The following is a 72,089-nucleotide window of genomic DNA, read 5'->3' as shown; positions in this document are numbered from 1 at the left end:
AACTTTGGTGCAGTCTTGTTTATCTACTATCCCTTACTATACTATGTAGTCCACCAAGTTCCCTCCTTCCACGTGCAATGAGTTGGAAAGAAAAGCTAGGAGTTTTTGTGGGGTGATACGGATATTACAAAGAAGGTGCATCTTGTGGCTTGGGAGAATATTACCAAACCTAAGAAGGAGGGTGGCTTGGGTATAAGATAATGCAGCATTCTTGTTGTGGAGAGTGTTGACTAAACCGGATTCGCTATGGCTAGAGTGCTGAGAAGTAAGTATTGTGCTTGGAGGTGCGATATTGGTATATTCAAGGCCAAAGCTGATTCCTCTAATGTTGGAAAGGAATTACAACTAATATTGATTATCTTAGGAAAGGCAGTAGTATGATGCTGGAAAATGGTTCGAGAACCTTTTCTGGCATCATAGGTGAGCGTCTACTGACCCTCTAATATCATGCGCTATTGAGGAGATGCCTTTGAAACTCCAAGATGTTATTGTGAAATAAATGTGGGATAATAGCCACTGGCACTTAGATATATTTTCAGAGTACTTAGATGCAAATAAAGTCATTGAAGGAAATAGCTGCACACGAGTTTATTGCAATTAAAGAAGTTATAGATTCGGTGTTTTTCAATGGCTCGTCGTATGGTGGTTTTACTGTGAATTTATATTAGAAGTCATAGTACTTTAACTATGGAGAGTGGAAAAGATTGGATGAAAATATGGAAGGCTCCGGTTCCTTAAAGAGTTAGGATAGTCCTTTGTTTAGCAACTTCAGCTAGATTGATGAGTAATGTTAACCGCTTCCTTCGAGAAGTCACGAAGGACCTAAGGTGTTTTGTGTGAGGTAGTGGAAGAGAATATTGACCATACCTTAGGGGATGCCCAGCATCGCATGATGTGTAGCATAAAATGGCATGGGGTGCGAAGATGCCTTCCTAATTCATGAATCGAGTCTCTTAAAATGGATTGAGATGAACATCCAAGATAAACTAAGCTTTAAGTACAAAGATTAGCCGACAATTTTTGCCACCGTTGTATGGTGGGTATGGAAGTGTCGAAATGAAAGATGTTTTTCTAGAGAAGCTAATATTCAGCTAAACTAGATAACGTTTATATTTGCAAAGGTAGGAGATTACAAGCAAGTTGGTGTCGCTGGATATCCAGGGGAGCAAAGACCAAGTACCTAAAGTTGAGAGGTTCATTAGGTTGTGCTATCCTAATATTCAATACGGATGGCTGATGCATGAGGTATTATTAGGGGAAGTAGAGGTGAGTTGTTTGAGATGTATGCGATTAATTGTGATTGTATGTTCGTGCACTAGAGCGGAGCTGCTAGGTTTTCCTCATGGGTTTACAATTGCATAGAATGGAGGACATCGTAAGGTACTACTCTATGTGGATTCTGAAGATGTCGTCACTCTTCTCAGTAAGCCTACTCCTTTAAACTCCCCATTTATCTAGCTAATTCGTAAATGCAAAGCCCTACTGTGTCGTAGTGGGTGGTGAAAAGTGTGATTTCTCATTGCTATAAGGAAGCTAACCGCACTGCGAATTAGTTGGCAAATTATGGGGTAACTAGCGTTCAGATTTTGGTTATCTGTGAGGCGGTCCCGAAGGACCTTCATGTTATTTTATTGGAGGATTTGGGTGTCTTAGCGCTAGCTCGTCGGGTTCTTGTTGATGCTTGAGTTCATTAGCTGGGGGTTGGGTGCTTAGTGGTCGTATAATTTATTCGTTTGTTGTGTTTTTCTTTTTTTGTTTGGAGTATGTTCGTAGGGTGTAAGTTTGTTTTCCTTTTGGCTTCCTAAAATTTTGACAAGTTATAACTTTATATTTTTCAAATTGGAAAAATTATAGATGTTGATATATGCTAAAAATATACATTGAGATTAATCTAGAAATATCTTATATACCTATATTCTCTTTTTTTTTGCGAAATTATATACTTACACTTGTTTTTATATTGTCATGAAGAATTAAGGCAAACAAAATAGTGCAAAAATCAGAATGTTAGATTTATATTGGGACATAGGGTCAAAAAAATAAGAACTCTATGATGGTGCTGATGTAAGGTTGAAAATTGAGACTTCAAAGGCCTCCATAATTAACCATACCATTAAAAACGAGAAATTTCCTCATGTACCCCTGAGATTTGACATAATTCTCAAATTGTCCCTCACATTTGGTGATTTCATTATATATCCCTCAAGTTTTACTTTGAGTTCAAAATACCCTTACTATTGACGGAATCTTAAAGTTTTTAGTTCTTTTTCCTCCCTCCTCTCCACCTTCATCTTATTGATCACTCCTCCCACCATCCTCCATTGATGACATCATAAACCTCTAATTTTCTCTCTCCTTTCACCTACATGTCTTTCTCTCTCCTCCCCCATCTTAATCTTGTGAATATTCTCCATTTTTTATGATGGTGAAGTTAATTCTCTCTCCTTGTAAACTTCCTCCAAAATTAGTGATTGTTGGGGAGTTGGGTTTTTTTTGTTGGTGCTTGAATAGTGTTCTAAGAACAACGAGGAATGAAATTGAAGGGGTTGTGAAGTTTAGGAGAGAGAGGAAGAAGATGGAGAGGACGTGTTTAAGAGGGGTTGAAAAAGAATTGGTGAGACATTCAAATTTCCATAACTGATTGTTACATGAGCATGAAGAAAGGTGAAGTAGATGAAGATAGACAAGAGAGAGAAAGACATGTAGGTGGAAGGAGAGAGAGAGAATTCAAGGTTTAGGATGTCATCAGTGGAGGATGGTGGGAGGAGAAGTGAAGAAGATGGAGATGGAGATGGAGATGAGAGAAAGATAAAATCCTACTCCCTCCGTCTTTTTTTATTTGCTACATTTTGCCATTTAGGGGTGTTTCAATTTATTTGTTACATTTGCAAATATTTCCATATATAGTACATAGGTCCCACACTTTATTTACAAATTTGCCATCACTCCCTTCTTGATTTTGTAAATGTTTTCATATATAATACATAGGTCCCACAATTTACCTATTTGCTTTTTTGTTAATTCCATTTATGTCAATGGTCCCCACTCCCTCCTTGGTCTTTGTGAAAAAGTGCTTGTAGCAAATAAAAAAAGACGGAGGGAGTAATAGTTTTAGAGCTCCGTCGTTAGTAACGGTATTTTGAGCACAAATTCAAAATTCATGAGTATATCAGGAATTTCCCAAATGTGGGGGGCAATTTGAGAATTACGTCAAATATCAAGGGTACATGAAGAAATTTCCCTTAAAAAAAAAGTTAAATGAGTGTATTTCTAGGTAATGATTCGTGTCTTGGTATAATTATCCATGAGATTCAAGCTATTTCTAGTTGGTAAGATGTAGTTAGTTTTAATCATGTCTTTAGGGAGGCTAATGTAGTAGCTCATGTTATGGCTCATCTCACCCTTCTTGAGTTTAGTACAAGAATGTGGCCCGTGTGGGTAAGTGGTTGTCCAAACATGATAAATGATATAATAGCTTCTGATTTTTGCCTTATGAATAATAATACCTAATTTATGGGTCTTTTTCCTTTAAAAAAATTCCATGAGTATGACAATTAGTTTTGTTATGTTTCACTACATGTCTGACGTCAATGCCCAAGGCGGCCGATTCAACTATTTCCCTTAAAAGACAAGTTGATTCACCATAGTTAGCAACCGGCCTGTGACTTATGATGCTTCAACGGAAAACAAAAGTTTTGTTGAAGCTCATTGAAAGCCCACTTGTGAGTGTCCCACATTGGAGAAAGATGAGAGAATAAATCACTCTATAAGATTAAGAGTTACTCCTTCTATTACCAATTGGTTTTAGGATGGAACCTCCTAACTTATAAGTGGGTTAAACTCTCTTCCTCCTTGATGGGTTACTCACTCTCAGTGAGGTAGACAGGATTAGATCTTAGGTCTTGAATGTCACCCTTACAAGACTTTACTAAATAAACTAGAAGACATCCATACAAAACACAATTATCTACTTTTTTCAGTGTGAAGGATAAACAAAAGAAAGTTAAAGAGTGGCATTGTAATCCTTCACATCTGATCTTTGTTCATAATAGTACATTCAACCCTTTTAACATCTATAATATATACAAATACATTCCGCATACGTAATGTCTCCTACGAAAACATCTGGTTAGTATACAACAATATGGGAACCAAATGCCTAGTGAATGCCAGTACTACAACGTAGACAGACATCCAGTCAGTATACAACAGTATGGGAACCGAATGCCTAGTAAATGCTAGTAGTCCAAGGTAGACGTCTTTTCTAAACCTAGAATACAGGGTTTCAAAACTAATTTTTTTTTTAAACAGATTCGATCTAGCTAATCACGAGTACTTATTTGAGGTGAAAGCTAATCATGAGTACTAACATGAACATCATCTCGTATCAGGATGGCTAGACAGTCAAATGAAGTTAGCTAAAGCTTCCATAAGAGACCGAATCATGAATGTTACCAATTAATACATACCACCAGTCGTAAGGCCTCTGTCTGTACAAAGCACGGCTATGAATCATTATTTCTCTTCCAATTACCGTCAAGGTTATTTAGGTTCAAAAGATCAGGGAACACAAACCTCCCCTGCAATTAAGACAGACGAATGACTTCAGTTAGAAAAAAAAATGAATCACACAGTACATATAGATTTTGAATACATTCAGTTGTCAACATTTCAGCTTCACGTTTATGCAAATCAAACAGTGATGGACTGGAGCTGGTAGCAATGAAGTTGAATCGATTATCAAGCAACCGAAAAACCCTGAACTAGTCCAACAAACTGAGCATTGATGTAATGAAACCTTCCCAAGAATACTAAGCTGACTAAAGCTACTATGTGTAGGAAATGCTATCTAATGTGGCCAAAGTCATAATTTTAGCTTATAAAAGAAGCCAACTTAGAGTAGTAGTGAACAATTTTGAGAGTGTTTGGTTCAGTGGAAATACATTTTCTTAGAAAAGTGGTTTTCTCATTTTCCTTTGTTTGATTTGTAAAGGCTAGAAAATAGTTTCTAGATGGTGGAAAATAGTCTTATAAGTATTGGAAAACATTTTCCCTCTTAAAAGATGAAATACCGCATTTTCCCTCCTTATTCCATACCTTCATCTTCCCATCTTCCTATCTATCCTCCCTTCCGTTTCCAGTTTTCCTTTTCTCTCAACTTTTCATACAAGAACCCAAACAAAGGAAGACTAGTCTACTATTGTGTTCTGCCCTCATGGAAAATCCTTTTCCATTGAAAATGTCCAATGTCCAACTCCAATCAGACGGAGCCTCTAGTGTAAGCAAAGAAAAACTTCTGTCAAACAATGATGGACAACATGCCTGTCACAACACTAAGCAATATTAGGCTCAAACATTTGGATGGCTTTTAGTTGGATAATATTCCTCAAGTTATGCCAAGAAGGATGAAGATCCATCTTTTAACTGAACCGAATTCAGTAAATGTTTATTGGAAGACAAAAATAGGGAAGAACATAAGTTCAGTATCTAAATTTGCAGGACCACACCCAAAAATTTTGCTCAACACCTTCAATTGTACATATAATACATTATGTGTTGGGTATTCTGTCCAAGCATTTTATATGTCATCTTAACCTTTCCTCTTCTGTGGGTTCAAACCAGTGGATTATTATGTCTCCTATTAATGTCTCTGGCAATTTCCAGAATTCCCCTAGCATACAAGGTCAAGTCTGGACAATATGATACTAAGGATTGTGATTTCTCAACAACAACAAGATGCTTAATGCCAAAGTTCAAGTATACGTTTTCAGCAAGCTAAATCACAATAAAACAAGAAGCTGTATCGAACTCAACTTTTCAATGCCAACTAGTTCCTAGATATTGCAATCTGATAAGATATATTCGGCTTCAGGCGAACACTTTATACAACAGTAAAGCAGCGAATTTTACATTCATTGCAATAGCAACTCCAATAGATTCAAATAAATAAATGATGGCCTCGGCCTATAAGCCTAAAAAAGTTCGGATTTGCGTATAGATGCATGAAAGGAATGTAAAGATCACAGATCCTAAACTTGCCTTGCTAATCTATTCTAGCGCAAAAGGTTACCTCTAACAATATTTGTAGTATCAGCAGGGACAACCAAAGGAAGAAAAGTATCCAATTGGCATACTTCCTGATCTTTCTCTAAAAGGAACCTCTTAGTTCTCTCCTGTATACTGATTAACACATTATGCCAACTATTCACTCTCGAACGCACCGGGAGGCCTACGTTCATATCTGCCAAGTCCTCCGCTTTAACCTTCAAAATACAAACATCAACATGAAGATTTTGTCATAACTTGCGCAAATATGAAGATATTTGTAAGCATTCACTTACATACATAAAATCAGGAAGGCCAAGCCAAAGTTGTCCCGCCCCATTTTTTTTTTGGTATGCAATTGCAAACAAATAAAGTTGAATTGAGTTATGTTATTCTTCATATAGAAAATTTAAGCATATCTCATATTTTGGCTCTACATACTCCCTCTGTCCTCTCACCTCCATTCCCTTTTGATGTTCCTAAGACGACTTCTTTTTTGTATCTAAAAAAGATTTCATAGGAACGGAGGGAGTATGATATCTAGACCAAATCATTTGGCATAGTTACCTTAGAAATCAGCCGCCAAGCAAGGCCAGGCCAGGCCAAGGCAAGCCAAGCCAAGCCAAGCCAAGCCACACCCACTCCCACCAACCCACCCCAATAATTTTTTCTTTTGCATAAAAACTAAAAAGCACTATCTTTTTGGGATTGTGTGATTGCTGATTCAGGCGCCATAATTAAAAGTTAAAAGTACAAATCCCAAATGATTCATGAGTAATTAGTACCCCACTAAATAAATATGATATACCTATGCATTTAATTTAAATAAACAACAAATACAAAACTTCAAATTAATGTTTGTAATGTTACCAAAATGATTCATAAAATATCATCAAATAAAAATTGAGACAATGAAAGAAAGAAATGCAAAGGGAAATTGATTATACCTTCAATACATCTTGAGGATAAGCACCATCAAGCAAAAAGATCAAACAAGAACAAAAGCCTTTAGTAATCTCGGAATCACTATCCGCTCCATATCTCATTCTACCAACCTCATCCATCTCCACTTCCAACCACACCTGTGCAGCACAACCAGGGACTCGATTCTCCGGCTTTCGAGTCGAATCCCTGAGCCTAGGAAGAGTCCCAGCGTAATCAAGAAGCCTCTTAACCCTATCAATCGGTTCCGAAAGCGACCGGAACTCGGAAACCAACCTTGCCAATCTCAAAGAAACAACCTCAGGGTCAGATGAATAAATTGAGGAAGTCTCAAGTTTATCATCTGGGTATGAATTCAATACACAAAATGAGGTGAATTTAGAGGTGGGTATTTTACGGGAGTTTGAGTTTGAGTTTTTGAGGGGGAAATGGGTAAAATTAAGGGGTTCAAGGGTGAAATTGGAGGATTTAGGGGGTAAGTTGATGAGATTAGCAGGGTTTATCCGAGAACAAGGGCAAAGAGATGAGGGTGAAATTGGAATTTTAGTGAAGGTCATTGTTATTGTTATTGTTATGGTGAAGATGAAGATGAATTTGGAGAGAGAAAGAGAGAATAGTTAGCTTTAAATTGATGATTTGCAAATTGCAGGAGAGAAGGAGAATTTGGGATGGGGAAGACTGGTAGAGTTGGATTTATTCTGGCATCATATTAATAATAAGGCGCCAAAAGAACGGCCAAAATTGCTTCCCAATTTCTTGTAACCAACGTTTTTTGAGTTTTTAAATGTTCACGCCAAGCGCAAAACTTAGAAAACTATAATATACATCTTTAGTTCTTCCTTCGTAATCCACTAGGCTTATATACATGTTTGTTTTTTTTGTTTGCATCCGGTTCAGCAGGGGCGGCTTTTAGCATGTTCAACATGTTTCATGGAACAGGGCCCCTTAATTGTGAGGGCTCCAAAATAGAGAAAGTTCAAGTAGTAAAAAGAAAAAGTTTATCTACTTATTTGGACTACTTTTTTTTTCCATATATGATTATATGAAGTATGGATGAGCTATTACATTATTGAATTCTTCAAATATGAGATCGCACAGGGCCTCTATATAGTTCGAGACGGGCCTACGGTTCACCCTTTGGGGCTACATCTGAAACGAGGCCAAATTTTTGGGGTAGTTAGGTTTCATTCCTCTCTCAAGGGTGTTGCGGGGATTCGAACACGAGTCCGTTCTACCAAAACCAGTCCCAATCACCACTGGACCAACACTTACTTGGTTAGGCTTATATACATGTGATGCTAATACATGCTAAAACATATAAAATTCTACATTAAAAGATAACAAGTAATCATTATTGGAAAGGAAAAGAGGAAAACTTAATAGTTTGGTTATGGTGTTTTATATTTTTTTAATTAGAAACGGTAAAAAGTTGTGTGTAACAGGTAATCATGAATATGGAATTGACGAATTGTGCCATTAAATTAAGGATTGTAAAAGAAAAATAATATTGATTTTGAAAGTAAATGTTTTCACATAAACGAGTCAATTTGGTCGTGTATATGTATTTATCTTTGTTTCTTAAGTAATATTGAGATATTATTTTTATAGGTGTTTGGACTTCCATCCTCTTTTCTTATCGAGAAGAGATTATTACAAGGGTACAACATACAAATTTACACTATGAACACATTATGTAATATTTGTATCAGTTTAAGGCATGTGCTTATCAGTTTAACTATCAATTTCGAGATTACTAGCGGCTTGGTACTAATGTTTCTTATCTTAACCTTCTTGGCTGACTTCTTATGGTTCCAGTTCTAGCGACGATAACAACAACTATAAAGACAAAGTCTCAAATTTTGGTTGACCCCTCCGAGTGACTAAGACGATCTTGGTCAAGTTGAGCATCTCGATATATACTTTCAAATATTTTTTTATATATTTTTTCACTATAAAATAAGTTAAGATATTAGCAATTAAAATTGTGCGTAGGCAAGATAAAAAAACTCTTATGTTGCAGTTGGAAGAAAACAAAGGAAGTATTTTTTTTTTCTTCAACCAAAAGACTCTCGCGTAAATAAATTAACCGGTTAATCAAGCTATAGCTTATAGCTAGCTTGGAGAAAAAAAATATTATACATCCGGGTATACCGTTAGCATAGTACAACTAATGCTATTTTTTCGCTCATTGCTTATTTGAAATCATTCAAATGTGCAAAGTGTACTAGAAAAAAAAAGAGTTCTAAATTAGTAAATGAGTAAAAATTAGTTTTAAGTGTATCTTGCAAATGATAATCCGAGTGTATGATGAATGGACTTATACCTAAATAACATGAGATCGTTGTGAGATGATATCACGTTTTGAAGTAATGCATAATTAGAACTATTAGAAGTTTTGAATGGTCATTATTGTATTTATTACGGTTAGTTATTCCTTTATTTATCATTATTTAAAGTTTCGATCATTATATATTTAGTTAATCAAGACCTAGATAAATGTTATCACAATAAGTAAGATAATTTGGAGAAGCGGTTAGAATGGTTGTAAAATTATTGTTGAAGAACTTATCACCCTAATTTTTATAATTATGTGCTAATAAATCAAATTAATATAAATATATTTTAGGGTATTGTAACATGTTACATAAATATATTTTAGGGTATTGTAACATATTTCTGCGGCAACTTACCATACAAAAGTATATGTGAACCAAAATTTAGTAGCTCGAGGATAATATTGGGCAAAATCCGAGCTCTTGTCTTGACTTGCACATTCACTAATAGAGAATCAATGATTTGCGTCTGTTTCCAAACCTCTATTTGTGTTGGTTTCGGGTTCGATGCTAGAGCTTCATACTCAAATTACCCAACAGTTATTTGCATAAGTTTATAGTCCAACACAAATTTGCGTCGGTTCGTGGTATCTGACGTACATTACTAACAAATTTGTGTCGAGTCATTCGCCTAACCGACACAAATGATCTGCACCTTAGCAACTGCGTCAATTTTTTAAATGCTTGACGCAAATCATTGGATGTAAATTAGCATTTTTCTATTAGTAACCCTTGTCCATTAATAAACAAGTATGGACTATGGAGTTATGAAGGGGAAACATATAGTTGCATTAGTCCCTAAACATAATTTCGAGAATTTTCCCCTTTTTGGAACCCAACTTGATTATTAATAAGGTTTCCCTTAAATACTTGTTGGCAACTCTCTAAAATACACTTTCTTGAGAATATCAAATACATACACAAAAAAATACACCTAAAAAAATGAAAAGAGCAAGTAAAATTAACACATATTAAGTAATATAAAAGTAAAAATGATACTATTTTTTTAGATTGACAAGGAGAAGTGTCATGATCTCTCGCAAGTTAACTTCACCTAGCTAATTAGTTTTTGTATTTCATATGTATGGAAGATTATAGTTATTTGTGATCTTATTGGATCATATATATGTATACTTTATTAACATTTAATTTATATAACTTTTAGCAAAATATAACTAAAGGTATTAGTAATGCATCTATACAAATATATTAAAATGCGTGCATAATATAAGGGTTTGATCCCAATACCTCAAGTACACATACTAAACTCTTAACCACTAGGCTAAGTTGTATTTAGTATTATTATTATTAAGTATTATATTAATAAATGAAATATTTAATTGTACATTATTAAGTGTAAAACTAAAAATGTTACAATTAAAGGAATGTGGAGGAAATATTAAAAAAATACACAGAACGCACTAATAAGGGAGGAACCCGAAGGAATATTCAAATCTCAGACGTAGGATGCCTGGCTACCGCGCTGGTGTCATTTCTATCTTGACTACAACTTTGACAAAGGTACATAAAATCTTATGCAAGCCAATACGTCATCAAAAAAATTCATAAAAATAATAGTCAAGATGGTGGGCATTACAAATAGGGTTAATAGCTTCATCTGAGATTTGCGTTTATAAATATTTTATATTTTCGTGTATCATATGAAGTTGAGTTCAAAATAATTTTTAGATAAAAGGATTACTATATTTGATATACTTTATGGCTTAAATATTTTCAAGGTATTTTTGTTTTGATATTGCGAAAATTTAATTAAAAATGAAATTACAATCTAATATTATTACAAAACCAGACAGTAATGGGAGGTTCACCTGGCTCTTACATAGCCTATAAAGAAAACCAACTTATTGCTAATCCAATCCAAATGAACTTTATTTTGGGTAATTTTTGGTGGGTTAAGGACTTTGGGTAATATGTCTTGCGAAAAATACCTAATATAATGAGAGAGAGTCTGTTGAGATTCTAAACCCATGCAATATTCAGAGATAGATTGCTGCATTTCATCTAGTGGAACCCTTTGTTCAAAAGATGATAAATATCAATGTCCTTGAGCAAAAACTGAACTACCAAAGAAGACACGTCCTTTGGTGACTTCTGACCCTGCTTCGAGAATCCCCAGAATTTTTCCTCATAAGACTGAAACTTAAAATGCGTGGAGGTCAAAACTCGCCCCAAATCAAATTGGAGGGTATTCCGCAAGATGCATTTTTGATGTGTGATGATTTTGAAAATCATCACATGAACTTGGGGTGAATCAGCGTGATTGAATTCATCCATTCTTGGGATCTGAAAACCCGACCCTGCAATCCTGGAACCTGAAGATCGAGCCATAACAGGCATAATTCCTATCCTAGAAAGAGAACTACCTCCCATCTTACCCAACATTCAGACTACTAAAGCTGCTTGAACTAAATAATGTCAACCTCCTGGGACATCTTCATTATAGATCAAATTTCCTAGATCAACCTCGTCATAGGAAACCAACATCCTTCTATATTGCCCACCTAGTACTACTAAACACCACCCCAGCATACCCATAAACAATATGACAAGGATAACTAGATCTGGATATAATTAAACTAAAGCTATGTTGGGCAACGCTGGCTGAAATGGAGCCGAAACTGATAAGATGGCTTAAACTGATAAGATGGCTGAAACTTATTAGGTGAAAACTGAAATTGTTAAGATGCTGAAACTGACAAGCTAGGTGATTGCATAACCTGTTTGGTAAATTATTTATGACTGTAGCTGAAATATCTTTTTAGGCTTAAAAAGATAAAAAGAAAATATCTTTTTAGGCTTAAAAAGATTTTAAAAAAAATTCAGGACATGATCTCAAAGGCTATATTTTACTCCAACTCAATTTCATTAAATTTTGGAATTAAATTTTATTTAAGTTCCTCCATCAAACACCACTAATCATATAAGGTGACTAAAAATTGTAGCACCTTATCATTTATGTCACCTGAAATGCTTCCCCAAACAGAGCCTAAGACTGGTACAAAAAAAATAGAAACAAACTGCGAAATTAGTCACCATAACCAAAATGTTGGGATTAGGAGCGCAAGCGGAAGCAAATTTAGATATTGAGAAAATTGGATAAAAGATGGACAAGAAAAGTAGAAATGAATAACACACAATTTAACGTGGGAGAAATCCTCAAACGAGGTAAACAACCCACCAACGACGAACACTTATTATCCAATATATGAAAAAGGGTACGATAGTACAACCTTGAAGGCTAAAATGATAATGGTATGACTCTCTAAATTATATTGGATCTAATTCTCAAAGAGAGCATATAAACTCACTAATGAGCTAGAAATTGTATTCTCTCTATGAGCTTATAGCAAGTGTTTTATGTGTATTTTGTGTGTGTGTGTGTGTGTGTGTGTGTGTGTGTGTGTGTGTGTGTGTGTGTGTGTGTGTGTGTGTGTGTGTGTGTGTGTGTGTGTGCGTGCGTGCGTGCGTGCGCGCGCGTGTGTGTGTGTGTGTGTGTGTGTGTGTGTGTGTGTGTGTGTGTGTGTGTGTGTGTGTGTGTGTGTGTGTGTGTGTGTGTGTGTGTAGATACAAGGGGAGCATAAGGGGTATTTATACTACAAGAGGTACTTGGCCTTAGAGAGCAAGTATTACATCCTTGGAGGCCAAGGAAATAATATAGTAAGGAAAAAATATCTTGTAGTAATTTAGGATTTGTGACATGTACCCAACATTCTCCACTTTGGCACAAATTCCGTAAATGTGTACTCGTTGTATGAACCCCGAAGGGTATTAGGCAGATATGTCACTTGGTAAACCCGGATGATCTTCGGGCCTAGGAATAGAAAGTGACATGCTTAAACTTGTTTGACGTGGACACCAACGCCAAACACAAGCTCGGTATGATGAAGCCGAGACTGAAGAACCTTGAAATACATAGAGATCTCTATGTTTAATGCTCTTCATTATTTCATGAGCACCTTTGAAGACTTTGAGAACTCCATCTTGAGCTGAAAATGTGCACCCTTTGAATCAAGAGTGCCCATTGAGATTAGATTCCGACTCATTGCAGGATCATGTCGAACATTAGATAATGTTCTAATTTTTCCATCATGTGTCTTGATTCGAACATAGCCAACTCCATGAATTTTACAACGGGAACCATTTCCCATGAAAACAAAACCATTCTTCATTGATTGATAATCAACAAAGATGTCATGTTGAGAACAAACATGGTAAGCACAACCAGAATCAAGTACCCAATTTGAATTTCTACTTCTAGAGTGAGAAGTAGCCAAAAGAATAATTTCATAATCAGAATCAACAACATTAACTTCGGATGTCTCCTTTTTCTTTTCATTTTCTTCTCTTTCGAGTTTTCTCTTAAGCTTGTAACAATCGGAGACATCATGCTCATGCTTCTTACAATATTTGCAGGCGATGTTGGAATTATGTCCCTTCGATCTGGACTGGTTTTTGGTACTTGAAGTACTACCACAACATACAAACCTTTAGAAGATTTGTCCTCACTTTCAATGTCGTATCTCTCCTTTGATAGGAGATTAGATTTAACATCCTCAAATGACAACGTTTCATTATTGCCATAAAGCATGATTTCCTTGAAATGTTTAAAAGATTTAAGTAGTGAAATAACCAACAAAAGTTCTTTATCTTCATCATCAATTTTAACATCTAAATTTTCCAGATCAATTAAAATGGAAGTAAACTCATTGAGATGAGTTTGAACAGGAGTACCTTCTGACATGCGAACTGTGTACAATCGCTCTTTGAGGCGCAATTTGTTCGCAAGACTCTTGGTCATGTATAATGACTCAAGCTTCAACCATAAACTTGATGCTGATGTTTCGTGAATGACTTCACGAAGCACCTCCTTGGATAAGCATAGTTGAATAACTGACAAGTCTTTCTCATCTAACTCTTCCCATTGCTCATCGGTTATATTAGATGGTTTTTTAGATTTACCATCTAATGCCTCCACTATGGACGAGAACGACCCTCATCTGGATTTTCTAGATGCTAAAACTAATCTTGCCATCAAATTTCTCAATATCAAACTTTGCTTCCGCTTGCGCTCCTAATCCCAACAAGTGGTATCATAGCCAAAGGTTTTGCGCGTTTTTCGATCTTTCTAAGATGTCTTCGACGACAAAATTTAATATTGAGAAATTTGATGGCAAGCTCAGCTTTAGCATTTGGAAAATCCAGATGAAAACCGTTCTCACCGGGAGCGGATAAATATACAAAAAAAAAATGGCGAGTATATATATATATATATATATATATATATATATATATATATATATATATATATTATATTATATATCTGCTTGAAATCCTTCGGGGTTTTGTACGACGAATACATAATTGTGAAATTTGTGTGCATCTACGGAATTTGTGCCAAGGTAGAGAATGTTGGGTTTCATGTGTCACAAATCCCAATTAATTAATTCAAGCTTGCTTTGTAAGCCTCGGAGGAAATTCACACATACCATATACTTGGCCTCCAAGTCTTTTGAAGATTATCCTTGGCCTCCAAGGATTATGATGTCCTTAGGCTCCAAGGTTTGTACTAATATGCTTGGCCTCCAAGCTTTCTCGTACTATAATTATCCCACTTAGCATAGACTTACATTTGTACCAAGTGTACCAAGTGTACTAAGAGTACCACACAGACACAAAATACACATAAAACACTTACTATAAGCTCATAGAGAGCGAGAATACAATTTCTAACTCATTAGTGAGTTTATATGCTCTCTTTGAGAATTAGATCCAATATAATTTAGAGTCATACCATTATATTTTTACCCTTCGAGGTTGTACTCTCGTACCCTTTTTCATATATTATATTGGATAATAAGTGCTCGTCATTGGTGGGTTGTTTACCTCGTTTGAGGATTTTTCCCACGTTAAATTATGTGTTATTTATTTATACTTTTCTTGTCCATCTTTTATCCAATTTTCTCAATCTCTAAATTTGCTTCCGCTTGCGCTCCTAACCCCAACACAAAATAACCTTTGATTACGAACTTCACCGGCGCTTCTCAACCACGACAACAAAACCAAACAATGGCAACACTACGATGGGGTTAAGAGTCTCAGCCGAATCGACCAACCAAGCCATCAAAACAACAAAAACAAAACACCTACCGGGAATGGGGAAGGGGAAGACACACTAAAATTGGGAATGACTAAACACTAGGGGAAGGGGGAAGGGGGAAGGGGGAAGGGGAGACACGCAAAAACTGATGGAGTAACGAGGAATGCGGCGGGGGAAAGCGGGGAAGAGGAAAGGGATAATCTAAACGACAGGGAAAGACGGGGAGGCGAACGACAAAGTGATTGGGGACTGGGTGGGAGAAAATCGAGGAAGGGGACATGACAAACCTGAATGACATGGAAAGACAGGGAGGAGGAACGACGGATAACAAGAGAGGGGGAACAACATATCGAACAGGGGAGAAGGAACTACTGATCGAACAGAGTAGAGGGAAGGACTCGACATGGGGGAACGGGGAGGGGGACGACGAACGTCTAACAAAGGTGAAGGAGCAGGCTCGCCGGCTACTGGTGAGCGACGTGGCGCTCAGGCGGCCACCAGCGAGCCTTCGCTGGGCGGCGGTGAAGATTTGTGTCTTAGGGTCTGGGTCTGAAAGTTTGAAACTGAAACTTTTTCATCCTTAAGACCTTGATTATATAAGAAATGCATATAAGCAACTATTCATAATTCATATACGAATTAACAAAATAATGATCATCAATAATCCAAATCAATTGTACAAATAACCTCAAAAAAATTGTACTTTATTACACATGTTTGCACATGAGCTCTTATTAATGCTTTTGCGTATAAAATTACTGATTATGTAAGTCTTGTAATGGTTTGTTAGCTAATTAATAAGCTTGGTCTAGTGATACGGAGCTCCCCTTGACAACTTGATGGTGCCTAGTCCAAGCACTTCTATTGGCACTCAAATTCCGTATTACCCCACTCGGTAATTAGAGATAAGTCCCTTAAATATTAATATGTTTGTTGTAATTAGACAATCCCTTATATTTGATAATGGTTGTAATTGGAGATGAATAATACTTCATCGATTTCTTTTTAAGTGCAACACTTTTGACTTTTGCACTATTCGATCATACACCTCACTTTAATCATATTTTTTACTAATATATAAATACAAAAATGATCATATAAAATGGTGTTGGGTTCATTTTAATGTATTGCATGATATCAACTATTTATAAATTTTACCAATATATAATTAGAGATATTAGTGGTCAAAGTTATGCGTTGGAAAGCGTAAAAGTCAAACTATTGCACTTATTTAGAAATGAAGGTTAGTAGATTTTAGTATTAGCTTAGATTGTATCATAAATACATTATTGTTATAAGAATTCTATTGTTTTTGTATATGTGTTATTTAAATGTATTTAAATGAAATTTCTCTTTGAAAAAACGTATTTAGAGGAAAAATTGCAAAAAAGAGTTATTTTTTATATTTTTTCTGGTGTCACATATGCTGCATTTTTTGTTAAAAATATCAGCACTTGAGTGCACCAAGTGTTCGTTATTTAATTTGTATACAAACGCAATATACATGATGTCAAGCGTAAAAGTCATGACTTGTTAAATGCTGATAGCCAAAACGCAATGGCCCTAAAAGACGTAGCACATAACATTTTTTCCACTGGTGATAAAAGTCCGTACTTGCCCACGAACCCGACTTTAGTAACACTTCAATTTTATCCTTATTTTTTGCCTCAAGTTATGTGTAACTTTCAAGATAAGCTATTCGCTATAATTTGAAGTGAAAATTGATTAATTAATATGATGTCGTACGTTATCTACAAAAGAAGGCAGAAGCTAAAAATATAGCTCAAATTGAAATAAAATTAATTCTAATCTGGCAAAACCACGATTTTTGAGCAGAATTAACCTTTCTAGATACCCTCTTTCATATCGTTGTCTGATACAACCTTGTACAAGGGGGACTAATATTCTTATGTAGTTTTGATGTAGAATTAAAGTTAATTCAAACGATTGTACGCTAAGTACTAACCACCGTTGCAATCCCACACAGAATCCTACCATCAAATCAACCTTCAACTAGAGCCAGGGTTCAAAGCCCACTAACAAACAAAGAAACGAAACTAATACACCCATTGAGAACGACTACAAAAGCCATAAATGGGACTAAAGTCATCACACAGATGAGACTTATTGGAGGTAGCAAAAAAAAGCAAAAAAAAGTAAGAAAATAAAGTAGAAACTGCAAAAAGGAGAGAAAGAGGCTTACCATGGACGAGAACATTCATGGCAGCCACTCTAGAGGATTTTTCAATGAAAAGAGGAGAGATAGAGAGAGAGAGGGGGGGAGAGAGAGAGAGGAGGGAAGAATGGATAGGGTTTTTTTTACCAATGGTGATTAGATGATGAAGATAAGCTATTCATTTTAAAAAAAGAACTTTTTGTTCAAAAAAAAAAACTTTCAAGCCAAGCCACAATCAAGTAAGCCACAACGGAGCTACAAGTGGACTTTCGATTAGGGAAGTAAGTTATTCGGATAAATTACAAAATCAAATCCTTTTTAGACTACACCATTTTAATTCGGGATGTATTAAAAATCATATTTCGAAATTGAATTCAAATTTAGAATGATTAGATAATAAAAACACCAAACTGAAAATCAAACTTCGTTGAAACATCAATTATAAGAGAAGAACGTAAGAGCATTCCCAGCCGTATATTGTTTGGTCATGAAAATACAAGAACAAAATATTCATGCCCCTCACTCATGACAAACTCACCCCAAAAAAAATTCATCGCATGTATTTAGTCATTAGCAAGGACTTGAAATTAATCGCCGTAGGGCCCACAAGATGTAAGTGGAACTACAAATTACAACACGCCAGGCTCTCTTTCGCGTAAGAACAATACAAATTATATTTGCCAATTTAGAACGACTACATTTCAATAAATACAAACCAAAAAAATAAAATAGAAACACAACTGCCATATTTTTTTGTGAACGACATCCATTTTTCCATATTTTCAAACACTTTGGTAAAAAATTCTATCTAAATATATTTACTAGAGTTTATTTGGGTAATTGATGCTTAAATCTTCAAGCAAAAAATCTAAAAGTTCCACCAATTTGTTGAAGTTAATAGTTAAGTACTATTAATATTTTTTTTATAGAAGGTAGGTTCACATATTTTGTGGCATATTTTTATTAAAAAAATCTTAAATGATATTATTTTTTTCATTTTAAAATAACAAAAAATAACTAATAAATCATAAACGAACTTAATTAGCAATATTAGATGAAATTAACAATATTCAAAATTAATTATTTACTTATAAAATGTGTGCTCATATATAAATTCATTGTTATTATATATATATATATATATATATATATTAAATAATATATATATATATATATATTATATATATATATATATATATATATATATATATATATATATATTAATATAAAGTAATCTTTTGAGTTACCTTCGGCACAGCCTCCACGCAAAGGCACATTACATGGCATACTCCCCCAATCTCCTCTACAAGTCTCAATCAAATTACTTGTGGTAGGAGTTGAACCTTAAACTTTGCTAGAGAATATGGACAGTTCAACTTGAGACAACCCTAATTTCTAAATGTATGGAAGATACTCCCTCCGTTTCTTTATAACATATACACTTTCCTTTTCGTCTATTTTTTTAATATATATACGGTTGTCTTTTCTATTCTTGGTAACATGTCTCATCTATTTTCTCCTTTTTTTTTCCACCCATGTCATTCACTTTTTAATATTTTAACCCACTTTTTAGTTTCGCTCTCACACTTTTTAGTTTCTTTCTTATACTTTTGTACTTCCTCCTTGATTCGTCCCCAAAGTGAAGTGAATAAATTAAAAGGAAATGGAAGGAGATAAAAAAGAGAAAGTATAATGGGATATGGTAAAAAGTAGGAGAGAGATGGGTGTACAACCTTTTTCATGTCACGGAGTGGCCGAGTGTGAAGCATTTGTAGTATTTGGTTTTAAAAATGACAAATATTTTGACGAACAGAGAAAGTGTACAAAGATATATGACAAGTTTTCAATAGTATGGTTTGTTGGTAATAGTGTATAATCTCACTTTTAGGTAAAGTTGTGGGGTTTAATCACCACAAGTAAAACTTGTGGGGCCTAATCTCACTTTTGATTAACCTTAGCTGGGGGGGTTTGGTTAATCACCACTTTTGCGTTTTTTTTAGTAAATGAAAGGAAAGGAAAGAAAGAGAAGAGATGGGAAAAGAAATGAACTAAATTTTCTAATGTTTGGTTTATATGAAGGAATTTAATTAATTATCTCTTTCCTCTCAAATTTCTTCAACTTTGGAAGGAAAGTAAGGGGGGGATTTAATCAAATTTTCTTTTCTCTAACTTCCTTTTGTTTTCAATTAATCTCTTATGATTTGTTTTACCAAACATGGAATTTTTTTTTTTTCCATTTCTTTTCTTTTCAATCTAATTACTCCCTAACAAACACGGTGTAAGGGACAAGTGATAACTAACTTAAACGCCACCATCTTTTATTGTTTTGTCTAATTCAACGTCTCTTTCTTTGCTGATCTTACATGTCCAACTGACTTATTTGCATAGGTGATAGATTTGAATGTACAATGTCCTGCGATTTGCGACTTGAAACTTTTATTTTAATGCATATTATGTTTTTATCTTGCCTTCGTTTGCGAAAATTTTGCAAAAATTTATCTGGTAAAACTCCATATATTTAGTTGTATATTTTAAAAGGTTTTATTTACTAAAAATGCTTATTATTAATTATAATTAGTGTTTCGACCCAGGCAATGCCCGGGGTTTTTTCGTGCTACAATTTAGCAGTAGTTAAATAAGTTATCTCATGCTCATTTTAAAAAGTCATGCCATTCATTATATGAATTTCAAAAGTTTTCTTTTCATATATCATCATTAATTTTGATAAAATAAGTAATAATAGTATAGTGGAGTGATGGTTGGATCTCTTTCTTTCATACTTGAGATTGTGGGTTCTAATGTTCACATATGCTTCTTTTTTTTTATTTTTACTATATGAGAAAGACGTGGATAGAATGTTACTCAATGAGGGATGGTGACACGTGGCACATATGCGTTCTGAGGAACGTTTTTCAATATATTAGACGTGGATGCGGCCTAGGCCTAGACATCTAAGTTCTTAGGAACGCCTTCACTTCCCAAAACATGTAAAATCCCACCAATAATGATTTCGAAATCCAAAAAGACAGCGCCCTTACATCTCCCAATGAGCACACCATAAATACCCCAGACAACCACATTAAATTCCCATCCAACCAACCCCCACTATCACCTCTAGCCGACAAAATCTCACCACTTTCCAAAAATGCACACCAAGCCAATCATGACCCTCCAATTATTTCGCCATCATGGCATAATAATATTGAAAATTCCCCACATTCCCCAGACCAAAGCCTAGCTATTATCCCCACTGATCCTGTTTGGGCTGGTCCGCCCAATAATGACTCCCCTCCAAAGGTTCCGGTTTCAAACAGATATGGGCCCTTGCAAAGACCTGCCAGGTCCACCTCCTCATCCTCCATATCTGGGCCAACCTATCCCCCTGGCTTTGAAGACACTATCCCCAACTCCCTAAAAACTGCCCACAATATTAGGAAGCTCATAAAATCCAAAAAGAAAGCCCAAAAAAAGAAAAAACATCTATCCCTTGCACATTCCACCCAAACAGATCTAGTGACTCCTTCCTCTTCCCAGACCTCCTCCACCTTTGGATCGATCACTGCTGAGGATGTTATGGACATGGCTACCAAGGTCGGCATGAAGTTCGATGGTGAGCCCATTGAGATCCAAAAAAAGATTCGACGAAATTCTCGAAAAGCAAAAACAGGATTGGTTATCCTACCAATCTTGAATCTCCCTTCTCCCCTCTCTTTCTATTACTTTCAATCACAAAAAAAACCCCATGATAGCCTTATCCTGGAATATTCGTGGCTTGAATGCCAGACCCAAGAAAAGCTACCTTCGAAAAAAAATCCAAAAACATAACCCTTCTTTTGTTTTCATTCAAGAAACCAAATCCGAAAACTTCAGCCAAAACCACATACTCTCTATTTGGAATGATCCTGATGTCAAATTTGTTTTCAGTCCTTCGGTGGGAAACTCAGGTGGGTTATTCTCCATGTGGAACTCGAGTTTCTTCCAAATTGAATCTCACCAAGCAGAGAGATATTGGTCCGCAATTTGTGGCACCATCACCAGCCTCAAATTCAAATGTTGCTTAATAAACGTGTATAACCCATGTTGCCATGAGTTGAGAAGCGAAGTATGGCATGAGCTCTCCGATTTTTGAAATTTGGTGAAACTTCCCTGTCTCTTGATGGGAGACTTTAACGAAATTCGAGAAATTACAGACCGAGGAAGTCAAGCCGCATCACAAAGGGGTATTAATGATTTCAACAATTTTATCCAAGACATCATCCTCATGAAATACCAGCTTCAAATGGGAGTTACACATGGTTTCATGGACTTTCTAAGAGTAAACTAGATAGAGTACTCTTGAATACCGAATGGTTAGTGGAATTCCCAAATTTTACTTTGAGTCTGTTGAAACGTGGTTTGTTTGATCATTCCCTCCTACTATTGAACTCGAATAACATAGACTGGGGGCCAAAGCCATTTAGGTTTCAAAACATTTGGCTGACTCACCCTGTAACAGCCCAAATTTCCCGACCAGCTTACAAAGGATTAAGCACAGCGAAAGAGACTCTAGTCGAGGTAACTCGGACTATTACCATCACACTCACCGAACTATATCGGAGAGTGTGAGCTCAATTCTCAACTCTATTCAAATAAATTAACTATTACAACTATGCTCTGATTCTCATACTCTAATCTCATAAATATCTACAGAAAATCCGACAGAGTTTCCTTTGAAAATAGGACAACGCTAAAGCGAGAAATAATATAAACCTGTTGCAATTTCAATTTATAAAATATTTCCAAATCCCAAAGTTCAACAACCTCAACGCTTTCGTGGAGCAACAACCGATAGAGAATCAGGAGTACTAACTAGCGACTCTTAAATGTAGAAATAGATTATAGAAACTAAACAATTAACTATTACAAAGTCAAGCGTCCTCACTTCGATAGCAACTATAATACTGCCAACTTGTATTAGCTTCAACTTGCAAAAGGATAACTCACGGCTTCAACCTGAAACTTAAGATACTGCCACCCACCAAGTGACAGGCCACAGAAATGACAAAACAACATATACACATCAGCAAAGCTGAGTACTAACCCGTAAACAAGAGTAACACATGCTTGTGGTTTTTACTTGAAAACGACTCTCACACAATCAATATAAGTTCAACATCACACCAATCATAGCATACTTAGCAGCAATATTCTTGTTGAACATACATATTACATTTCCAAATTCCACGTTCCATAATACTTCATCAGTCATATAGTAAGATGACTCTCAACAATGACATGTTTCTATATTCTCATTTAATCAATCTTTCAACTCAGTTACTATATTTTCACAAAATCCGATCGTTTGGCATGAACGCGAGTGGAGAGGGGTACCACGCAGTACCAGCTGTCTCTAAACTAGTGAGGGTCGTCACCCAGCCTTTTATTGTTATGCTTGCAAGACTTACCCGGACATGTCCTATAACGCCAGGAATTCGCCCTCCTGGAAGGCAACAATAGGGACTTTACCCGCCCTAACTGGGGTGCCTATTCATGCCTCACTTTCATATTTATAAAATAAGATATTTTATGATTCATACTTGAATCCTCAATACTCATAACATAATACCATATTCGACCTTATCTGGTCTTAACTCATACTTGAATCATTTCCTCATTATCATACCAAATCATATTTTAAGAAACATAGTATTTTCGAAAAACTCCAATGACTGAACAAAAAGAATACTTTTATAATAATCCAATAGCAATTCACAACTAACTCATAGAGATGCATCTATAATCATGGGCTTTACTATAAACGATATATGATATCTAATATTCATATACCACACACAGGAGCATTTAAATATATAGCTGAACATAAAGGTTACATCCACTCTATAACAATTATGCGAAACCTCAAAGCATGATGACTTGATTTCCCATGTCATCTTGAATTATATACGTCTAATATATAGCCACCTCCATCAATCACCTCAAATAACATTGATAATCAATAACCAAAATTAGACTAATCTAAACTATAAAAACGTAATCGTAACTTATTCCCAATTCACAAATGATCAACCTTTAACATTCTAATTTCCTTAATCCTTAATTAACATCTATAACTTCGATGATATTAGCTACATCGACTTGCATCCCAATTCATAATCACAATTCCAAATTATAAAACTAAACAAACTAAACATAACTCACAACCGTACCTAAATCAAGCACCTAATTGTGCTACCAACAATTATATTGAGAATATAAAGCTAGCTCGACTCGTAAATAAACCTGAATAAACTGATTTCTATATTGCACTCAAATCCTTAACCAACCGAATAACAATTCTAACATTACAATCTCCTTCATAGTTCCGAATGATACTCCATTCCAAAATCATCCTCCAATAATCAAGACTATTAAAGTAATTAGCAACTTGTATCTAACCTAGTGATTTCCCCCGTAGATAAACATAATCGTCTAACTCTTATAAATACATATTTCAAGTCGATACATATATGCTTTTCAATTCCAATTACCAACATAAAGATTGTGAGCCACAACTATTAGTAATTAATCATGTCAATAAATATCCACAACAATATTACTAAGTCTCTCACTTAGAATTAACTAACGAGAGTTAACCAAAAGCACACAACTCAAGTTTCATCGATCATAGGTTGATTATAAGTAACAAAAATAGAATCCAAGTTATACCATTAGCTGAGTTCTTATTAACACATCAGTAATAAAAACAAGTACAGATCATACTCATGGTCATACATAGCGAGTTTATCTCATTAAAACAATGTCATTATCTAAGTGGGACTTCTTTAAGGTAATTCTTAACTCACTTTGATTTATGTAGTTAAACACACACACTAGTTTACTTTAGTGAATCACTAGTCAAGTAGTCTGACTTTATCATCTTATGTCATTTATAGTTATCAAATTAAAATACTTTATTAACCACATCTTCACTAATCTAATCCATAATTAATAAAACTAACTCATTAATAACTAAATTTCCACAATCTACAATTAATTATATGTTAACCACTAATCCCACTAAATTAAGGATTTCGTTAAATTAAGTTAAGGACTTAAAGTTGACATCTTTCTCCAAATTATCAAAACCACACTTAAGATGATCGCTCATCTCTAAGACTTACCTCAATTTGGGCTTCCAATCACAACGAACAAACATTTACCATGAATGAACAAAGACAACACTTTCATATTGAACCTTCAATTCACAACGATTGATTCAACATCACTATAATCATACCCATATAACCAACCATCCTAAATCCATGAATTTCACAAGCCAACCAACACAAACATCACCAAGTATTTCACAAACCAATAGAAACAATTCAACAACAGTCATTCTCACACTCAACCATCAATTCATAATCATTAATCGAACTGTATTCTAAACTATAAATAAGATCAACCCAATCATATATAGAGGTTAAAAGGATTAGTACCGTCAAGAGGGGGGGGGGGAGAACTCAACCACCAGTGCCACGACGGCAGGAGTGCAGCAGCAACACGGCACCAACGCCGCCACAATAACAGCGACGACAAACAACAACGGCAGCAGCAATCAACCGACAACAGCTACGCGAGCAGGGGAGGGAAAAATCGAATAGTGACGGCACCACGACCACAACCAGCACCAGCACGACGACGTGCGGTGGTGGCGGAGCACCACCGAACAACAGCGTCGCGAGCGCAGCACAACCTCGAACAAAAAGCACGACGAGGAGAGAGAGAGCTTCGAGGGAGGAGAGAGAAAACGCGAGCAAAGGTGGGGAAAAGGTTCTGCCAGCAACGACTCCGGCAGCATCACCGGCGAGCAAACGCCGTAAAATACCGGCGAGGAGGAAGGAAGGGAAAGAGAGAGAATTTGGGGTTTTGGGGTTTCCTTTGGGTTTTCTCACGGCAAGATAGAGAGGAAAGAAAGGGTTTGGCTGGGGTTTTGTTTCATTAAGCAAACCGACAAATGAAGGGGTATTTGGGGTTTATCCAACCGACCACCGACCAAGGAAAATGGGGAGTTAAATTGGTTTTGGTATTTTTCACAATAACCGACAAAGGGTTTTGGGTTTTGGTTTCTATTTTGGGCAAAATTCAACTAAACTAATTCACATAAAACTAAATATATGAATTACTAATAATAATTTCATAAAATTAAATAAATAAATATATTATAAACACGACAATATAATTCACATTCCACAAACTCAAATAAAATAAAAGTTTTCGGAATATAATTAATTTAATAAATATATTTAACGTTTAAATAAACGCTCTTAAAAACCAGGGCTATTACATTCTACCACCCTTAAAATAAGTTTCGTCCCCGAAACTTACAAATAATTATTTTCATAAAACTAAAATCTCAAGCTCCAAAGACATGAATGGCCAGCCTCCATTCTACCATCATCTTTCGTATCTCTACTTCAACTTGATTCGCGAAATCGAGGAGCAAAGAAAACAAAAGGGGCAAATTTGTTGGCATTGGATTTCAATCATCTCATCGACAGAGATCTCGTTTGAAATTCATTTACCTAAACAAATCATACAAGTTTTCTCGAAATACACACTTTTAAGTAAAATAACATTATGAACAATCAAGTCATAACAAGATAATAATATACACAATAGCAAAATACACACACGTAATACCCATTTGAATAAATGGATTCATATAGTACACGCGTAAGCGCAAACACTCATACGACTTGATTCATTTATACCTAACTCTTTAGTCAATTCATTAGACCTATATTCAACCCCTACACTATGATGTGGAGATCACAGTGTATCCAAAAACTACTCAAGCTCTGATACCACTTGTAACAGCCCAAATTTCCCGACCAGCTTACAAAGGATTAAGCACAGCGAAAGAGACTCTAGTCGAGGTAACTCGGACTATTACCATCACACTCACCGAACTATATCGGAGAGTGTGGAACTCAATTCCCAACTCTATTCAAATAAATTAACTATTATAACTACGCTCTGATTCTCAGACTCTATTCCCATAAATTTCTACAGAAAATCCGGCAGAGTTTCCTTTGAAAATAGGACAACGCTAAAGCGAGAAATAATATAAACCTGTTGCAATTTCAATTTATAAAATATTTCCAAATCCCAAAGTCAACAACCTCAACGCTTTCGCGGAGCAACAACCGATAGAGAATCAGGAGCACTAACTAGCGACTCTTAAATGTAGAAATAGATTATAGAAATAAACAATTAACTATTACAAAGTCAAGCGTCCTCACTTCGATAGCAACTATAATACTGCTCCAACTTGTATTAGCTTCAACTTGCAAAAGGATAACTCACGGCTTCAACCTGAAACATTTAAGATACTGCCACCCACCAAGTGACAGGCCACAGAAATGACAAAACAACATATACACATCAGCAAAGCTGAGTACTAACCCGTAAACAAGAGTAACACATGCTTTGGTGGTTTTTACTTGAAAACGACTCTCACACAATCAATATAAGTTCAACAATCACACCAATCATAGCATACTTAGCAGCAATATTCTTGTTGAACATACATATTACATTTCCAAATTCCACGTTCCATAATACTTCATCAGTCATATAGTAAGATGACTCTCAACAATGACATGTTTCTATATTCTCATTTAATCAACCTTTCAACTCAGTTACTATATTTTCACAAAATCCGATCGTTTGGCATGAACGCGAGTGGAGAGGGGTACCACGCAGTACCAGCTGTCTCCAAACTAGTGAGGGTCGTCACCCAGCCTTTTATTGTTATGCTTGCAAGACTTACCCGGACATGTCCTATAACGCCAGGAATTCGCCCTCCTGGAAGGCAACCATAGGGACTTACCCGCCCTAACTCGGGGCCTATTCATGCCTCACTTTCATATTTATAAAATAAGATATTTATGATTCATACTTGAATCCTCAATACTCATAACATAAACCATATTCGACCTTATCTGGTCTTAACTCATATTGAATCATTTCCTCATTATCATACCAAATCATATTTTAAGAAACATAGTATTTTCGAAAAACTCCAATGACTGAACAAAAAGAATACTTTATAATAATCTAATAGCAATTCACAACTAACTCATAGAGATGCATCTATAATCATGGGCATTACTATAAACGATATATGATATCTAATATTCATATAACACACAGGAGCATTTAAATATATAGCTGAACATAAAGGTTACATCCACTCTATAACAATTATGCGAAACCTCAAAGCATGATGACTTGATTTCCCATGTCATCTTGAATTATATACGTCTACATATATAGCCATCCTCCATCAATCACCTCAAAATAACATTGATAATCAATAACCAAAATTAGACTAATCTAAACTATAAAAAGTAATCGTAACTTATTCCCAATTCACAAATGATCAACCTTTAACATTCTAATTTCCTTAATCCTTAATTAATCATCTATAACTTCGATGATATTAGCTACATCGACTTGCATCCCAATTCATAATCACAATTCCAAATTATAAACTAAACAAACTAAACATAACTCACAACCGTACCTAAATCAAGCACCTAATTGTGCTACCAACAATTATATTGAGAATATAAAGCTAGCTCGACTCGTAAATAAACCTGAATAAACTGATTTCTATATTGCACTCAAATCCTTAACCAACCGAATAACAATTCTAACATTACAATCTCCTTCATAGTTCCGAATGATACTCCATTCCAAAATCATCCTCCAATAATCAAGACTATTAAAGTAATTAGCAACTTGTATCTAACCTAGTGATTTCCCCCGTAGATAAACATAATCGTCTAACTCTTATAAATACAATTTCAAATCGATACATATATGCTTTTCAATTCCAATTACCAACATAAAGATTGTGAGCCACAACTAGTAGTAATTAATCATGTCAATAAATATCCACAACAATATTACTAAGTCTCTACTTAGAATTAACTAACGAGAGTTAACCAAAAGCACACAACTCAAGTTTCATCGATCATAGGTTGATTATAAGTAACAAAATAGAATCCAAGTTATACCATTAGCTGAGTTCTTATTAACACAATCAGTAATAAAAACAAGTACAGATCATACTCATGGTCATACATAGCGAGTTTATCTCATTAAAACAATGTCATTATCTAAGTGGGACTTCTTTAAGGTAATTCTTAACTCACTTTGATTTATGTAGTTAAACACACACACTATTACTTTAGTGAATCACTAGTCAATAGTTGACTTTATCATCTTATGTCATTATAGTTATCAAATTAAAATACTTTATTAACCACATCTTCACTAATCTAGATCCATAATTAATAAAACTAACTCATTAATAACTAAATTTCCACAATCTACAATTAATTATACGTTAACCACTAATCCCACTAAATTAAGGATTTCGTTAAATTAAGTTAAGGACTTAAAGTTGACATCTTTCTCCAAATTATCAAAACCACACTTAAGATGATCACTCATCTCTAAGACTTACCTCAATTTGGGCTTCCAATCACAACGAACAAACATTTACCATGAATGAACAAAGACAACACTTTCATATTGAACCTTCAATTCACAACGATTGATTCAACATCACTATAATCATACCCATATAACCAACCATCCTAAATCCATGAATTTCACAAGCCAACCAACACAAACATCACCAAGTATTTCACAAACCAATAGAAACAATTCAACAACAGTCATTCTCACACTCAACCATCAATTCATAATCATTAATCGAATTGTATTCTAAACTATAAATAAGATCAACCCAATCATATATAGAGGTTAAAAGGATTAGTATCGTCAAGGGGGGGGGAGAACTCAACCACCAGTGCCACGACGGCAGGAGTGCAGCAGCAACACGGCACCAACGCCGCCACAATAACAGCGACGACAAACAACAACGGCAGCAGCAATCAACCGACAACAGCTACGCGAGCAGGGGAGGGAAAAACCGAATAGTGACGGCACCACGACCACAACCAGCACCAGCACGACGACGTGCGGTGGTGGCGGAGCACCACCGAACAACAGCGTCGCGAGCGCAGCACAACCTCGAACAAAAAGCACGACGAGGAGAGAGAGAGCTTCGAGGGAGGAGAGAGAAAACGCGAGCAAAGGTGGGGAAAAGGTTCTGCCAGCAACGACTCCGGCAGCATCACCGGCGAGCAAACGCCGTAAAATACCGGCGAGGAGGAAGGAAGGGAAAGAGAGAGAATTTGGGGTTTTGGGGTTTCCTTTGGGTTTTCTCACGGCAAGATAGAGAGGAAAGAAAGGGTTTGGCTGGGGTTTTGTTTCATTAAGCAAACCGACAAATGAAGGGGGTATTTGGGGTTTATCCAACCGACCACCGACCAAGGAAAATGGGGAGTTAAATTGGTTTTGGTATTTTTCACAATAACCGACAAAGGGTTTTGGGTTTTGGTTTCTATTTTGGGCAAAATTCAACTAAACTAATTCACATAAAACTAAATATATGAATTACTAATAATAATTTCATAAAATTAAATAAATAAATATATTATAAACACGACAATATAATTCACATTCCACAAACTCAAATAAAATAAAAGTTTTCGGAATGTAATTAATTTAATAAATATATTTAACGTTTAAATAAACGCTCTTAAAAACCAGGGCTATTACACACCCAGACTGTTTGAAACTTATAAAAAATAGCTGGAACAACTCTCAAACCCTTCCCATTGAAGAAAAACTCAAAGCAGTCAAAAAAGATCTAAAAACCTGGAATACCTCGACTTTCGGCCACATTGACCTTAATATTTCCAGGCTGGGGGACCAAATTCAAAGTATTGATTCATTGGCAACCAACTAAAACCTAGAAGTTTCAGAAGTGGAAGAGCGAAAAAATGCTCAACAGGAGCTATGGTTGTGGCTGAAGCGGAGGGAAACATACTGGGCTCAAAATTCCCGAGCAAAATGGATAAAAGAGGGCGATCGAAACACAAAATTTTTTCATATTACGGCCACTATGCGAAAAAGAAGAAATCACATCACTTCATTAAAATTTAATGGTACTAACCTTGTTGACTGTGCAGGTATTAGACAAGAAGCAGTATCATATTTCAAGAATATCTTCCATGACGACATCACTTCTCGGCCAATATTTTCAGATTTGCCTTTCAAGAAACTCTCTCATGATCAAGCAAACATGCTCATAGCTCCAGTCACTCGGGATGAAATTGACTTGGCAGTGAACTCATGTGATCCTCAAAAGGCACCAGGGCCCGACGGGTTTAATTTCAGATTCGTAAAAAGTGCATGGGAAATAATTAAGGAGGATGTGTATGGGATGGTGGAAAAATTCTGGTGTACAAACATCTTACCGAAGGGCTCGAACGTGGCTCTCATTGCCTTGCTCCCAAAATCGGATAATCCGGAAGGGCTCAAGGATTTTAGGCCTATAAGTATGGTAGGTTGCATATACAAAATCATCGCAAAAATTCTTGCACGTCGGCTTCAATTGGTGATGAGTACACTTATTGGTCCATTCCAATCTTCTTTTGTTGCGGGGAGATAAATTTTGGATGGAGCCTTAGTGGCTGGGGAAATAATAGAAAGGTGCAAAAGAAGAAACATTGAGACCGCTATCCTAAAGCTAGACTTCCACAAAGCTTTTGATAGTATCTCCTGGGTTTTTTTGGATTGGGTCCTATCTCAAATGCACTTTCCGTTGCAAAGGAGGAATTGGATTAATTGAAGCATGTGCAATGAGCGCCTCAGCATCTATCCTGGTTAACGGTTCTCCAACTGCTCCTTTCAAGCTTCACCGGGGCCTTCGCCAAGGGGACCCCCTATCACCGTTTCTTTTTGATATAGCCGTGGAGACCCTGAGCTTGCTCATACAAAAAGCCACCAGTATGTTCCTATGGGAAGGTGTAGAAGTGGTGAATGGGGGGATGAAGATCACACATCTACATTACGTCGATGACACGATCTTCTTTATTTTGCCCTCCTAGGCTTGAGTACCTTCTCAACATCAAAAAAAATCCTCATTCTCTTCCATCTTGCCTCCGGGTTACAAGTTAACTTTTATAAGAGCTCCTTAATTGGTATCCACACAGGCGAATCATGGCTACGAAATGCCACGGCCAACCTCTACTGCAAAGTCGGGAGTCTTCCATTTACATATATGGGCTTGCCTATTGGGGGGAGTGTCTCAAAGCGGTGCGCATAGGATCCCGTAATCATGAAAATAAACCGAAAACTTGCTTCATGGAAGGGGAAGCTACTATCTATCGGAGGGAGGATTACACTTATAAAAGCAAGCCTTTCCAATCTCCCTTTGTACTTCATGTCCCTATTTCCCATTCCAAGAGGTGTTATTGAAGAGATTATCAAAATTCAGCGAAGGTTTCTATGGAGTGGGCAATCGGAAAAAAAGCCATTTGCTCTTGTTTCATGGAATTTAATTCAACTGCCGAAATCCTTAGGCGGATTGAGTGTCGAGAATTTATTCCATAAAAACCTCGCCCTTTTATTCAAATGGATATGGAGGTACCTCAATGAACCGGATGCCCTTTGGAGGCGTGTCATTCAAGCGAAATATAATTTGCCGCAGCACATCAACACTCAAAGCATCACCATACCATCCAAGGGTGGGCCATGGAGGCTCATTTGTGCTTCGGTAATGAAGAATGAAAATGCAAAAAATCTTGCTGTTTCAAGCTGCAAAAAAAGGGTGGGAAATGGTGCTCAAACATTTTTTTGGCATGATTTATGGGTCACGGATCTCCCTCTCAAAACTTTGCTGCCAAGATTATTTTCTATTGCCACAAACCAGCAAGCAACAGTGGCGTCGCTTGGCTTTTGGGATGGGGGAAAATGGGTATGGAGCTTCTCATGGAGCCGGGCTCTGAGAGTGCGTGACATTGAAGAACGTAACCATCTCCAATTCATCCTTGACAAAGCTCACCTATCAATGGACAACAATGATTCTCACTCATGGACTCGACATAAGTCCGGTATTTTTTCGGTAATATCTTTTTGCTATGAGCTTGCACAAAATGATTCTTCTCAACAACATGATGTTATCAAGGGGATATGGAGAGGTCTTGTGCCACATAGAATTGAAATTTTCACGTGGATGGCTTTGCTCGGGAAAATAAACACAAAAGCGAAGCTGAGTTCATGCGGCATTATCCCCATTAATGAATCTCAATGCCCATTATGCCAATCTCTCCTTGAAAGCAGTGATCATCTTCTTTTGCATTGCTCCTTGGCACAAAATCTGTGGGGCTGGTGGCTAAAGTTATGGAACTTGACATGGGTTTTTCCTTCAACACTCCGAGGCACCTTCGAGCAATGGTCTTTTGGGTCACGTGGGAAATTTTTCAGAAAAGTGTGGTGTGCGAGTTTTTTTGTGATAGTGTGGACCATATGGAAAGAGCGAAATGCACGAGTTTTCAACAGCACTTCATGCACTTTTGAGCAGCTTCAAACTCATGTCTTGCTTCGCCTGAGCTGGTGGGTGAAGGGATGGGAAGATCTCTTCCCATACTCCTCAAATGAGGTTTTGCGCAATCCTCACTGTCTCTCTTGGTCTGGTCTTTCGAGCTCCAACTGTCACCATATTCCGAGTGTACCTACAGCTCTATGGTCTCCTCCTTAATCCAATTCCCTCAAATGGAATGTGGATGCGTCAGTGGATTTGCGGAAAAACTCATCCGCAATTGGCGGAGTCCTGCGGAATAGTTCGGGAAACTTCATGTGTCTATTCTCATGCCCTATCCCTCCCATTGAAATAAATTTGGCCGAAGTAATCGCAATTTACCGGGCAATTCAGATAACTTTGAGCAGCGAGCAAATCAAAAATCATGCCATTATCATTGAATTCGACTCCGCAAATGCAGTATCATGGTGCAACATCGACAAAGGTGGACCTTGGAATTTAAATTTCCAAATGAATTTCATTAGAAATGCCATAAAGAATCTGCTCAACATTAGTATTGTCCACAAAAAACGAAGCTCAAATGTAGTTGCTGACTCCTTGGCAACGAAGGGATTAGTTCGTGACTCCGAATTCTTGGCTTGGGTTTAGTTTGTATGTATGTCGTGGGAGTATGGTATTTTTTGTATGCGCTCAGGCCTAAACTTGGTTAATGGTTGTAATCTCTGCCTAATTCAATGGCCATAATCAATGAACCAAAAACTTATCAAAAAAAAAAAAATACAGACATATGATCAAATTTCGTTTATAGTATTACTGTAAATATAAGGGTAGTACATACTGTAGTGGTCAACACTACTGTTCAAATGGTATCATGCATATAATGAACATGCGAATTTAGATGCAAGGGGCATGTTTAATAACATTAACTAATTACAACACATATCTGTAATTTTGTGAAAACATGAATCATTAAGAGACGTTAGATTAGATGGTGATTCTTTGGAAATCCTTACATAAGGTCAAGGGTTCGAGCCTAGGCTTCATTATATTTGTTTTTTAAATAATGACCACTTGACATTGTTGGTTAACAGACACGTGGCAAAATTCTGGTGGTAGTAGGAGGGTGCCACGTGGCGCAAAGATGTTGTTAAGCACATCTTTTAATATATTTGTATAGATGGTTTTAAAATAGGCTTCCATAATAGATTAAAAAAAAATTCTTGCTTAGGTACCTTTCCTAAAGTGTGCACAGAGCCCCCAAGTTTAATATTCCTTACTGAGTCTAATACGAGGAGTTACCACCTTTTCCACATGACTTATACAAAATAGTACATGGGTAAACAATATAATAGCTACATTCTTGCTAATAATAACAAGCCATTGTATGGGTAAATAATAATAGCTACTGTTCTTGCTAATAAATAATAAGTCGTTGCCTCTTATAAAGCAATTATAAAAGATCATATATATTTAATAAAATTCCTTTAGAAATGATCCTCCTTTAAAAAGAATAATAATTCTAATAAAATTATCTATATAATGACATAATAAAAGTAGCTTGCTCAAGAGGTTGCCTTGGAAAAAAAAAACAGTTCAAAATACTACTTTTTAAATATATAAACATGAATTTAAAGATCAAACTCTTTCTAAAATATTTGAATTTAAATTCAAATATCAAACTTTATAACAATATTCAACTAAAGACCTGATTGAAAGTTCATTAATAAAATTCGTAAATATTCAAACATGTTCATATAAAACATAAGAAGTTCATAACAAAAAAAACCTCATTAAACATGCTTTCAATCCAAAATTATAACCCTAAAAACATGACACTACGCTGGCAAAACAATTATTAAAGATCTACATATACACGCACCATGAAGATTAAAAGACTACTAATGAAGAAAGAGAAACGGTACACTAAGAGAGAGAGTGTGTTTAAACTTGATAAAAGACATGTGTTTCTCAAATTTGGTATGAAGAATATGAGGGGAGGATGCTCCTATTTATACTAGATGTGATCATGGGCCGGGCCGGACCAAAATTCAGGCCAATTTTTTGTACCCAAAGCCCGTTATTTCGGGCCAAAATCAGGTCGGGCCAAAAAATAGACTAAAAAATTATTTTTGGCTTACCCAAAGCAAAAAAAATGGGTCGATCGAGCTGACTGCAGGCCAAAAAATTCTCCCCAAATCCGCCCAAAAATCGGGATAGGTTGGAGTTGATCAGCTCTAATTTATACTATTTGGGTAGGTAGAGTCGTACTAGAACTAGGAAACTAAAAGATGAATTTAAGGAAAAAGATAAATCAATCGAACTAGAATCTAGCTAATATTTAAGATCATCCAACTAACTTTAGGAAAAGATATAGATTATCCCATAAAACATAACTACAGTAATTTAGATAATTAAGAAGATAAGAAACTAAAAGAAGATATAAGACTTTGTTCCTTGTGGAAAGGTGTAGGATATGAGTTGATGCCGAATACTTCTTCAGATTGCAACGAATTTTTTTTCTCTTTCTTTTTTGTAAAACTTTGTAAAATCCTTTAAAATGTTTTTGTTTTTGTTTTAAACAAAACATTTGGTTTTAAAAATAGTTACCGAGGCTTAATACTTATTTGGGATAAACTTTATTTTAAATACTCAGAATCTTTTTAAAAGTCTTTTTGAAAAGCCTTTTCAATAAATAAAAGCCTTTTTAATAAATAAAATATTATAAAATTTATGAACAATAACATATTAACAATAAGAAGTAGTATTACAATATTTCCTGAGGACGTCGAAAGCTTCTAAGAATGCTGGATATGATCATCTCCCTTTTTGGATTTTACCAGTATGTCGTCAACTTAGACTTCCATTGTGTAGCCGAATTTCTCTTTGATCATTTAGTTAACCAACCGTTGCTACGTTGCACCTGCATTTTTTCATCCAAAGGGCATAACTTTATAACAATAAATACCGTGGTCGGTGACGAATGCCATTTTTCTTGGTTGTCGGGGTGCATGAGTATTTGATTGTAACCAGAGGATGCGTCCATGAACTTTAGGAGCTCGTGACCTAGCATTGCGTCGACCATGGCGTCTATGTGCGGAAGTAGGAAACGGTCCTTTGGGCAAGATTTGTTCAGAACTGTGACGTCGATAAGTACTCTCCACTTGCCATATCTCTTGCTGATAACAACGACGTTAGCCAACCAATCAGGGTATTTAACTTCTCGCACTTTACATGTGTCGGTCAGCTTATGAACCTCGTCGTGTATGATCTGATTGCATTCAGGTGCGAATTTGCGATGTTTCTGCTTCGCGGGTTTATGCTCCGGATCGACATTCAACTTGTGGGTGATTACGTTTGGGCTAATACCTGTCATATCTTCATGAGACCATACAAAGAAATCTTGTTAGACTTTAAAAATTAATTACCTAACTTCGTAACTCAAGCGGCAAGGACGCTCCAATTCGTACAGTACTTTGGGAAAGCTGGATCACGCACCGCTTCATCAATTTGTTACTCGGTAGGTTCATCCGACACCGATCTACTTGTCAATTGCTAGACGGTCTCCTTTGGTGGTTTGAGCGACAAGCAATAGCATTCTCGAGCAGCCTTTTGTTCTCGTTTGATTTCTTGGATGCCCCATTTGGTGGGAAACTTGAGCATTTGATGGTAAGTGGATGGTATTGCTTTCATCTTATGGATCCAAGGTGTGCCGAGGATGAAGTTGTATGCTGACGAACAATCAAGGACATCGAATTTGGTCTGCAAGTTTACTCCTTTGGCGTAGGTAAGCAAAGTGATCTTGCTAACTGTTTGTTGCATCTCTCCGCTGAATCCGACCAGGACTGATGATTTATTTGATAAGTCACTGTCATCAAGACCCATACCTTCTAAGGCGCTTTTAAATAGGATGTTGGTCGAGATACCGCCATGGATCAATACTCATCGTCATAAGCAGTTACTGACTGTCAAGGAGATGACCAGTGTAACACCCCCAAATTACTCACTTTTAAATAAATAATTTAGTAGATAATATTTGAGTAATTTAGGAGTATTACCGCCACGTGACTAACACGTTTTCGGCAACCAACTACTAACTAACCAAAATAACTTGTAGCGGAAGACTTTAACCAATAATAAAAATACTTCTTTATTAATAAAAGTAAATATTGTCTCAATACTCAAAATAAATAAAACACTCTAATCTAGGTGAAAATCCCCTTCCTAGTATGCTCCCATGCACATCCAAAATTAACCTGCAAAACTGCTTACCAAAAAGGTAAACATGGCAAAGCCAAATAGGAAAAAGGAAATATGCCTCAGTATTAAACCGAGTACGAAATGTACTAGATAAGTAACACATTTGTCATTTCGTAATAATTTTTCATTACGAAAACTCCATCACCAATAATTCAAGAATAACTCTTTAAGAATAAACTATTTTCAAACACTTAATAATAATTCAAGAATAACTTTTTAAGAATAAACTCTTTCCAAACACTTGAATAATAATTCAAGAATAACCTTTTAAGAACAAACTCTTTCCAAACAACTTGGAAGAAAAATAATCCTGAAAATAATTCCTCTTATTATCTCCCCTTCTATTTTGCTAAGTGTGCACACCCCCAAGCTAATCATCCCATCACGGAGCTATATCAAGGGATAACTATAATTGCCAACAAGTAGACTTTGAATCTCTTGATATTAATCAAATGGAAATAATAATAATATGACTTGTAAGTCATGAATAAACCTCCTTTCCTCATAAACAACTTTTTGAAGATTCAAATCATAAAAACCAATCAACCTTTCCTTGTAAAAATAATTTAATTTTCCAAAAAGGATAACAAAACTTCTATATAAAAATAATTGATAAAATCATTCCTTCTTTTCACTTCCAATAGTGAATAATAAAATATTTTAACCATTTCAAACTAAATTTCTAAACCAATCCAATCATTCAATCAATAAACAACTTTATCACACAAAATCATATTCTAAAAGATCTAGCTACATTACGTACCTTGATCTTGCACAAAAGTATACTAGTATCTTCACTTATTCTTATACTTGAGCTTTCTCATAACCAACCAATAAGCAATTTACCACATGAACTTAATCATGAACCACATGAACTTAATCATGAATTTAAACATGAATGACCTATCATGAGCATAATATTTTTGAGTAAGAAAAATGAAAATATTTTTCTTAAACCAAAGAAAATTGAAACTTGAATAAGAAATATAAAACTAGAATAGATAGGAAGAGAAAGAAGAACTTTGAAGTAAGAGAGTATGGATTTTTCAAAGTTTTTGTGTAGAAAAGATGGCTTAAGGTATGGGGTATTTATAGGAGTAGAATAGGTAGTACTTAATTTCAAAATTAAATAGTTTGTAACCTTCACCATAAATTAGGAGATTAAACCAAGATTTGTAACCTCCATCATAAATTTTGGAAGTTATAGGAAAACAAAACTCCCTCCAAGCACCATAAAATCCCGTAGGAATATATGCCCCCCACCCCAAAAAAAAAAAATTTTTTTTTGATTTTCTGAAAAAAAAATTTGACTAGGATTTACTACCAAAAGCTTAACAAATCCAATTTTGGGGCCATATTCCCGCCAAAATAATTTAAAACCAATAAAAATACTAAAATACCCTTTGCTTAAAATATTTATTCTAGAAAATAAATATTTAATTATTTAAATAAATACTCCCTCCGTTTCCTAAAGATCTTCCCACTTACTGTTCCTACAGATACTAAGGAAAATCAAGTTGTGTGGGGCATGGTGTGAGTAAAGTAGGAGAGAGAGAAAGGGGTTAAGATAAATAAACAAATAAAAAGAGGTTAAAGTAGGTAGAGGACCATATGATAGTGACATGAGAGGGTAAATAGGGAAATTTATTTTGCCAAATAAGGAATAAAGCAAAAGAGGGAAGATCTTTTGGAAACACCCTTAAACGGAAAGTGGGAAGATCTTTAGGAAACGAGGGAGTACTAAAAATATGGGGTATTACAACCAGTCCGTCGTGATGCTCTTCGTCATGGATGTCTTCGTCATCAAAGGCGATGAACATCGCCTCTAATTTCCTTTCATTATCTGAACTGCAATCATTAGGTACCTCTAACGAGTATGGGGAACCCTCTCTTGTTAGCCTTTTGGCTGCTGAGTACATTAGTTCACAAACATCAGATCCACCAGAAATTACATTGATTACCTTAGCATGTAAAGGGGACGCAGGTGGATTCTACTTTGGCGGATTTTTATCAGAGGACATTTTCCCTTTGTCGCTGAGAAGGTCTTGCAAATTTCTTGTGTTCAAAATGAATGCAACTTCCCCTCCTTAGATCTATCAGTCTTCAGTCTTGGTGATCATGGTCGTGATGAAACTGACACCATTTGGTTTGATCTTTTTGAGCGTTTCGTCTCACTTTTTCTTGGCCTGCGAACATGATAACCGATCTTTGCCAGGCCGTTTACTACGCTTCCAACATCGATCGAAAAACCATGTGATTCGAGATCAAGATACGCGTTGAGATCTGTCTTTGCGATTGTACGTGCACATTCCGACACGTCATTAACTTTTGTACCTGATTAGGCCGATTGCAAGGATAAGGTGTATTTTAGGTGTAAGCGTATTGCGGTCACTCGAGCCTTCTAATACATGACGCACCAATATGGTGTTAAGAATTGCATCGTCTTCCTCTAACCGCGCATGGGCTAACACTCTGGACTTAACGTCTTCAAATGTCGTGCATGGGTATTTGGTGAGGCGGTTATAACTTCGATCGGGGGATGAGTCCTTTCTTGAAACATCCAATAGCAATTTAAGCGTCGAAATCTTTGATTCCAAATATTTCTTTATTAAAGCGATTACAATAATCGCGAATAGTCCTGTTTTCTGGCCGACGCCATATAAGTCGTTGGTATGCTTTTCAACGCTGCGACTCCCTTCAATTTGTTGTAGAGCTTGTTGAATAGAGTTGAGAAGTTGTCGATGCTTCCTGGCTTAAGAGATTCAAGCCATTTGAGAGTTGGTCCAGTCAGCATCGCTCTAAAGGATTTGCACATGCATGCTTCAACCAGGTGCCCCGGAATGGACACTTGTCATATATGATGCTTGTATAGGGCGACATGCTTTATTGGATCGGTAGAACCATCATAGGTGGTAGTCAGGACAGGGAGGTTAAGCTTCTTTAGCAATGTTGCCTTAGCGATCTCTTCAACGAATGACAACGCTGCATAACCGTCGTGATGCTCGACGATGCTTGGGGTTGGAGATCATGGTAGTTGAGACAATAGTTGCATCATTTGACGATTTTGCTTTTCAATCAGAGCCATTCTCTTACCCATAACATCTCCTTCTTTGGGAGGATCGTTTTTAGGAGTTTAGTCTCCCCAATCTGCTTCACCTTCTGCCTTGACAGCGTCATCTTTGTCTTCGGAGTCGATGATTTCTACATCTGAATAAGGTTGCATGGTGGAGACGTTGTTGACGTTGCGAGGACGTTGTTGACGTTGCGAGGACGTTGTTGCTTGGACGCCTTTGTTGATGACAGTTCTTCTTATAATTTATGAACTTCGTCTTTTGACTTAGTGAATTCAGAGGACAAACGCTCGTTGTCCTTCTTCATAGCTCCATGTGAGCTTTCATTTGCATAGGCGGCTTATATCTCATCGGGATCCATTGATATGGAAAGAATTGAATGTTTTATCGTTTATGAAAAAGAATGTAAGATCTGGATGATGGCCCCACGTTGGGCATCAAATTGTTTACGCTGAATTTTCGCCTTAACATCACAAGCTTATATTGGGACGTCAACATTCAGATTGATGATTTAAAGAAATTAAATGCAAGGGGGATCAATAGTAGGGGTGTGCATTATCGGATATCGGATCCGATCCGATCCGAAATTTCGGATCGTCAAAAGAGTGATCCGTATCCGATCCGAAAATTTCGGATCGGATCGGATCCGATATCCGATCCGAATTATCCGAAATCTAATCCGGTTTTTAGGATCATCCAAGAATCGTTTTCCTCCTGTGAATTTAAATCTTCAGATTCATCCTTCATCAAGTACAGAGAAGTAGTAAATATAAGGTCATCAGTATCATCAAAAGATGATGCCATATGCTTCACAATACAAACCATATCAATTGAGTAATAATGTAAGATGCAGGCAACATAAAAAAAATAAAATCAATTTAGAAAGCTTCCCAAGCTCATCCAAGAACTTCCCTCCCATAACGTTGTTGTGCAACTAGCACATACATGCAACACTAGTTTAGAAGACAACGAATAAAATAAAATCAAACGAAAATGCGTTTTAATGAAAGTAATTAAATATGATGTCAGTAAGATAACAGCAAAATTCCAAATCTTTTGAGTTTGTTTAATGAAAGTGTATATGCTCCCGTTTGATTAAGGTACCAGCAAAATTTCATTTGTAGTACAAAAAGAACCAAAAACCCAATTAGTTCATTCAACTTGCAATTTTTTTTACTCATAAATTCAGAATTGAAGAAGGGAACAAATATAATGCGTGAAGAATTTAAATCACCCAGAATTGGATGGATCTGGGTCATCTTGCTGCTTCAACTTTGGAGACCAGCCTGAACTCTGCCGTGACTGAGGAGAGAGAAGAGTAGAGACGAGTGGCCTTCCTACAGGTTGCAGCATGCGTGGGGTGAATACTGAATAGGGTTCCTAAACTAAAGTAGGAGCCCAGACCCCAGTACTAGCAAAGTGCCCAATATTTCATTAAAAAAAAATTTAAACCGGTTTTTCGGATAATCCGAAACAAAAAAAAGTCGATCCGTATCCGATCCGAAAATCCGATTTTTTTTCCGGATACCCGATCCGAATTATTAGAAAATAAAAAATCGGATCGGATATCCGAAATTTCGGATCGGATCGACGGATAATCGGATCGGATCTTTCGGATCGGATCTTTTTGCACACCCCTAATCAATAGGGAATTACACAATGAGACGATGACGCGGAAAAATCCCATAAAGCTGGGTAAAAAATCGTGGGTGGATATGAGTCCACCAATTTATTATATGCAACTGACGTTCAAAGTGGGTGACAGTCAATACACCCTAAAATGATCAATCTATATACAACTTGTGGAAGAGTAAATAATAATGGAAAAAAGTAAGTAATTTTTAACAATGTGCTTTTTAAGCTTGAATATTAGGAAAGCGATAGTAAGGATACTTGTTAACTTGTCTCAGATTAACTACCAAACGACTAACTAAAGCAGCAATTTTTTTCTCAGATTTGGATGCCATACTTGGGGATATTCTTTCTATGTGACGCATTTTCTTCGGTTTCATTTTCTCATGTTAGAAGGGATGGGAATTGTGTAGCCCATAACCTTGCTAGAGTTGTGCCGTTTGGTGTTGAGCAATGTTGGGAGCGTCATTGTCCTAGTATTGTAACACCTTATGTACTTATAGACACATTGTCCCTTTGATTAATGCACTTCTCTTTTCAAAAAAAAAAAAAAACTTGTCTCCTTTCACTTTAATCTGTGCGCCTTATATATCTCCACTCTTTGACGCAATCCCATAGATCTCGGAGGTTGTTACCAACAGTCTCCCATGACCTCCATATATCAATGCCACAATCCTTGATCAATTATTCGAATAATATGCCAACAGCTAAAACTACGACCACGTTCCTTTAACTCGGTCTAATGTCACGTCGTTGCATAACAAATATTCTATGAAAAAAGGTTCTATGATTTTGGCCCAAAATGAAGTAATGAAGTGTCGATAACCCATGTGAGTGTGGTGATGATCAAATACGAGTATTTGGTGACGTATAATGAAGGGTCTAAGTAACATAGCATCTACCGGATGATTTGAAATCTATCTATTTGCCCTTTCTCCTCATTCATATGAGGTATGAGATTCTTGCCTGGTCCATTTTGCTGGCTCAATTGATGGTTTACAGAAGAGAAAAACCATATGGAAGTCAGTTTAAGATAATAGAGGTTGTTGGATGCTCTTCCCCATAATACCTCTTTATCGAGGCCTGCCTCGGGCCAGAGCAAGTGGGGCGCCTAGCCAGGGCCCCTAAATCTGAAATAAGAACTTTACTTAGCGCATAGTTTCAAAGATACCTAGTTTGTAAAGACTGTGGGGGTGTTTGGCAATTAGAGTTTTGGAGCAAAAAGAGGTTTGGACCACTTTTAGAGTTTTGACTAGTCAAAAACTCTAAAAGTGGTGTTTGGTAAAAGAGAGTTTTAGAGAGAGTTTTGGAATGAAAACTCTCAAAATGAAAAAGCTCATATTAGGAGCTTTTTCTTTAGAGGATTAGGTAGAAATATGTTTAATGACTTTTTGTCCCTAATAATAATACTACACATATGTATTAAAATGTCTATAAATGTGATTTTACACAAACAAATGGCAATAAGCTTTTAGTAATCCGTTAATTTTTACCAAACACATTTATAAAAAAAGTTGTCAAATCAGCAGTCAAATTTGCTGAACAAAAAGTCAAAACTCTAACAGCAAACTCTAAACTCTAACAACTAAACTCTATTTGTCAAACAAGGCCGGTATCTTTTATTGTATCAATGCGCGGGTGTTAAGAGCTTGCGGGTTCAGTTCCGAGGCATGGCAATTCATCGCTTTCATATAAAAAATTCCATCGTTACTTTATTTTTTTTTCTTTTTGCAAAAAGTTCAACTTGCCTTTTTTATTACCCTTTTCATCACCAGTATATTATATTTTAATTTAATTATATATGTCTATATTCCAATTATATTCAAGTGATTGGTTTATCAGGTGCTTACGGAATACTCTCTCCATTCCAAAATAGTGTGAACACTTTCTTTTTTGGATGTTCAAATTCGTTTAAACACTTATATTTAGCATTATCCCACTATAAATGATGTTAAAATCCCTTTTTGGCCCACACTGCTTTATCTTTAACAATTAAAAATGCTAAACTTTTTCTTTTCAATAAGAAAAATACCCAACCAATTCCTATCAAATCTATGATCTTTTTTTATAAAAATAACATTTGATAATTATACTACAACTCATCGGCTTAAATTAAGTGTCTCAACTAGTGTTAAGATCTTACTAAGACCGAGGAATTATTAAATATTGATCAAGTTTTCTGTTGAGTGAGTCAGTTTTAGGTTATATGTTATCTATAAAGTGTATATTTTATTAATCTCTTGTGTGTTAAGTGTCCTTTTTTTTTTTTTATCTTGCCCCGAGTCAAATAATATTCACGAACAACCCTGCTCTTTATTTATGAGAGCATGCTATCATATCAAATTACCAATTATTTAGTCATCCTAGATACACATTACAATATGAAAAAACATGTACTTCCTCCGTTTTTTTTACTTGCAACACTTTCTTAAGAGATAAATAATTAATTACTTGCAATACTTTTTATTTTTGCTTTTTCTTTCTTTCTATCTCTCTTCAATCACATAGGGCCCTCTCTTTTTGTCCTCTCTACCTCTCTCGTGAGTCTCTCCTACCCAAATTTGGAAAAAAAAAAGTATTGCAAGTAAAAAAAAAAATGGAGGAAGTATTGTAATTTTGCTAATGACCATCTTGTACTCTTCGCCTCTATGGTAAGCTGGATGAAGTAATTCATCGCAACAGAACAATGGATGACAGATTGTTAAAGCTGGAGGAATACATAAAAGTGATGGAACAACACTTTAAGGAAGAACTTGGAAGATGAAGTAAAATCAACGACAGCTTGAGGTTGAATTCAACGTAATGAGAGAAAGCCATGCAGACCTACATGCTGAACTCCTCATCATGAAATCAAACATATCCCCTAAATCTAATGAAACAACCAATGGATGTTTTTCCAATAACTGCTGTTGATCTATCATGATGACTCAAGTCTGTATTGCTTCTTTGTGTACAGCTTGCAGATTCCTTCAAAAAGACACTCCGTGAATAACGTGGCCTTCATTTTCTGTACAGCTTGCTGTGTTTCTCAATGTGAGCGGTTTCAAATCCAAATCAGTTCTCTTTCCTGATAATTTGCAGCACTAGTTAATATTTTACCCAATCATTCTGGCTGAACCAACCTTATCCTCGAACCCTTCCCTCGCCGACTGCTTTCGGCAGACCACCGGAGTAGCCACTGTGGCCCACCTGCCGGTGGTTCCGCCACCAACCGTGGCTGCTCCTCTTCCTCCCTCCTTAATTTTTTTTTGTTTTATTTTGTTTGAAGTAAATTAAATTTACAATCTTTGGCAAAATTAAATTAACGATCTTAATTAAATTAAACATAAACTCTTTTATGCCTAATTCAGAAAATTAATTTAAAATCTCCTTTTTAATTATTTTAGAGTTATTCACATAAACTAATCTCTAATTCATATAAAACTCTTTTCACTTTAATTTTTTCATACATAAACAATTTTTAAATATGAAAATTAGATTAATAATATGAATATAATATTCAAAATTTAGATATCTAAAATTCAGAATTTAAATTTTGAAATATTAGGGTTGAATTTTCAAAATCTTCGGCCACTTAATTTCAAAATTAAGCAAATTAAATCACCATTTAATTAATTCAATTAAATAAATCAATCGTTAATTCAATTCCTCTCCTTAATCAAATTAAAATTTAGCCATGAACACATCAAAATAAATCTAATTATTATGACCAAAATACTATATGCAAAAGGCTAAAAAATTGATACCAATGTAGGATTATAAGTACTATAAGTGGAATTTCATGAATCATATTCATAAGCACTTAAACATGATCTCATACATATACAATCATGGATCACATAATAATATACAATTAACCTTTGATGCGTGATTTTCACAAAACTCGCCAAGATCCTGAGATGGAACCGCAATTGAGATTCCTCTACTTGGTCCACCAATTCAGATCAACACTCCACCAATGCTAATTGGAAGGAAGGAGGGCTCTTCTTTTCTTGGAGTTAATATTACGTGACTTTGAAAGAGAGTGAAAATATTGAGCGAAAAACTGACTATATTTTATGGTTTCCACACCTAATTTTAGGAATAAATTAGGTTACGAAACCCTCCCCTTTACTTCTCTTTGGCCGACGACCCTATAATCCTTTCTGGGCTCTAGGTATTTCTTGTGTTGATCCAAATTGATTTAAGTGTGACCTTGTAGTATCCATTTAATTGGATTTCGGGTTTATTATGTACTAATCCGAAGTTCTATATCATTTCCTAGCAAGATGTAAAGACAATCCAATTTAATGAACTTATTATCTCCATAATATAATCCATATTATATTTAGTAATTGTATTAGAGTCGTGGACATAATTCTTTTATTTATGCGGTCAATGAACTGATTTTCCAATTCTCCCACTCTTGCCTTACCCCCACTCAAGCACTTAAGACTTAACTACAGTATCAACTATTGCATTTGAAGGATGCGAAAGGCAGCCATGGAAAGTACACTTACATTATCAATTATTGTATCACATTACCAAAGAAGGACGCATGAACTGTCAGATTTGAGCATTGCTGTTGTGAGGCTAACAGCAAAGGCAGACGTGGAGAGCACGAAGGCATTGTGCTACATTCGTTTATCACCCTTCATAGCCTGTACGATAATAAATGTGTAGAGAAAGTATCATCTCAACGTCCATGCATTATTCATCCTCAATTAATTCTCTTTGTATACAAGTTTTCATTACCGTCGAATTAATACTTAGATGTATAGAATATTAACGGAAATTTGTGAAGAAAAACACATTTGGAGATGATGTCCATTACCATGAGCACACGCGCGAGGCTTTCACTACAAAATTACGTTTAAATTTATTTTCATTACCACTATTATTACTAGTTATCAAGCAGCTTCAACAGCGTGAAGCCACAAACTGTCATATGCCAAGGCACACCAGATAGCAGGCAACAGGACAACAAGAAGTTGACAGGATTATAAGTCAAAAACAGATTAGTAGTTTCTTAAAACCAGTTGTGTTGCGCATTATTTTGTAGATGGATAACATCGTAACAGTATAAGAATTCCTAAATTGCAGGAGATAGTTACAAATCTAGCAATAAAGAATACCAGATGCTAATGCAGGTAGATATATAACCTACGGAGAAGTGGGCTAATCCAACTAATCTTGACTGTACAATGGAAAGAGCCACCGATTTATCTCTCCATCTGATCAAATTGGTCAATGGTGTGCGACTGTGCGTTCATGAGCCCATGCTAAAGTTTCAAATCTTCAATTCGAATAAGCAAAAGCAATGTCTCCTTCCATAATATAGATTCCAAACATTCATGATCTGGATGTGAATGAGTCGAATTACTTATCCCACGATCTAATAGTTCTACATTTTTATCATGAAATAATGAATTGAGGTTGCATGCGCAACTGCACCAACTATGAGAAATTCACTAATCCGCATATGATGTGTAAACAATGAAAGTTAGTCAGTACCTAGATAGGGATAAGGAGGCATCAAATACATATGGTGAGCTACAACAATGGTTAAAGAACCTAACATAGTTGGGTTCAGAGATAATTGAGCATGCCATGACTTTGTTAAGGATAATGAGGCATAGGGCTAAAGAGAAAGCCAAAAAAGATCTTTCGTGTACAATCCTACATAATCTCGAATGTTATCAGTTCCGATACGTAGACCAGATAATACAATGCAAGCAAAAGTTCCTAGATTCATGAAGATATAATATCATATATAATTGGTCTGCTAACCGCAGTTATATAGATGTTTTTTACGCAACATGTATAATTAAGGGTGTACGAGATTCAGCCGAAATAGTTTCGTGTTTTGATAGACAAATCATTTTTTGTCGAATATAAACCGAGAAGAAAAGATAGGTTCATCACATTCAAATAAAGGATATGGAAACTTTCCATAAATAATTGAAGAATAAGAGAAAATATGGACAACATGAAAAAATGAACTTTATATTTTTGAACTTTGTTTTGGCAAGTAGAGAAAAAGAGGGAGTGACCTCTTTCCCACCCCCCATAAACCTCCTCCTCAGGCTTTGACGAATCCTGCCATTGAAAAACATTTGGATTCATCAGAAGGAAACCTCAAGTGGAAAAGCACTAGAACACGCAAAAACTTGGATGTATCCGATGACCTAGAACTAAGAACTCCAGGATCTTATAGAATCTGAACCCTATAACAAACCAGACGACTTCTTGTCATGCATTCTTGTTAAGTTAGAACAAGTAATGCAGCTCCATGCGCTTTTACGTCTATGGAAATTGACCCTTTACTTATATGACAGCCTCGACTGCTCCAAACTTCTCTGCATCTGGATAAGGCTCTGAATTTTACACCAGGGAGTACCTTTCCCAGGTTCGACAGGCGCATCGTCATTATTGTCTTCCCTTGGTTCAGATTGAAAAAGGCGAGATAAACTTCTCCTGGAAAATTACACAACAGTCTGATTAGTTCAGATGGCAAACCCTATCAACAGATGTTTTCTGGAAAGTGATCTTTCAGAATGTCAATTTCGCAACGAGTAAAGATACTATAGGCAATTCAGTGCTTGAATTCTGTGTGATATGCCCTTACGCGTAGAAACCATACCTTTTCTTCCAGTTGCAATCCATGACCGAATCCCTTCCGGAACAGCTTTAGCTACAGTAACGAAACAAACAGTTGAGGAGAGGATTTCTATAATTTGTGAGCCTGAAGTATTGAGATATATGCTTCAGATGTACTACCTTCAACTGTCTTTATAGTGGCACATAAACCAGAATAACTGTTCACTAGAGTACCATTAATTCTTAAGTCCCACATCTGCAAAATTAAACTGCATTAGCCCTTAATAGCAGAAGTTGCTCTAGTATATCACTCCATTTTTTTTCAAGTTGTTACAGTTTGTCTTCTTGCACCATTCACATATTCCCATTTGACCCATTCTTTTTATTGACATGTAGATTATGCAATATAATATAGGTTTTGTCTCAATGTACCTTTGCTATACATGATCAAACATATTGTCGAGGTTGGGCGTTAGTAGTAAACAAGTCAGGTAAAAGTGGAGCAAGTAATAAATAAGAATAAAGAAAAAATAATAAAGAAAGAGGGAGTATACTTAGTCTTGCCATCATTATTATCAATCCAAAATAGACAAGCAAATTTGCTGGGACTAGCTCCCAGGCCCCATTACCTCAAGGTCAATGGTTCAAAGTATGGCTTCTTAGGAGACCACTACTCACAGTGAGGTTGAGGCCACCCTGCATAATTTTCCAGGATATAGCAACAAAAGTTTGTACCAAAACATACCTGGTTGGCATCCCTTTTGCATGGAGATAGAGAGCCTCTCTTGAATTCTTTTGAAGTAAGCCTCTTTTTTGGAGAAGCGTCGATGCAAAGTGCTGTTCTGTTAGTTGCTAGTAGATGAGTTTTGCCGTAATACTTTGTTGCATAGACCTCTTCATCTCTATAATATCATTTCATCTTCAATCAGTAAACTACAAAGCTAACAGTAAGGCAATTTGGTACTTAAATTACGGAACTTAGGAAGAGAATTAATTACGACTTACGATGTAACTCGTGCCTTTATTTTGTATAGGCAGAAGGGTGCTTCAAGTTCAAAACTATTCTTCCAGCATATTTGGTCAAGATCCTGGTCAACAGACTGAACCACCCAGCCTTTTGCTTTAGTTTCTTTGCAGCTCACAAGAGCCAAAGAACTTGTTTGAGGTCTCCGATAATATTTCTCATGTCCTGAATGTGATGAGGGGTCGCTTTTAGGAGGAGAACCCGTAACAAAAGGAAACTGTAAGAAAATCAATAAAAATTGTTAGTACAACTTGCAAACTTCACTTTTTCAAGTGAATTCTAGAATTTGGGCTCCGTTTGGTTGGACAGAAAACATTATGAATCGAAATCTTCCATGAGAAAATGCTTTTCAAGCGAAAACACAGATATAAAGGTCCTTGCATAAAAAGTTGGGGAGAAAAGAAGAATGGAAATAAAAGGGGAGGGGGGATGGATGGGAGAAAAGAAAGAGGAAGGTGAAGAATAGGGCGGAAAATCTGGCATTCGAAAATGTATTACACCCTTAGGGAGAATTATTTTGAACCAATTTTCAATGCTTTACTTTCCAAACAAAAGAACAAGGGAAGATCAAAAAGTTTTCACCCCAACCAAACACTCATAAAGAAAAACATGCCTCCTGGTTATTTGAGCTAAAAGCATTGATTTCCAGAGCGGTAGGATTTGTGATGAGATTATACGTGGTGTCATCAAGCTTTCTCATATCTCCTCCAAACATAAGTGGGGACTTCGCCATAGCCCACAATGTTATCTGGAAAAATTAGTTTCACATCCCAAAAAGTTAAAAAATTAAAAGTACAAGAAGCACTATGAAGGAAAGAAATCGCATTTAGATGAGCTTCACCCACCTGAGTTCTCTGCTCATCTAAATTCAGGTTACATTTCCTGTGTGGACCTTCGTTAGAACCTAATTTATTCAGGTATACAAAGTATTAGCGACCTTAGCTTAACTATCTGAAAATGTCAAAATAAAACCTTTTTACAAAAATATTGCATTACTCCAATATTTTTGAACAGTTCTTTAATTGAAGTTACCCACCAATAATATACCCTCCATATCAAATTAAAAGTAACACTTGGTTTATGCACACTTAATAAAAAGAGGGGATAGATAATAAGAAAAGGACTTCTGCATTTGGATGAGGGAGAGATAGAAACGGCCCATGTCCCAACAAAGGAAGTGTTACATTTTATTTGAAACTGCTCAAGAAAATTAGTGTTACATTTGTTGAAACAGAGAGAGTATGTGAGATTACATACCCGGATCAGTAAGCCATCCCAGTGGCAACATATCTAAATCAGGCCATGACAACCCCAATAGACCTCTGGATCCTATCATTTTCGCGGCTGCAAAATCTCTTAACAACAGAAGATAAAGGAGCATTGTGATCAGGAAATCGAAAAAGTAATATTGGGGGGAATTACACGCAGCTACATGTTTGAGAAGGTAAAGCAAAGAGATAGCTTAACAGAAACCTGTATAATCACCTTGCTACATCAAAGTGTGCAGCCACGTCGCCCCACGTGTCCCAATCATCCCCAGTTATTCTGTACATATTGACCAGTCCACTAATTTCTTTGGCCATAGCCGGTGTGACACTCGTGCCAGGGGACAAGGAGTATAAAATTGGATGCGATAGTTTTCTCAGAACCTTCACAAAGCCAGCAAAATCCTAGTAAAAAGTTTTGGCAGCAATGGAGTATTTTAAATGAAGTAGGGAACTTTTAATACCTCTGATACAAAACTAATTTCTTCAATATCCAAATCATCCCCGAAAACACAGTCATTCTTCACTGATTCAAGATAAAAACAATAAGAAAAAATATGTTTAATAAACAGAAGTCAATACTGCGGCACAATACCGACTTGTGAGTTGTGACCAAAGTTACAGGTAAGCATTTTAGAGGGTGAAAGAGAGAGACTATTTCTATTTCAAAGTTTTAGATTCTACACCCGGATGCATTTCATATACATATCAGATGTTTAAATGCAAGGACAGCAAACCTATTGTTCTCGTAGACTTGAAAATTTTGAAGTATACCATACGAAGACACAATGACATTCAGAGACACAGTAAAACAACAAAATTGGAATTAGATGTAAGCATAATAAATTCATTAGAACTAAGAATTGGAAGATCATGTCACTGCAGAATTAAGACAAAATGCTACAAAGAAAATGATCTAAAGCTCAGATGAAAGAGATCAATATGTAGAAAATGATGCAACTTTGTACCAATAAGGTACTAAGGTAGCCATGAAAGTTACCAAAATCAACTCCCCACTCAGCATATTGTTCATAGAGTGATCGCAGAAATGCTTTTCCTGCTCCCAACTTTGTATTCACACTCATGAAACCATGTGGCATCCACACACATTTTCTCTCCTTCAACCCTACATCACTTGCTGTCCACTTCCTTCCACCCTCTATATACGCAACTCCCTGAATGAAGCAAAAAGACCAAATAGGAAAGATAAACTATCAATTTGTAATTTACAGCAGGCAAAAAAAGTCATTTCTGTAATCGCACAAACATCTATTTTGACCTGATATATTAGATGACAAAAAGGGAGGAGTTCATTCACGAGTCTTGGCATTAAAAGAAGTGATACCTTAGTAGTGTCCAAGATAGGTGTGTCAGCATTTACAGCCTGTGCACTTATTCCTCTCATAACATGAATGCCGAATTTCAATCCCATGCTATGCACTTTTTTGGCCACTTCAGTGAATCCTTTTCCACCCTTTGATGAAGGCCATCTATCAGGGTCAGGAACCATCCTTCCCCACTCATCGATTACATCAAATCCTGAAGCATCTGTATAAGCTCCGGGCACCTTTCTTCTATACCAGAGGTAATCAACCACAACATACTGCAAGGAAATAAAGAATTTACAGGAAATGTTGGCGTTCAGTGGATTAGAGAAGGGGGGGAGGAATAAAATTTCTCAAAAAGCTCAATATCACATTAAGGACCTCATATCCATGAGCATGTAGCCGTTGAGAGACAAGTTCTGCATTTTTCAGAAACTCTTCTTCAGAAATTGTCCAACAAAATGAATCATAAGAATTCCAACCTCTTGGTGGTGTCACAGCATGGGTGGCTTGTGCATTGCATAAACTTGTAGATGCTAACCTGACAAGAATGATTTATGTTTATTCACCGCCCTTCTAAATGTATCTTGCATCCCGTACAAATTACATGTTATTAGCAAGATGATATAGTCCTTCACTCTCTCCATCCAAGACTAGCATGACATCACCCTATTAACTATTAGTCTATAGGTGTAAGGCCAAAAAAAATGTTGAGTTTCTACAATGAGAAGTTATTTACCTTTTTAAGGGGATGTTACATATAGATCATCCATCCAATGAAGAAAGGTTATGAGAATTGAGATAATTGCAATAAGATGCACAATACTTAAAGTGAAAAACATGATCAAGGAAAAGCGCACATGTCCACATGACTTGTTCTAGGATTATTTACTTGTGTGGCTTAACATACAAGCACACACCATCTCGGCACACAATAATCCATCACGTCACACATTCGGGCATGAGCTACATGGACCAAGCCATCCTCATGAACCACATATCTGAATTGGTGCGAGACAAGCTTCTACAAAACATGAACCAGCTTTTAAACTTGGTTTCTACTTCATACTACTTCCTAAACAACATAAAAGGACCATTATATTCGGCTCGTAATCCTACCCCTCCTTGACTTTAAATGATACTCTTCCCACTTCCCCACAGCTAAAGAAAACCCATATTATTATGTTAATTAGAATGTGGCACCTTAACCTAAGTATTTATAACATTTCATTCAGACCTCCTTAAAGGCTTAAATCCTCAATTACAATATGATCCTACCTCAACCGTCATTATTCCATTGCCACTTGGGTTTCAATCTAGTAGCAAAATTAAGGGCCCATTTGGCATCATAAGTTTCCAGTTTTTGGTTTTATGGATATCAAAATCATATGATATAAGGGGTATAATGAACTTAAAATCAGTCATATTTAAACTAAACATGTCAACTTTGAAAACTGACAACAGAAAACTAGAAACTACTTTTTTTTTCTGGTTTTCATATTTTTGTTTTTGATTTTCAAAAAAACTGAAAACTAGAAACAGAAAACATTAACTAAGGAGCCCTTATTCGTTATCGCTATTTGTTTTCAGTTTTTTTTAACTAAAAATAAAAAACTGGAAACCAGAACAAGTGGTTTTTGCTTTTGAGTTGTCATTTTCAAAATCAACATGTTTCTAATAAATTTGACTAATTTTTTAGTCATTATAGAACATATATCATATGATTTTGAAAATCAAAAAACCAAAAAACAGAAAATCACAACAATACCGAACTGGTCCTAAATTATTCCATTTAATTATGAGTTATTGGAACATAAGAATCAGCTCTATGACACTATCTGGGTATGTTTTGTTATTTCTCATAAATTTTAATCAGCACACATATTAAAATTATGAAATCTCTCAATTAGCAGAATATCCACTAAAGTAACAAAAACAGTATAATAAAACACATTATAAGGTAACAAAATGATCAAAAAAAAACCACAGCGCTATGTAATTTCGAATATAAGTCTAACTAAATTGCCAAAATGATATATTTTTCAAACCCAATTCATGTAATTAAACATACTTGTATATGATAACACTATAGGAGGAACAATCAATAAAACTCCAAGCAACTAAATAAACCCAGAAAATCAAGAGCTAAATAAAACCTTAAACCCAAAAAAGAATAACGTGAATTAATTCCAGTACCTGTTAAGTAGAAGTTGTGAGATGAGATAGAAAATGCATAAAGTAAAGATCTTCATTGAGACTGATCAATACTACTTGAAGAGTATAGTATAGTGCATATATCTGTTTATAAAGAAGGTGTTTAACGGCGTTAATGGTTCTAAAGGTGATAATAACGTGGCGCATGAATTTCTGCCCAAAGATCATAACATTTTTACCGTCGGTTTGGAACATTTGTCGTTACTTGCAAAGGTGTGGTGTAACTGGTGTTTAAAAGTGTTAATTTATCTTGGTAAACAGAATTAGCAATAAAACAATTAAGGTGTAGATTTGATTTGTTCCTTGGGAATAGTCGAAATAGGGGAATGTGTGTCTTGTACTTTTTTGGGGTTTTTTTTGGTTGTTTCGCAATCTGCAGTTCATGATTGGCTTTTGGATGATTTAGTTAGTTTGTTTGACTTGTTGAAAATATTGACGGTATGTATTGCTTTTTTAATTTTTATTGGTTTTGCAAGAGACAGCCTTCTTTTAGTGTAAAATTAGGCACGACTCAAGCCCAATACTAAGAAGAGAACATGTCACCTTTTTAAATATACTGACTAGTTTAATTTATTTAGGGACCGATTTAATCTATTTCGTGACTAGTTTCTCTAATCAGTAATGACATTCTATAATTCATTCGGTGACTAGTTTAATCTATTTAGTGACTAGTTTAATCCATTCGGTAATTTTTTGAAATTGTCTGTTATAATTCAAGGATCAAGAAAACACAAAAGGAGAAGAGAAGGGATGAATAGGATAGTGTTGGGTTAGAGTGAAATGTAATACTTTTGTTAAAAAAATTCAGTATTAGGTTCGTCTAAATTTTATGTTAAAATTAGACTGCCTATTCTAATAATTTGTGTTTTAATTTGGTTGTTTAAGCTAACTGTTTGCAAAAGTGATTGGTAAAATTAATTGTGGTTGTTGGTTGTTTATTAGAGAGTTGTGAGCCAACAAGCTAAAAGATATCCAAAAAGCTGCTCCAGACAGCTTTTTCATTTTGGTTTAAAAGTCAGCTGTTTAGCCAACCAAAAAGCCAATAACAAAACACTTTTTTTTTGTCTGTTTAACCAAATTGAAAAGCCGAAAGCCAATGAAAAAGCCATTTAGCAAACATGGTTTAGTCCCAGCTAATGACACGATAGGAATCGGATATAAAAGAAAAAAGTTAGTGTTCAACAAATCCAATTTATTTGATTAGATGGGTCAACACGGTATGACATGTCTTACAAAGTGGACCGAGTTAGTGTTGAAGTTTCCAACATGGAGATGGCACTGTTGAAGGTATTTAACACAATTATTAAACAAATTTAGGATTATGATAAGGATCTTAAGACAATAATCACCTTAATTCCAACTTTTGAAATTTTTCTAAATAACCACCTTATATCACCCCAAACATTCTAAAATCGTCACCACCTAACAAATTTCGTCCATTAAATTGGTTAGTTGGCCAATCTCTTCGTCTTTCCCTCTTCAATTTCCCTCCAACATTTTGTGTTGTGTGAGAAGGCAGTAATATATATTATTTCATTATTAAGGTTTATATAATTGGGCGAAAAATTATGGTTACTTTTTTGTGATTTGACAACTTTTTTCTTTAATTATCCTTACTAAAGTCAAATGGCTTTTCATGCTTGATGTTAGGAGGTTGAAATATCTGCCTTCAAACCACGTTCTTCACCAATTAAAGGTGTTAATTTTTCCCCGAAAACCCTAATTCATGAAACTATGATAGGTTTCATGAATATCATCTTATCACACAACGCTAAACCCTCCAAGTTGGTGTTGTAGATTCGACTTAACCTCCCTAATAAAAATTCTAATCTAAATTTTGGTTAGTGTGAGTATAATAATTTTATCAACGTGCATGGTTCTTCCTCTATCAATGATATAGGAGTAAGTTACATTGCACAAATGGAAGAAAGTTGAAGAGAAAGAAGTGTGCTCCACTAACATTTTCGTGCATGGTATATATTAAATGGTAGTGACTTAAATTTTTTGGGTGATATAAGCGCATTATTTCAAGTAGAAGTTCATATAAGGTGGTTATTTGAAAAAACATGGTTTTATAAGGTGATGGTTTTTTAAAAAAACTCCCTTTTGATAAAGAAAAATGGTTTTAAATTGTCAAAAATTAGCCTAAAACAACAAGAATCAAATATGAAAAGAACGAGTTAGCATTGAGATATCTCGATACACTTCATTAAATAGGTCAACGCGACATGACACATACATTTTATTTAATGGGGCCGAGTTAGTGTTGGTATTAAGAACATGTCACTAACACGCTCTTTTGCCAACTCTACTTCCACTATTCCCTTTTGTTTGTTTTTTTTTTTGGGAGAAAGTTACAATTTTAATTTTGTGCTAGGATAAAAGACGAACCTAGTGGGATCAAATAGGGTAACTATGACTTGTGAGAGAAAAATGGTGATCCCTCTGATTATTTGTGGTATATTAGGACATCTAAAAAATTAGCGCAAATAAAAAAGGACATTGAAAGTCATAACTAGTAGGATTTTTTTACTAAACCTGTTAAATTTGGATGGGAAAAAAGCACTTCAATGACTTTATTACGTTCGATTCTAAAAATCATATGAATAGGGGGAGATAGAAGTTATAAAATGTTCACTTTTCTTTTATTTTCTTTTAAAATGGAAGGCACTAGTTAAGATATTAACATACTTACTGTATAATTTAGGAGTACATTGAAATTTAAATGTATTTTTTTACAGAAAATATGTTATAGGGTGTGTCTGTGAAAATGTATTTCTCTTTTGCTAAAAAATTGTATTTAGCTAGTGAATATCATCATTTAGAGATTTGAGAAAATAAATACTGGATTTTAGCGATATGAGGAAGTATGACTTATTGAATTCTAAAATAAATAATATTTATTCTTTTTTTTAATACTTACTATCTTACATTATGTAAGTTGGGTACGTGACTTAAAAAAGATATGAGAAGATAAACAAAAAAAATTAATGAAAATAACATAATACTAGTAAACGAGACGACTTCGGTTATTAAATGATAATTAGTTTAGGCATGGGAAATGTTCAGATTAATTATATTTTTTATTTTATTAATATTTTACTTTCAAATAATAACACCGAATATCATTTAAATTGGTTTAGTGGTTAGCACTCTAGTATTTAAGTTTGAAGTCACATGATCAAATCTTATTATATTTTGCATGTATAGGTTTGATATTCCATATTATTATTAATTTATAAATATAAAGCCGCAATGCATTTTCTATTTTTTTTTCATTGTATGTGGATTACGTGGAGTACTCGAGTCATTGCATGGACTCTCTCTGTTTTTAAAAGATTGTTACACTTTCATTTTTCATACATGTCAATGCAAAAACTTTTTTTTTTTTTGGGCATCGAGAAAACGTACAGAATGAAATTAAAACTAAGCAAAAAGGTGGAACATCAGAAGTTGTCCCTTCCTAGCTCGAGTAGCAAGATCATTTGCCATATGGACCTGCGACCGATTAACCTTTGTGATGCGACACCATTGAAATTCCTGGCCAAGTGCGTGAATGTCGTTTAGTGTCCATGTAATGGATATTGGTTGCCTCATTGGGTTACATAAGCTCTGTACCACAGTCGCAGAATCCGTATTGACTGCAATTATAGTATAGCCTTGGCCATGTGCCCAAATCAAGGCCCTGAGACACGCCATAGCTTCAGCCAGCAGTGCGGAACCGGCGGGAATGCAAGTACCTTCCCCTTGTCTGTTGTTAGGATTGATACTGTCAGCAACCCATGTAATACCTGCCAAAGGTGAGTTCTCTTCCCATGACCCATCTACTTCTATATGTAGCTAGGGAACGCCGCAAAAAGAAGACCCAAAATGTGCAATGAGGAACCCTGGTGGGCCCGGGCCCTCAGCCAGATCCTGCTTGCCTGTGGAGGGCCTTGCAAGAAAGGTGACATGTTGCTGCATAACTTGTGACATAAGAGAGTGTAGTACTTCACTATCTGGTGTGACACTATTGAAAACCAAGTTATTCCGACACTTCCATATAGCCCATAGCATGCCAACAAAATGTGGTAGACGATCCCCTGAATACCCGTCCAGTCGGTATAAGTAAAATATCCATGCAATAAGCCAGTCTTTGAACGACACATAAGTGACCGAGTTGGATATAATACCCAAGTGGCTAGTCCGCCAAGCAACAGTAGCGAGGGGACACATCCTGAAGAGATGTTGGCAAGTCTCAGGTTCCGTAGCACAACATGGACATTCATCCGAACCGGGCATGCCTCTAGACGAAAGATTAGCCACTGTTGTGCCATAGTTTCTAGAGGAAAATTTTCCATTTAGGCATGATGCGCAAGCCCCATAGAATGCGAAAAAATTTCGAAACTAGAGGGGGTGTCATGCTATAGATTTCAGATTTTCGAGAGAGTAAATAGTAGCCAGATTTGGTTGTATATGTACCAGAAGTTGTCAAAGGCCAAAAAGGCATGTCTGAAGGTTCAGTTATCTGCGGCATCTCTAAACTCTGGATAGCACGAGCCGTCGCAGGAGTGAAAAGAGAATATAGACGTGGAACATTCCATCCTTGTTGATGAGGTAGCAGGAGAGAGCCGATAGTTACAGTAGCCGCCGTACGTAGTGTGGTCTGATCACGGAATACCGGAACCTTGCCATTGACCCATCTGTGTTGACCCGCTAGAAGAGTTGAGTTGACCCCAATTTTCCAGGCGTAATTATCAATAAGAATCTTTTCCGATTGGCACAGTCCCCGGGCACCCCAAGAGCTTTGACCCCGTAAAGAATTGAGTGTGGAGAGTGTTGGTACACTTTGTAGGGGATGGGAAGCAAAAACCTTACTAATGAAGAGGTTGGAATTCCTATGAATACGCCAAACCTTCTTTATCAGTAAGGAACGATTATGAAACGAAACACTGCGTAACCCGAGACCACCAGCGCCTTTGGGCATATGCAAAATTTCCTTTCGTCTCCATGCAATTCCTTTACCAGCTTGATTGGTCCAAAAAAATCTAGCTACCATGGCATCCATCTTGTTGGCAATAGTTGTCGGCAGCAGGAAGACTGAGAGAATGTGAGCGATTGAAGCAATAAGAACAGAATTGATAAGTATTAACTTTCCAGCTTGAGATATGGCACTACAAAAAAAAGCTTATATAGCGACGGACACCTATTTTCTAAAATAGAAACGGAAATTTTACAATCGGTTGCTAAAAACATTTAGAGACGGATAATTACAAGTCGTCTCTAAATTAGGGAGGGAATTAAAATTCCGTCCCTAATTTAGAGACGGATATTCCAATCCGTCCCTAAGTTAGAGACGGATATTCCAGTCCGTCCCTAAATTAGAGACGGAATTTTAATTCCGTCTCTAATTTAGAGACGAAATTTTACATTCCGTGGCTGGTTTGTTTTGCCAACTAATCCAAATATTATGGCAAAAAGATTAAATGTAATTTAGAAACGGATTGTTAATTTCCGTCTCTAACTTAGAGAGAAATATAAGCTGCGTTTCTATTTTTTTCTTTTTTTTTCTTTATCCTAAATTAAAAAAAGCAACATCTAAAAAAATCACACCTTTCCTCGCTGCTTCGTTAGTTTTCCCTCTGTCTTTCTTGCTCAAAGCCTCAAACCCTAGAGTGCGAAGATTGGAAGCTCCGGTGAGGGACGCCACACCAGTGGGTGGTCGATTCTTTGGTGCTGCGCGTTCCAATTTTTCCCTCTTCAGTTGCTACTGATCTGATTTATGCCTTCCTTGCTCGAGCTGCCGTGTTTTGTTCTTGTTGTTCTGCTGCATTGATATCTTAGACCTATTTGGTGAGTCCACCATTACCCCATTTCTTCTTACTGTTAATTTACGTGCATGTGATGAAGGTGAAATTGTTGTAAAGTTTCAATCTTTGAATTGCAAGATTTAAAGTTCTAATATTTGAATTGGAAGAATATGATTCTTCAAAACTCAAAACCCCATAGTTCCTAATTAACTTGTGACATATAAGCTAAACCTTTGTCTTCTTCCCTCTCGTTAGTGTTGTTGTTATGACAACTTGTTGTTCCTGTTAATGCAAACAGAAGAGGTACATACCCATTAATTCATCTCTTTGACAAGCAAAGTTTAATCTTGCACTTCGACTAGTAAGCTTTATCTCTAATTTAATCAATTGGATTTGCAAAGGATTTTTGATTAGTAAATAAAAGGGTTTTTCTTATTTTTCCTTTTCTCTTATATGTTATGTGTTTATAATTGGGTGGTTTTGGTAATTTTACTTGAATGTTATGCTTGTAGCTTTCCCAATTTGAGGTGTGAATTGTTGCATAAGTTTGTAATTACATAATTGATATACAATATAATTTAGAGTATAATGAAATTAAGGGTTTTTGGTCTTCATGTTCCCCCAAATTTCATAACATAATTTAGAGTATAATTGTTGTATATGAGCTAGCAGGTTTTGGTGTTTACTTGTCTTGTTTAGAAGGATATTTAGGGGTATATTTGCTGCTTTTATTATAGGTAATTTGATGCTTTTGTAGGGATGTTTTGTTGCTTTATTTAGGATTGTTTTAATGCAGTTTAGTGCAAGGTTTTGGTGTGGTTTGGGGCGGTTTTGTGCTGTTTTAGGGGAAGTTTTGGTGCTGTTTTAGGGATGTTTTGCTGCTATTTTTGGCTGTCATTGGGGCTGGTTTGGGGCTGCTGCTTGGGGCTGGTAGGGGTGTTGTTTGGGGTTGTTTTCGGTGCTGTTGGGGCTGCTGTTTAGAGCTATTTGGGGTGCTGTTGGGGCTGCTTTGGGGTGCTGTCTGGGGCTGCTTTGGGGTGCTGTCTGGGGCTGCTGTTTAGGCTGTTGTTTGGGGGTGTTGTTTGGGCTGTTTGGGGGCTATTATCGCTGCATGTTGATGCTGGTTTGGGTGATCTAGGACTGCTGCAGTTTTATATCATGGGAGTGTTGGTAACGAAGAAGAGGAAGAGGCAGAAGACTATGATGATGATGAAGAAGAGGAAGAAGACCATGATGATGATGGTGATGATAGTGCTGGTAACGAAAATGAAGATGGTGACAATGATGATTGTAATGCAATGATTTAATGTTTAATGGTGTAGTTTGATCACATTTTATGAAATTTAGTAATCCTTGTTTTATTTGTAGGGATTGTTAAGATCTACTATATGCAAATGTCATTTTTATTAGCATCTGTTTTAAGTTTAGACATAAATTGATTTTATTAATCATTTTTATGTGCAATTGTGTATATATTATCTCATATGCAGATGACTTATAGGTGTCGAGGTGGTTTAAATGGGAGAGGTCCCATTATTCGAGGACCCCGCAAAGTTGTGTCGACACGTGACTTCACAGAATCGGATGCAACAGAAAATGCAGCAACAGAAACAAAACATGCAACAAATCAGCAAAGTGAGACTCATATTAGGAGTGATGAGATGCTTAGCAATGGGGATCTTGATAGAGGCATAACTGTATCAGATGACAGGGGTAATCCTGAGGCGAAATTAGTTTTGGACCCTGATAAATTATGGTAAGTTTGCATATCTTCTAACTCAAAGTTATTTCAGCTTGTTTTCGGTTATATCTTAGCTTTTACTTATTGGTATCTAAACTTAAATCTTCTAAGTTATGTCGCCTAATTTATATTCAAGCTTTAGTTTGCTTCTAAAATTACATTATGCATTGTAATTTTCTGCTTTCTACAGGTTTGTCCATCGTGATGTAGTTGATGTAGTAGTGGAGACATCATATAAGACATACTTCAAGGGACCTTACTACAATTGGGGTATGACTCCACGAGAAGTCAAGGAAAGATGGTGTAATGCTTTCAAGGTTAGGGAAAGAAAGACTAAAATACTTCATGCAACAAATTTTTATTATTATGTGTATAGTGAGACTCATTATTTTGCTACTTTGCTCGAATTATGTATGGTCTTTTGTAGCAAGAGTTCTCTTGGGATCCATCGGTAGCTTCATTGGTGAAGAAGGAATGGCAATCAAAATGTGCAAGGCGCCTTAGTGGTATAGTGTCAAAGGTTTGCTCAGATCCAACATATAGTGCTACTTGGTGTGTTCCTAGTTTAAGAGAACGTATGAAAGAAATGAGAGAAAAAGATGATGATTTCATAAGGAGAAGAAACCAATGTTCTAAAAACAGATTGAGCAATGAAAGTCAAAAGGTTCACCATCGTCAAGGTTCCATTTCGACTGAGGAAGTGAAGCTCAAACTGGTATATTTACTACTTTTATTATGGGTAATTTGCTGTTGTTATAGGGTTGTTTTGTTGCTTTATTTGGTGCTGTTTTAGGGGCTATTTTGCTACTATTTTAGGGATGTGTTTTGCTGTTTTTGGCTGTCATTAGGCTGGTTTTGGACTGCCATTTTGCCTCCTATTTGGTGTTGTTTTAGAGGCTATTTTGGGTGCTATTTGGGGCTATTTTGGGCAAAGCGTGGATGGTGGACTAGAGACCACCTTCCTCTATGTGGTCCTACTCTAAAACGCATGATCTTAAATATGAAACGCAATTTGAAGGAAGAGAAATAAATTTTAAAAAAAAATAGAAAAGGAAATAATTTTAAAAAAAAAAAACAAAATGATGAAAATTCCCCAAGAATTGCGCTGAATGGCGTGGAATTTATAAGAAAAGGAGAAAGAAAAATATAAAAAAAGAAAAATGGTTAATTTGCGCTGATAACTACCCACACAAGATTTGTGGAATAATCATGTAAACTTTATTTTTTTTTTAACAAAAAAATAAACTATCATTATTTATTAGTTTTCATTTTTGCAAACATTGATATATTATATTTTAGTTTGACTTATTATTCACACTAAATTTACGAAGTACTGGATTAACTCATTCTCCAAAAAAAAAAATTACATATAATTTAAAGAACATATTTTTTAGGTAAAAGAAACATATAATTTAAATTGAAAGAACATACCTTTTAGGTAAAAAGAACATATAATTTAAATTGAAATAACATACTTTTTAGGTAAAAAGAACATGTAATTCAAAATCAAAGAACATGTATTATCTCCAAATGTAAAAGAACATGGCTAGTAAAAGAGAACATCTAGTTTAAAATTGAAGACTTTTCTAATCTCCCTTCATAAAAGAATATAGGTAGTAATAAAAATTCATTTTTTTTCTATATAAAAAAAGAACGTACTCTCTAGATAAAAGCGAACATGTGTTCAGACCATGTCTCATCTCCATTTGTAAAAGAACATTTGTGGCCATCAAAAGAACATACAGTAAACAACTAAATATAATACCCCTTTACATATAAAGAACAAATTTTCTAAATAAAAAACAAACATTTGGAAAACAAATAACGTACTCAGTTGAATATAAAGAAAATATTTTCTAAGCTGTTGGTTACTACTGACTAATATATGGCTATACGCTATGTGTTAGTCTTTGAAGATCTATAATTTGAATATCATGTTGCGTGATATACGGAAGCCTGGCAAAAACATATGATATATCTTTGTTTTTTCTTGCGTTTCATTTAATTTCTATTGCGTTTTATTCCAAGTCCACCATTCTCTATGTGGTCTCGGGTCTACGTACATATTTGCGTATTTTGGGTGTTGTTGGGGGTGCTGTTGGGGCTTTTTTGGATGCTGTTTGGGGGTGCTGTTGGGGCTGCTGTTTGGGTGATGTGGGGGCTTTTTTTTGGTGCTGTTTGCGGCTGTTGTTGGGGCTGCTGTTGGGGGTTTTTTGGGTGTTGTTTGGGGCTGCTGTTGGGGGCTATTATGGGCTACTGGTTGGGCTAGTGAGGGTGCTGTTTGGGGCTTTTTTGGGTGTTGTTTAGGGCTATTGCTGGGGCTGCTGTTTGGGTGATGTTGGGGATTTTTATTGGTGCTGTTTGGGGCTGCTGTTGGGGCTGCTGTTTGGGTGTTGTTGGGGCTTTTTTGGGTGCTGTTTGGGGCTGCTGTTGGGGCTGCTATTGGGGTGTTGTTGTTGGTTTGGATAGTTTAACTTATTTGCCTAGTTCTTCAAATATGTACATTACTTAGCTAACCAAGCTACGTTAATCTTATTTGTTGTATTGTTTGCTTGAGTTGATATTTGTAACACTTTTCTCTTTTCTTTCCAACAAATATATAGGAGAAGAAACTCAAGCGTACACCCACAGCAGCTGAGCTATATTACAATGGTCATGCTGATAATGATGGTCAATTTGTAAACACTAAGGCAGAAGAAGTGTGGGTAAGCGTTATTTTTGGTTATTCACACTTAACAATCTTGTATTTGCTTTTTTTGGTAAATGGTAACACTAATCTGAAGTTATGATGGACCCTATTCTATTTTCAACCATGTAAGTGGGTGTATCTTGAAGTGATCAAAGGAGTTATAATTTGTGATGGTGTATTTGGGAGAAGCAAAAATGGTCTATTTTGTTGTTGTCAATTGTTGTGTGTTGGTATAATTTTTTATATTGATTTTGGGGTCATGTATGAGTCACTTACAGGTTAAATTTTTACCATATAATTGGGATTTCATTGTATATATGGGGTCATGTTGGCGAAATTTGTGCAAAAATAGCAACAAAAATATAGATACTATTGTGTTTTATTACTATTGCTTTTTTTGTGTTTTATTATTATTGTATCTTTTGTTTAATAGATGACATTAACTATATATTTCAGAAAGAATTTGAGAAGAAGAAATCTGCCAACCTCGAATGTGACAGTGAGACGCAAAAGACCGAGGATGAATTGTTTTTTGAGGCTGTGGGCGGGTGGAATGAAAAGTGTAGAATATTTGGTTTGGGTGCAGCTGCTCACTCATATTACGAAAGACCCACATTTGAAGAAAGGCACGATAAGAAGTCACGAAAAGACTACATTAAGAGCTTGGAGACTCAAGTTGTTGAACTTGCTGCACAAAATGATGAACAAAAGAAAGAACTAGATGCAACAAAGGAAGGGCTTGTTGAAACCCAAAAGGTGTTGGTTGAAACTCAAAAAAGCTATCTGAAACCACTGAAACTTTCATGACTTTCAAACAACAAGTGGAGATGTTTATGCAAACTAACTCTCCTCGCCCTTGACACTATGGTTAGCATAAGATTTTTGTATAGACTTTCAAAGTATCCAATGATTTTGTTTGATACATGCTTCTAGTATAGGCCTTAACATAGTGATTTTCGCATATATCTTAGATGGCCATTTTTGTATATCGTTATAAGTTCCTACTTGTTTTGTACTTTGTATATAAATGACTACTAATACATATTGTGACTTGCAAATTAATGTAAAGTTGGCACTTGGTTATTAAGTGTGAATTAAAAGGGTTTATAATTGTTTAGATCTATAATTTATGTAAGACTTTATATTATAAGATAATTTATTTAATTAAATAGGGGAGCGATTAATATTTCAAAAACCCGTCCCAAAATTTAGAGACGGATTCTAAATATATTCGTCGCTAATAACAGAAAATTATCAGCATTGCATCCATCCGATTAGAGACGAATTTACATATATTCGTCGTTAAAAACAGGAAAATATCAACGTTACACCCATCCCTTTAGAGACGGAATTTTATAATCCGTCTCTAAATTTAGAGACAGAATTATATAATCCGTCTCTAAATTTAGAGACGGATTTTAGTAATCCGTCTCTAAATTTAGAGACGGATTTTAAAATTCTGTCTCTAAAGTTAGAGACGGATTCAGCAACGGATAACTATCCGTCTCTAATTTAGAGACGGAATGATAAAATCCGTCTCTAATTCAAATTTGCGACAAGGCCTTTAACAACGGGTGTTATCCGTCCCTAATTCCGTCTCTAAGCACATATAGCGACGGAATATGTTGATTTAGAGACGAATCCTATTCGTCGCTATAGAGCTGTTTTTTTTGTAGTGTGAGCGGTACCATGTGGTAATTCTCTGTGAAATCTTATCAAGTAAATAGGTGAAATGCTGAGTCTTTTTTCCCTGGATGTCCACTAGGTGCCAAGATATGTGCCCAAGGACGATCGTGCTTCCAACTGGAGGATATCCTTATAGCTATCCACTGTGAGGGTTGGAACATTGGGACTAAATTTGACGTAGGATTTGCGCATACTTATCATTTGTCCCGAGATATGGCAGAAACGTGCTAGGAGGTTGGAAATCTCCGTACAGGAGGTAATTGAGGCTTTGAAGAAAAGAACAACATCATCAGCAAAGAAAAGATGTGAGATAGAAGGGGCGTACCTGTGTGCGCGAAACCCGTCGAAGAGCCGAATATCCGTAGCAAGTGTTAACATGCGGGACAAGATATCCATACAGAACAAAAACAGATAAGGAGAAATGGGATCTCCTTGTCGCAGACCACATTGGGGAGTGAAAGCCTCAGATACTTGCCCATTGACGAGAATGCGATAGGTGACGGTGGAAATACATTGATGAATTAATCGTAACCAATGGTCAGGAAACCCATAGGCCTTGAGAACCTTTAAAAAAAACATCCAGTTAACACGATCATATGCCTTATTCATGTCAAGTTTTAGGACAGCAAGATGGACGTTCCCACGCCTGTGTTTGTTGATAACATGGGTTACTTCATGACTGATCAGGATATTGTCCTCCATATGACGACCCGGTATGAATGCACTTTGGTATTCACTAATAAGATCTTGGAGCAACGGCCGCAGGCGGTTAACCAAACATTTGGAAGCACACTTGTAAATTGTATTGCATAGACTAATTGGCCGAAATTGAGTAACATCCTCAGGGTTTGGACCTTTTGGTAATAAAACCAAAAGAGATTGGTTCCATTCACGTAGGATGAAACCCGTTGTAAGGAAGCGATTAACTACTCGAAACACATGTACCCCTAGAAGATCCCAGTAAGTTTTAAAAAATTCCGCGGTAGACCCATCTAATCCAGGAGACTTTGCATTACCAATCACAAACATTGCCACATGGATCTCCTTTTCTGAAAATGGTAGCAGAAGTTATTGTTGCTGGACAGCAGAAAGTTGCGGGAGGTTCATTTCGCGAAGCACTAGGTCAATGGCTTCCTCATGGGCCGGGTCAGAAGCCATGGGAGCGGAGGAAGCAGTGTAGGCAGTTTTGAAATGATTGAGTACAATGTCCAGAATGCCATCGACATCGTCCATCCATTCACCCTCCGCATTTTTCAGGAGATAAATGTAAGCAGAGCGTTGTTTCTGTTTCATCCTGTTAAAAAAGAATTTTGTAGAGCTTTCACCATCCTGAATGTACTTGTCTTTGGATCATTGTGACCAATAAGAATAGGCTAGAGTAGCCTTATCCAACTCTTGATGACGATGATTCATGAACGCGTTGCCCTGAGGAATAGTAGCTATATTGACAGCAGAGTCGGTCAGCTGTGCAGAAAGATTCTTCCAATCAATACCCCAAATCACCTTATGATACAAACACCATAGTTTAATCTCTTTTCTAATTAGTGAGAGATGTTTGGTAAAACAATACATGGGAGAACCCTGAATCGGAATTTGTCAAACAGAGTCAATGATACTAGGTAAGTCGGAGTGGCCTAGGCACCAGTTTTCGAACTGATATGGTCTCTTGCGAACAATTGGTGGTGGCCGTTCGGTAGAAGATCGCTGAATGGTCAGAGTGAATAATTGGAAGATGTTTAATATAGCTCAGAGGGTATTTGTCTAACCAGTCTGGTGATGCGTAGGCTCGGTCAAGGCGTTCCATAATTAACTACTCGCCATCTCTGTTGTTAGTCCAAGTAAACCAGGGTCCTACAAAAGGGGATATCCTGTAAACATAAGTCGTGTTTCCAATTTGTAAATTCCTCCCACCCTCTAATAATCGCAGCCCCACCTAATTTGTCACCGTAATGGTCTAGTTGGTTGATGTCACCAATAATTAGGAAATCGGGATAAGGAGATAGGAGCTCGAAGAGGTGATTCCATAGTGGTGGCCTTAATGGTTGATTCGGTTCCCCGTACAAAAACAAAACTTACCAGATCATTCCATTATTCGCTGAAATTTTACAAATGACATAGTTACACATGGAACGAAGTATAACAACATTATAAGGAGCCCAACAAAAAACTACCACTCCTCCACTAGAACCTAGAGCATCAACCCCAACTACACTAGCAGGCCTAGTACTATGAAGCAAACCCTGTACATGAGTAACAGTACATTTTGTTTCCTGCAAGAACAAAAACATCGGACGTACTGTAGAGGTTAACCAGAGTATATACAGAATTATCGGGGCATCTCTGGAGTTCAAACCCCGATAAGATATTCATGGACACGTCGGTGACTGATCTGGGTCAAACACAACCCTAGTAACTTCGTCGGACATTTTAACCATTAGAGAGAAACGTCGATCCATGTTATCTGCGGTAGGGTCTGATGACGTGGAAGCTTCCCCGTTGCCACGAATTCGTTTGAAGATCCATTTCCCCGTCGGCATAGGAGCAGAGGTTGCTGCCGCTCGTTTGTTGGACACATACGACATGACTTCATCGCCTGGTTCAACTTCCATGGTTCTAGCCATGGATAGGTCAGTGAGGGCCTTTGCTCGGAAGCCAGCAGATGCAAAGGGGTGTGCCATATTAAACCTGCCTTTTGCCTCCCATTACTCTAGGCGTTTCCATTTAGCCCGTTTACGTGGTGAAGCCGATATAACAAAAGCCTCCTCGAAGCCGTCGAGGGATGCACTCCGAATCAAAGTACCAACTCTTCATTTTTTCCCTGCATAAAGACATGTAATAGATGCAGAATGAACCTTAGGCAATAGTGTGCATAGTTTCTCACTTTGCGAACCATGGAATTCCTCTCTTTGATCCAATGAGTGAGGAGGTCCAATATGTAACCAACCTTGCTGAACTATTGCTTCGAGAGTCCCATTGTGATTATGAGGCATGCTAACAAGAGAAGGGCCAGGGATATGAGGAGAGTGGCGATCCACAACTTCCTCCCCAGGTAGACTTGCATTACATTGAGAGTCGTCCATCGGAACCGAAACTCGAAATGTTCGCGGTGGTCTCGTTGTAATACCCAAGTGAAGAAAAGGAGGCCGGACCCTCGGATTTCGTCCAGCGTTCCCGGCATTTACACCCTGTGGTGTAGGATCATGATCCTCAAAATGAGACGGCCGAACCTCATCACCTGACTGTGGCCCAGGTTGGCTCGCCTGGCCATAAATAACTTCGTCTGTACCAAACCTTCTTCCTGGGGATGCGAGCACTTCACGAGGGGAGGTGGTTTGGTTGACACTATCAACCGACCCCCTCGAGTAGTACATAGGAGGGTTTGTATGGGCGTCCGATTCATGGAATGATGGATTATTGGGTTGTGATGGCAGATTAGGTGGTTCAGCCCCCCCCCCCCCATCATGGACACCAAACTCCCCCTCCTCCTCGTCAGAACTGGAGTCCACCACGCGGACCTAAACATGCCTTTCACCAAAAACGTACGGGTCATGGGCAGGCACAAATCTCGTTAAATCCACACGAGCATTCCTGTAAACAAACCTATCCGGCAAACCACGTATAAGATTTGTGTATAGTGGTGTCTCGATAGGGCCAAACATTAGAGTCAACCCATCATGCTCGAATTCCGAAAAACGTCGATGAATAAGGTGGTGAACATCGTACGCCGACATGGGACAATGCCCCGTGTGGTGACCTACGCACCCACACTGTTTACAGAATTTAAACACCCCCTCATAGCGAAAATACACCCACACAACCTGACCATCATCAAGAGGCATAAAACATCCTGGGATAAGTGGACGCGTTAAATCCACGAGTATTTTTGCACGAAGGAAAGCTTCGTGCGGCAAACCGGGTCCAGTATCTTCAACAACCTCGACCACTCCCACATGGGATAAAATTTTGGCTGTCCATTCATGTTCCAAAAACCTCCAGGGCAAGTTATGAATGCGAACCCAGATGGTTGCTAAACTAAAGTTTATACTAGAGGGAACCTGGTTTGCAAAACTAGAGCGGAAGGTCATAAGCTTACCGTCGATAACCGATGTATGACGATTAAGAATTGCATCACAATCACGCGGATCTTGACATTCAAAGATAAAGTAATCTCCAGTGCGTAAAATCCGAATAGACCCTCTAGTAATCCAGTGGTTGTTAACAATATTAGTTATAAAACTCGTGTTTGAGGGTGCGAAATCAAAGAAACGCCCAACCACTGAATATGTCCATTCAATATTTGGTAAGCGTGGAGGTTGGGAGGGTGGGTTTTGGATGAAGACACCCATCCTTTTATGAACTGAACGAACTGGTAAGTTTTCACTGTTACTAGTTTGAGTAGTCAGGGCCGTCTTGAAGATCTTGGGGCCCCGGTTCTAACATGAAAATTGGGCCCTTAAATTTATAAAAAAGAAAGATGGAAGGTTAAAATTCTAAAGATAGAAAGTTGAAAATCTAAAGATAAATCATTGACAAATTTATTAAGGGTGGGAAACAAGGGTAATTTCTTTAAATATGAAATAAAATTATCAAAATAATATATTTTGGGGCCTTTATAATTTTGGGGGCCCTGTGCTATTGGGCTCCTTGCACACCCTCATCTACCCCCTGTGAGTAGTAGAGAAACTCATGTTTTTGGGAATATATAGGTTTCGAGTGGAATTAACTACAGTATGAACTTTTTGGAACTGTGAATTTATGGATCCGAGTAAATGAGGACGAAAAATTACTGCTAAATTATAAATACATGCGGAAGAAAAAAGTTAGAACGAAGTTACCACGCAAAGGAGGGAATCCAGGCGGCGAGCATGCGGAGGCCCAGGTGTCTATTTCTCTGAGAAACTCAATGAAAAAGTGCCAGCAAATGACGGTAGTATTCCTTGGTAAGGAATTGTAGGCCAGCTGGGGAGAACTCACTTTTAGTGAGATGTGCTCTCGTTTTTATTAGTGAGTGCTTTTCTAAATTGGTGTCAATTATAATGCAAAAACTTTAGACACTATTATATGTAATTATTTATTGGTAAAAATTATAAAAAGTAGACATTTGCAAAATACATACTAAAGAATCTAACAAGATTTCACATGACTATTTTTTCACTTACGTATATATCACAAACAATGGTCAAAGTGAAATTTGTGAATAATGCAAAATATCTAAAAAGGTGGATCCTTATGAACCGAAAGTAGCACATATTAAGACAATTCTAACAAGATCCTACAAGACTATATTTTTTTTCTCATGTACAAATCACAAATAATGGTCAAAGTAAAATTTATGATTAGTGAAAAATGTCAAAGTATAACAATAAGAAAGATAAACGGAGGTAGTAACTTCATATTAATTATTTATTAAATTATTGAAATAATATAAATAAATTTTATATAGTTTAATACTAAATTCAGCTATATTTAATGGGGCCGCTTGTATTTAATAGCCATAGCATATGATTACAATTTTATCAAAAGTACTTTCAAAAATAGTTGTTCTTTGTAAATTAATTCAAATTTAATACAAAATTTGGTTAACCAACAATTAAGCAAGTTAATTTTAAAAGGAATTTACTTCATTTAAAACTAGTTCTTTTATATTACAATATCATGAAATTCTTCAAACTATAAATTACGTGTGGAATTAGAAGATGTTTTTATTCACCACGGAAATAAGGTTAGTTGGTTAATCGAAACATAATCTAATACA

General features: G+C 36.3%; 4 protein-coding genes across 6 annotated transcripts; 1 reads left to right on the top strand and 3 right to left on the bottom strand.

The window, feature by feature from the left end:
* Window positions 1-3,951: 3,951 nt before the first annotated feature.
* Window positions 3,952-7,800, bottom strand: LOC125499076 (sufE-like protein 2, chloroplastic). The gene is made up of 3 exons (XM_048647511.1): window positions 6,993-7,800; window positions 6,071-6,263; window positions 3,952-4,580 (listed from the first exon to the last, which is right to left on the bottom strand). The coding sequence occupies exons 1-3, from the start codon at window positions 7,542-7,544 to the stop codon at window positions 4,561-4,563; spliced, it is 765 nt and encodes a 254-aa protein (XP_048503468.1). The 5' UTR covers window positions 7,545-7,800; the 3' UTR covers window positions 3,952-4,560.
* A 40,182-nt stretch (window positions 7,801-47,982) lies between these two features.
* Window positions 47,983-54,518, bottom strand: LOC104897154 (probable alpha-galactosidase B). Of its 3 annotated transcripts, none has more exons than XM_010683979.4 (14): window positions 54,412-54,518; window positions 52,597-52,756; window positions 52,236-52,493; window positions 51,859-52,065; window positions 51,355-51,411; window positions 51,111-51,274; window positions 50,883-50,980; window positions 50,471-50,529; window positions 50,239-50,373; window positions 49,607-49,842; window positions 49,347-49,503; window positions 48,782-48,857; window positions 48,645-48,695; window positions 47,983-48,478 (listed from the first exon to the last, which is right to left on the bottom strand). In XM_010683979.4, exons 1-14 carry the CDS (start codon window positions 54,465-54,467, stop codon window positions 48,267-48,269), a joined length of 1,926 nt encoding a protein of 641 aa, XP_010682281.2. In that variant the 5' UTR covers window positions 54,468-54,518; the 3' UTR covers window positions 47,983-48,266. The 3 variants fall into 3 exon arrangements, 2 of the variants coding, with proteins under 2 accessions (XP_010682281.2, XP_010682282.2); XM_010683980.4 differs by having other exon boundaries at window positions 51,355-51,416; window positions 51,891-52,065; XR_007275220.2 differs by lacking the exon at window positions 47,983-48,478 and having other exon boundaries at window positions 49,156-49,503.
* A 7,874-nt stretch (window positions 54,519-62,392) lies between these two features.
* On the top strand, window positions 62,393-65,605 carry LOC130591955 (uncharacterized). Its single transcript, XM_057395974.1, has 3 exons — window positions 62,393-62,674; window positions 64,563-64,664; window positions 65,105-65,605. The coding sequence occupies exons 1-3, from the start codon at window positions 62,537-62,539 to the stop codon at window positions 65,453-65,455; spliced, it is 591 nt and encodes a 196-aa protein (XP_057251957.1). The 5' UTR covers window positions 62,393-62,536; the 3' UTR covers window positions 65,456-65,605.
* A 4,244-nt stretch (window positions 65,606-69,849) lies between these two features.
* On the bottom strand, window positions 69,850-70,680 carry LOC125498536 (uncharacterized). Its single transcript, XM_048646763.1, has one exon. It carries the CDS (start codon window positions 70,678-70,680, stop codon window positions 69,850-69,852), a length of 831 nt encoding a protein of 276 aa, XP_048502720.1.
* Between the last annotated feature and the right edge of the window lie 1,409 nt (window positions 70,681-72,089).

The sequence above is a fragment of the Beta vulgaris genome, chromosome 6, assembly GCF_026745355.1.
Source record: "Beta vulgaris subsp. vulgaris cultivar EL10 chromosome 6, EL10.2, whole genome shotgun sequence".
In the NCBI taxonomy this organism is placed as follows: Eukaryota; Viridiplantae; Streptophyta; class Magnoliopsida; order Caryophyllales; family Amaranthaceae; genus Beta; species Beta vulgaris.
The sequence above is the reverse complement of the archived record's forward strand: the minus strand, read 5'-3'. Positions and strand labels throughout refer to the sequence as shown.

Excerpts from the sequence above, each read along its gene's own strand:
- LOC125499076 (XM_048647511.1), bottom strand. The coding sequence starts at position 7,544 with ATGACCTTCACTAAAATTCCAATTTCACCCTCATCTCTTTGCCCTTGT. Across the intron at positions 6,264-6,992 it reads ATCCTCAAGATGTATTGAAG|GTTAAAGCGGAGGACTTGGC; the intron begins GTATAATCAATT and ends TGTATTTTGAAG. Across the intron at positions 4,581-6,070 it reads TACTACAAATATTGTTAGAG|GGGAGGTTTGTGTTCCCTGA; the intron begins GTAACCTTTTGC and ends TCTTAATTGCAG.
- LOC125498536 (XM_048646763.1), bottom strand. The coding sequence starts at position 70,680 with ATGGGTGTCTTCATCCAAAACCCACCCTCCCAACCTCCACGCTTACCA.
- LOC130591955 (XM_057395974.1), top strand. The coding sequence starts at position 62,537 with ATGAAAGAAATGAGAGAAAAAGATGATGATTTCATAAGGAGAAGAAAC. Across the intron at positions 62,675-64,562 it reads AGGAAGTGAAGCTCAAACTG|GAGAAGAAACTCAAGCGTAC; the intron begins GTATATTTACTA and ends ACAAATATATAG. Across the intron at positions 64,665-65,104 it reads CTAAGGCAGAAGAAGTGTGG|AAAGAATTTGAGAAGAAGAA; the intron begins GTAAGCGTTATT and ends TATATATTTCAG.
- LOC104897154 (XM_010683979.4), bottom strand. The coding sequence starts at position 54,467 with ATGAAGATCTTTACTTTATGCATTTTCTATCTCATCTCACAACTTCTA. Across the intron at positions 50,374-50,470 it reads TAGATGAGCAGAGAACTCAG|ATAACATTGTGGGCTATGGC; the intron begins GTGGGTGAAGCT and ends TAATTTTTCCAG. Across the intron at positions 48,696-48,781 it reads CACTATAAAGACAGTTGAAG|CTAAAGCTGTTCCGGAAGGG; the intron begins GTAGTACATCTG and ends TCGTTACTGTAG.